This window comes from Tursiops truncatus, chromosome 4 (genome assembly GCF_011762595.2).
Source record: "Tursiops truncatus isolate mTurTru1 chromosome 4, mTurTru1.mat.Y, whole genome shotgun sequence".
Lineage (NCBI taxonomy): Eukaryota > Metazoa > Chordata > Mammalia > Artiodactyla > Delphinidae > Tursiops > Tursiops truncatus.
Genome location: NC_047037.1, coordinates 134798031 through 134870119, shown reverse-complemented (window position 1 = coordinate 134870119; position 72089 = coordinate 134798031).

The following is a 72089-nucleotide window of genomic DNA, read 5'->3' as shown; positions in this document are numbered from 1 at the left end:
AGCCTGCGCGTCCGGAGCCTGTGCTCCGCAACGGGAGAGGCCACAACAGTGAGAGGCCCACGTACAGGGGAAAAAAAAAAAAAAAAAAAGAAATAACCCCCAAACCCTAGTAACTCAATAAAGATTTGTTTTTCTCTCTACTGATTTCGGAATCCCAGCTCTTCCCATCTTGGAGCATGGTCATCTTCCAGGGGCCCCTCACAGATCTTCATTCGATTCTTTACTTTCAGAGAAGAAAGAATGAGGATGGTTGTACAGGACTTCCATAAGCAGGCCTGGAAGGGGTACATTTCATTGCCACCTATTGGCTAGATACTAGTTACATGATCTCAACCTAAGTACAAAAGAAGCTGGCAAATATAGCTTTCCTGTGCCCAGGAAGAGGCAGGTGGGTTTGGTGAGTGTCAAGCCACTTTCTGCCGTAGCTTCAGGTGAATGATGCCTCTCTGGCCTGAGCGCCCCAGTGTATCACTTTAACCAGTGCTCTATGCTGTTGTTGGTCACCACTCAGGTCAAGGGGGGAGGAGGGAAAGGCCAAAAGATGTAGCTGCTGCAAATGCAGTGATCCAGTATTGTGTTTGCCAGGTTTGCCCCTCTTGCCTCTTGGATCCACTGCCTTGGAGCTTGGAGGACAGTGTAACGACCGCTCTCTGTAGCAGACTTCTTCTGCACAAGTGTTGGTTGTATTTTTCTCCAACAAGTTGATCCTGTTTGATTTTTGTCTTTCTGCTTTTTGTCTCAAAATTTCTAGTTCATGTTGGGTACTGTTTCTTGTTTTTCACCACTCTTATGGCTTCACTATTTAAAAAACCATCTCTTCTATTTTTTTTTTTTTTTTTTTTTTGCGGTACGCGGGCCTCTCACTGTTGTGGCCTCTCCCTCTGCGGCGCACAGGCTCCGAACGCGCAGGCTCAGCAGCCATGGCTCACGGGCCCAGCCGCTCCGCGGCATGTGGGACCTTCCGGGACCGGGGCACGACCCCGCGTCCCCTGCATCGGCAGGCGGACTCTCAACCACTGCGCCACCAGGGAAGCCCCATCTCTTCTATCTTTTATATGGATGTGGAGCAGGGGGGGAACTAGGTGAATGTACTAAGTTTGTCACTTAATTCAAATCTCCATCTTTTTGTGAAATTTGAAGTGTGGAGTGATTGGCTTAGCAGCAGTTCCAATGTGCAGTATGAAGAGGCTGCTAAAAGAAAAATGAAATCACGAGCTACTTTGATAGACATATACTGATACGAAAAGGGTGATTGATGATTCTGTATTCTCATAATTTCTGGGATAGTATTTTTAGCTCTGGATATTGCAATTTATAATACACATACACAAGTTAGGGTTTGTCAAGTGGAGGACATCTGTGATGGTGATTGTTCTAGAAAACATGTCCTAAGGTAATTGTGGAGGTGGCCGTGGATATCCTGCATGGAGAGTGAGATGTAAGGTGGGATAGGGCGTATGTGCGTTAAAATATGCAGATTTTATGATAGCTGTTAATCTGCCGTGGATTTCTAAAGGGATCGATGTTAAGTATTGATTTATATATTCTATAAATCCTCTTCCCTTTAAAAGTATTGAGGCATTTTTTTTGCCTAACTCTGTTCCTAAACACTTCTCCTTGTTCTCTAAGGTGACCAACGGTGGCCTCCTATCTGGCATGTTTGGATCATTTTGTAATATTTTCTTCTTCTTGGGAGTTTTGGAAGTTGCAGTTCTCAAAATGGTGATATTTACCCTTTTAAAAATGTCCTTTTGGTTATGCACTGCCAGGGGAAAGAATGTGTACAGTTCTGCTCAGGAGAACAGGTTGCATAGTGGAAGGGGTGAATGCTTCCTTCCACAATAACAGTAGCATGATCTTGTTTTGCCCCTTGTGTCTTCTTTCTCTTAATGGTAATGTCTGCGTGAAGGATTGCATCCACGAGATTCTTTATGATGCGTGATCTTGTGGGAAAGGGAATGGTAAATTCACCTTCCTTTGCCCATGCATCCATTTATTCCATCTATCCATCCATTTATTCACTCGTTCAAGAAATATATTGTTCCTATTGTGAGCCAGGTATTATTTTAGGTACTAGGTATATAGTGTAAATATAAGCCTCATGGAGCCTTACATTCAGTTGGGGAAATAAAATAAATGAACTCATAAACATAGTAATAAATGTGGTGAAGGAAAATAAACCTGGGTCACTCAGTCTGGGGGCAAAAACCCAGCCAGAGCATCTGATTGGCCACACGAAGTCATGTGACCAGCCTTCCTCACCAGATGTAGGAGCAGGCAGGGTGGAGGCGTTTTCAGCTTCGGTGGTGATATTGATAGACTATGAAGGTAAACAGTATGTGTAGGTAGAAGTTCCCAAACATGGAGAAAGGGTTAAGAGGCTGACAGCCAAATCCATGGCAAGAGTGTCCAGGACAGTCTCCAAAGATTATTTGGTGCCAGTCCAACCTAGTTGAGGGGTCCAGGCTTACAGCCCAGTTACTAGAACCGCTTTTTTCCATCAACTTCTATTTGTGAGAGGAAACCCTTCATACAGGTTTGTTCTTAACAATGTTCTAGCTTTAGAATAAAAATTTTTTGTTGGGGTGTGTTCTTATGATCAAAGCTCCCGTTTTTCCCCACACGTGCAATCCATGAGATATTTGAGAAATTTACAACATGCCTATTTTGGAGAAGAAGTGTAGCCTGAGCGAGGTGTCAGATGCTGGGGGCATTTTGGAAAACCATCTAGAAGATAAAGACACCATCTGTGTGCTCTTAGGTAAGCACATTATGGCTGAAGGCCCGGTGTTGGTGATGCCAATAGATGGGCAAGGCAGTGATTCAGCAAGGCAGCAAGAAGACCATTTTTATTTCTACTGTGAAGTGTTGTGTTTGTTAAAATAAATAAGATCATATTTCTTTGATTTTAGGTAGCATTATACTAAAGCATTGAATGGGCCTGTGTCCTTGCTCTGAAAGGCAAAACAGAAGAAAATCCCAGTGCCTGGCACTGTTACCTTTAATAGGGTCAAAGTATATTGGGACAAAAATGATTCTGTTGAAAAATGTAAGTAGGACAATTATGAATGGATCTGTTAATTCTTGAGAAAAATAGGGCTGAATGGTTTGGAGTTCAGGCTTAGGACCCAGAGGGCTCGGGTTTGAATCTTTGTTTGTTTTGCTCTAAGATTTTGAACAAGGAATCTAACTTCTGTGTTCCTCAGTTATCTAGGAGGCAAAATAATAATAACTCACCTGATTGTTGAGAATTAAATGAATTAATAAAGTTAAGATCAATGCAGGGCAGAAAATAGGTGCTCAATAAATATGAGCCATTTTTATTTGTAATCATCCTCATCTTTCCTCATGGATGAATGTCAGAAAGACAGGCGGGATAATAGCAGGCTTTCTTCAGCACTGAGAGAGAGAATTGTTAATTACTTCCATCCAACATGTCCATCCATTTTGTTTCCTAGGGGAACATAAGTCCCTGTTTATCTTGGGAGCACATCAGGACTCATCAAGTCAGAGATTCTCAAGGGGCCCTATGAAGCAGCTTTGTAGCAGAGGCTGGTGGCCACCTCCATTTGCCTTCAAAAATCTTCTAATTTAAGATCTCATCTTTCTGCGTCTGCAGAGCATAGTCCTGGGCATTGCATCGGAGTTGATCATGGGCACTTGAGTGAATTTAAAGTGCCTGCTGTGTCTGCACTGTGTACTCCAGTGCACGCCCATGGGAGCAACAGAGCAGGTGGTCACGTTCTTAAATTTATATCATCAAATATAACTTTAAAAGTTAACTTTACACCTGTGTTTGGGGAGTTCAAAGCACATGGATCTATTTTCATTTAGGCAGCGGGACAACTTGCCCTCTGCCACTCTTCAGGGCTCTTAATCCTGACAGAGGACCGGTCAAGAGCTGGACTGGGACTGTGAATGCTGACTTAAGACACATGCTGCTCATTCTATGTACCAGATTCTCTAGCTGTGTCTCAGGTCAGAGTGCCAGACCCACCTCAGCCTGCTTCAGCCCAGGAAAAACTATGTTCCTGCCATTCTGGCATGAAATTTTGCCTTGAGCATTTATTAATTCAGAGGCAAATGAAGGCCGTTTCCCAGCGTGATGATGGATGATGCCCGTTAAGCCAGATTTCTCAATTTGTGGCTCTTGGGTTTCTAGCTTAAATGCTGATCTGAGTTGAAAAATACCCTGAAGATTCTCGTGATATTTATTTATTTATTTATATTGAGATGTAATTGACATATAAAGTTATATTAGTTTCCGCATAGCATAATGATTCGATACATGCATCTATTGTGAGATGGCCACCAAAATAAGTCTGGGTAGCGTCCATCGCCGCCCATGGTGATGATTTTAAATGGCACCTACATATTATATTTACTAAAGAAGAGTTGGCTGTTACCTCTCATGCTGCTAGCCTTTGAAAGTTGATGACATACCACCAATATCCCTAGCTTTCCTTCGCAGACCTTTCGGATGAGTCATCTGTGGCTTTATTTGAACTCACTTAGGAACGAGTTTTCAATATTTAGGCAATGAATTTCCTTAGGCCCCTCCCCCTGCTTCTGCTGCCTCTCCTTCCTTCTTGCCATGGCAGCTCCCATGTGCCGAGAACATCCTACAGATCATACTGTGGTTGGCAGAATAATGGGCCCCAGAGATGTCCACATCCTAATCCACAGAACTTGTGAACATGTCCCTTTGCATGGCACAGTGGACTTTGTGGATGTGATTGATTTAAAGATTTTGAGGTAGGGAGATTTTCCTGGATTAGCCAAGTGGGTGCAAGGTAATCACAAACGTGCTTATGGAAAAAGTGGGAAGAGCAGAGTCAGAGGGAGATCTGAAGATGCTACACTGCTGGCTTTGAAGACGGAGGAAGGGGCCACCTGCCAAGGAATGCAGGCTGCCTTCAGAACCTGTGAAAAGCAAAGAAGTAGGTTCTTACCCAGAACCTCTAGAAGGAAGGCAGCCCTGATGACACCTTGATTTTAGCCTAGTGAGACCCACTTTGGACTTTTTTTTATCTCTGTTTATTTACTTATTGAAGTATAGTTGATTTACAGTGTTGTGTTAATTTCTGCTTACAGCAAAGTGACTCAGTTATACACATATATACATTCTTTTATATTCATTTCCATTATGGTTTCTCCCAGGGTATTGAATACAGTTCCCTGTGCTCTACAACTGGACCTTGTTGTTTATCCATCCTATGTGTAACGGTTTGCATCTACTAACCCTAAGCTCCCAGTCTGTCCCTCTCCCACCCCCCTCCCCCTTGGCAACCAGAAGTCTGTTCTCTACGTCTGTGACTTTGGACTTTGATCTTCAGAATCATAAGATAATACATCTGTGTTGTTTAAGCCACTAAGTTTGTGGTCATTTATTCCAACAGCCATAGAAAACTAAAACTCAGGCATTGTGTTAAGTTTTTTACACACATTATCTGAAGTTAATCCTCTCTGCAGTCTTTTGAGTTATGTACTGTTATCTTCATTTTGCAGAAGAAGAAACAGTTGTGGGGAGATCCAGGAGGGCAGGTAACATTCCAATATATCCAAACTTGATGCAAATGTCCTTGTGTTCACTCCGTGCCCAGGCTTTGTAGATTTGGTAGCATCTAAACATGTCTCTCCTTGTGCTTTTCCAGGTAGGAAGTTATGTTTCCCTTCATTTCCTCATGGAAACCTCTTCATCCTCTCGAGCACTTTTCTTATTCTTCTTTGAACATTCTGTGAGATACTGTAACTCATTGTGTTTTTCTTGGAGGGCAAGAACTACTTCAAGGTCTTTTCAGATTATTCCTTGCATGTTCATTTAGTGTAAGTTTATAAGTAAACTGAGGAGGAAAGAAGGAAGATAACATAGGTTCACAGAGCACCCCCTTATGTCAGGGGATTCCCATATATGATCTCATTTTATCTTCATGGGAACCCTAAGTGGTGGGTATCATAAGCCCATTTTATAGACAAGAAACTTGAGGCTCAGAGTTTGGATAGCTGGCTCAGGGTCCAAGTTTTTCTTTTTTTTTCTTTTAGGATCGCTAGAATGATGTAGTATTTATGGATCCTTAGAACTGTAACAGGTATTCAGTAACATAGGGGTTAGCAAGCTACAACTCTCGGGCCAGATCCAGCACGTGGCCTCTTTTCGTACTGCCTGTGAACTGAGAATTGTCATTACATTTTTTTTTATGTTACATGTATTTTATTTATTTATTTATTTTTAAGCTCTTCATTGGAGTATAATTGCTTTACAATGCTGTGTTAGTTTCTGCTGTATAACAAAGTGAATCAGCTATACGTATACCTATATCCCCATATCCCCTCCCTCTTGCGTCTCCCTACCACCCTCCCTATCCCACAGTTTTTCCATGTTGGAGTTAGGATTCGAGCCCAGGGCTACCCCATTATAAGGCCCATGATGCTGCCAGGACCACTGGAGTGGAGATTCCTGTGGAGGCAACCAGCAGAAGGGACTGCGGAAACAGACAGGAGGAAGAGGGAGATCAGACTATGTACTATGTGGTGGAGTAAACCCATGCCGGTGAAGCCAGAGCAGCTGCGGCTTGCCGTGTCCTTTCCCTGCTAACTGTCACCTGCCCTCTGGACTTTTGGGCAGGTGAGATTGTGCAAGGCGATCGAGGCAAGGGGAGGAATGGAGAGAGCAATTTCCAGTCTATATCAGTGTGTGGGTTATAAACCATGGAAACAGGTGATTTTCTTTCTGTAAGTGTTTTGAAATTGCCTATCAATGAGATTTATCAAGAACTCAAATATTCCCAGTAGCTAAATCATGTTTTGAAAACATCATCTGTATTGATTTAAGAAATATGAGTATCTCATTATCTCCTATATGTAAATAAATACATTTACTGAGTAAAAATAAAAAAGCGTCTACATTCAGGCATCTCATACGTGACGTTGAGGGGAAAAAAGAGAGGATGCAAACAAAAATACGTGTACCAAAGTCCCAGGAACTTCACGTTTGAATTGTTTTTACTGGAATTTGCAAATGACCCATGTTCTATGTTTTACTGGATTTGAAAATAAACCACAGTTGGGAACCAATCTTGTCCTCACTTATCCCTGCCACATTCCTGACACACGGGCCAGAGATTTTTTGGGTCAAGGTGTCCTCCTCATTTCTTTACTGAGAACTTTGATCAAGGTCAGTCTGATTACCTGGGGAGGTATGATTTAATCTCTTGAAAGAAACGGGAGACTGCCAGGTGCTAGTTCCTCGTCCTCTGAAAGTTCTGTCTGGATTATTCCTCGGCGATCCCCAGCTTCCTGGACGCAGCAGCTGAGGTGTCACAATGTTTGGAAGCTGACAAAAGCAAATCCAAAATATTCTCCCCTTAAAGGAAAACCAAACATACAGTTTTAAAAATTTGAAGTATGGTTGGCTTATAATGATTCAGGTTATACACATATATATGTATATATATATACAACTTTTCAGATTCTTTTTCATTAGAGGTTATTACAAGATATTGAATATAGTTCCCTGTGCTATATAGTAGGTCCTTGTTGTTCATCTATTTTATAGTAATGTGAATCCGTTAATCCCAACTTCCCAATTTATCCCTTCCCCCCTTTCCCCTTTGGTAACCATAAGTTTATTTTGTGTGTCTGTGAGTCTACTTCTGTTTTGTAAATAAGTTCCTTTGTATCTTTTTTCAGATTCCACATATAAGTGATATCGTATGATATTTGTCTTTGTCTGACTTACTTCGCTTATCCAGCATACAGTTTTTAAGGGGACAACCTAGAGTCAGAAAGTTTTAAAGAGTTGTTAGTACTCAAGAGTTTGGGTTCATTTGAAAAGTTTAAAATAGGAACTGATGGTTTGGAAGCCTTTGTTTGGCTAGGAAGAGATCTCCCTTTTCAGTCATCTCACTGAAAGGCACCTTAGCTGTTATCCTGAACAAGAAGAGTCGCGAAACTGAAACCAGCCGCTGGGAGGAGCTGGCAAGCTCGGAGGAGAAGGAATGGGGTTACCTTGTCCTGTGTGAAGTTCTCAAACTCACTTCTTGGCCCTCAGTTAGAACCATAAGAGGATCTCAGGATAGGTGAGGCGGCACTGAGAAAAACTAACTACTGCACAAGGAGCCCTCGTAACCTCTTATGGGGACTCGTGTAGGTATCTATCGGTCTTTACAATCTAGAGATGATTCCTTGGGCCTCACACAGCAGATCAGACTCCAGTTTGGTGTGATTCCAGGGTGCACCGTGTTTGATGAATGATCGTTCTATGATATCTCTGGGTCCGTGACTGATTAGGCCTGAGGGGAGCAAGGGCACGCATTCTTTGGGGATTTGATTCCTTCCCATATCTTCCTTGATCTCCTCCCCATAAAATACTCTTCATGACGATCTCTAGACTCTCCCTTACCTTCTTCCTTTTCTGTTTCTGTTTCTAAGATGAGGCCCACTATATCTTAAAGCATCCCTTCTCTGGCCCCTGCCTGATTCTCATCCTTGGTGGCCCTCTTCTGCTAAGATCTTTTGGATGAAACGGGGCTCTCCTGCGCCTCAGGTCTGGGCCCTTTCTGCCCCACTAGGGGAAGGAGCTGAGGGGGTTTGGCTCAGCACTCCGGGCTGCACCTGGTCCCTCTGTCTGCCCTTCCAGGTCTGCTTTACATCCAGGTCTGCCACTGGCTTCCACGCAGCGACGGGGCCCCTATCCCTCCCTTAGGAATCTGCCCGGTACTCAATCCCACCACTCCTGTTTGGATGGGCCCCTTCTGTTTGCCCTCGCCCATCCTCCCCAGGGACTGGTGTCTTGCCCCTGTGTCATGGCCCACTGGCGGGATGCCGTCTATCTGTCCGGATTCCCAATGCTGTTTGGCTGTCTTTCCCCCCACCTCCTTGAGTAGCTCCTCCTCCTGCTTCCTTCCTGCTCCTGGTTTAGTTTATTTGTTGGGAAACTTTACAGTTCACCACGTGGACAGATTGCACCCTTCCTTCACCTGCCCCCACACTGTCTGCCCCCCGGGATGACTCGTGGTTGGCTGTTGCCAACCCCTTTGGACCCTGTGCCCTGCTTGCGGAACTGGATTCGGAGGCTGGGTCAGCCTGCCCCCAAGTCCCTTCTACCCTATCCCCGCCCCAGTGACTCCTTGAAGTTCCAGGTTGGGTCCCTTCAAATCTCTTTCATCCCGTTGCAATTAACCAGCCTTTGTCCACACAGTTCACACCCCCATATCTCACGATTGTTTGGATTGAAGATTTCCCTACCATAATTATCAGTGACTGTCCCACCTACTAGTTGCTCCTGTCCCCACCACTCTATTACAAATATGCCACCGAGGAATCCTAATGGCTACCTTATCGACAAAACTATTGGTTGTATCTCATTAGTCCTCTGTCTCTCTTCCCTAATTTCCTTCCAAAATCTGGCACAGTGACCACCTGTCCTTGTAGAAAGCACCCTCTTACCTTGCCTTTGATGGGAATTTGTTCTTTCCATCCTCTTCTTGGCACCCATAGTTGTGACTACCTTTGCTGAGTTTTCCTGAGCCTTCCCCGTCTCCCTCCCACCCTGGGGGCCCTCACTGTGTCTTCTAGGGCCTTTGCCTTTACTCTCTTGGTGAAGTCACATGCAGCTTGAAGTGTGTAACTCACAAACCTACAGTCCCTGCCTCAGTGGCACTCCAGTTTTTATTTCCAATTTTAGAATTGGAGTGGAATATGAGAGTCTCTTGGAGCCAACAGTAATTTTATTATTATTATTATTAATTTTTACTATTACATTCCCTTTGTTATTCCTCTGTTCCCCCAGACAGGGAACCTGGGACTCTTTCATTTGATTCCTTTTTCTCCTTTAAACAAGAGCATTCTAACGATACATCCCCTCCATCTTCTTCATTCTTTCCTTGTAGGAAAACCAAAAAATCCTATGCATTGGAGTTTTTGCTCTGCAGCAAGAGGTCAGCCCGCTGGACTCTGAGTTGCTGGTGATTCAGTTTGCTTGAGACAATCTGGGAGAACACATGCACACACACACGCGCATGTACACAGGGAAATATACCAAATGAGAAGAGAGAGGTGGGTTCCTCGTTCTTCTGGAGTTTTCTCTATACTTTCTGTTGTCCATTTCGGTGCTTATTCCTGGGCCTCAGGCTGTCATTTACTGTGGTGAGCTATCACCTGAGGTATCCCACACATTAACATGCCCAGGTGTGCTGGAGCTAGTGATGATGTGGCTGGAAGGCATGGTGGTCGGAACACACTCCTAAAGAAAATATTTACCTTTAAAAAGAAATGATCTGGTTGTAATCTCTCAGACTAAACAAAAAAATAGTACTTTTGGAATTACTTTTTTCCTAATTAGTTTGCTTTTTACAATGAAAGTTACTCTGAAACTTTGAATGCTGTCTCATATTAATCAATCATATAAACCCTTTTACCTAAATCATTAGAACAAAGCAGGTAAGTGGAAAACACAGATGATAATGTGTTTAACGTGTTTGGCATCTCGTTCGAGCCACACGACACACCTGTGCAGAGATTAGCAGTCCCTATTCCCTCCTTTTGCAGATAAAGAGGTTGAAAAGTGAAAAGACTTCATAACACTCATGAACAACAGTGCTGGTTCTAGAACACAGGAATTCTTTCCTAAGCCAGCGCTCTTTCTACTGTGCTATTTTCACCATTATTGTTTGTTGTGCTGAGTCTATATATTTAGTCTGTTAGAGACAGTTGAACTGTGAGATGCGTCCATCATCTTGGCAAAGAAGCTTAAATAAAATGACAAGAAATGCCAAGTCTTGTTGGTTGAACAGGTCTGCGAAGGCTCGAGACATCAACGTTATTATTAAAAAGCATCGACCTGGAGAACAGGCCCAGTAACAGGAAACCTTTTCACGGTGTCTCAGTTCTGTCACACTGGACAGCTAGATTAAGGACTCAGAATCTGTGAATAGATTGTTCTAGAATTATTTCCTTAAAGAGATATTTTTTGGTAAAGAACTTGGCCCTTCGGTGAATGTGAAAGAAAGATATTCTTTTTGATATTCATCTCTAGGTCAGTGAGAAGCTGCATGACCTCTAACGGGCAGGGAGTAGAGGCCAGGAATGAGGAGGGTGACCTCTGACAAAACACCCTTTGGGGTGGCCGCTAAAGCCCTTGGACAGACACTTACCTGGGGCTCCAGAGGTTGGAGAAGGTTGCAGACACTTAACTGGAACTGCAGGTTGAAAATAGAAGTTGGATGTATTCCTCTGAGGACCATGGTCTACTGCAATGGTTTCACACCTTTGAGTAGCATTACTCCCATACATACAGGGCTTATTTTGGTCTGCCTCTTTGGTTTTTCCCTTGTCCCATGGCAGCCCCTGAGGTGCCTCCCACGGGGCATATCCTGGCTCATGAGAGCTGATGGTGCTACAGCTCTTCCCGCTGCTGCGTTCACTGATCTCACGTGGGTAGCTTGAAATTAACCAGGGTGAGAGTCGTTACACCATGGAACTTGACAAATACCGCACATCAGGTCTCCTGTCACCTCCTCCTGAGACCCACTTATTAAACATTTACCAGCATATCACTGTCTGCCAGGGTCCCTGGGGTCCTACGTAACAGAACTTAAAAATGACTAGTATGGGCTTCCCTGGTGGCGCAGTGGTTGAGAGTCCGCCTGCCGATGCAGGGGACACGGGTTCGTGCCCCGGTCCGGGAAGATCCCACATGCCGCGGAGCGGCTGGGCCCGTGAGCCATGGCCGCTGAGCCTGTGCTCCGCAACGGGAGAGGCCACAACAGTGAGAGGCCCGCGTACAGAAAAAAAAAAAAAAAATGACTAGTATGATGGCTTTGTCTATGGGAAGTTGCTGTTTTAGTTTACTAGGGCTGCCTAGCAAAGTATCAAAAACAGATTGGCTTAAGACATAGAAACAACCTAAATGTCCATGGACAGACGAATGGATAAAGAAGATGTGGTACATATATACCATGGAACTCATGGTATGGGACTCAGCCATAAAAAGGAATGAAATAATTCCTTTTGCAGCAACATGGTTGCAACTAGAGATTCTCATACTAAGTGAAGTAAGTCATAAAGAGAAAGACAAATATCATATGATATCACTTATATGTGGAGTCTAAAATATGACACAAATAAACATACCCAAGAGATAGAAACAGACTCACAGGCATAGAGAACAGACTTGTGGTTGCCAAGGGGGAGGGGGTGGGGGAGGGATGGAGTGGGAGGCTGGGTGAGCAGATGTAAGCTATTATATATAGAATGGATAAACAACAAGGTCCTATATAGCACAGAGAAATATATTCAGTATTCTATGATCAACCATGGAAAATAATATAAAAAAAGGAATGTATATATATGTATACCTGAATCACTTTGCTGTACAGCAGAGATGAACACAACATTGTAAATAAACTATACTGCAGTGAAAACAAAATGGGTGGCTTAAACAATGCATATTTATTGTCTCATAGGTCTGGAGGCTGGAAGTCTGAGACCAAGGTATTGGTAAGGCCATGCTCCCTCTGCAGGCTCTAGGGAAGTTCTCCTCCAGGCCTCTCTCTTAGCTTCTGGTAGTTTCTTGACTTGTGGTAGTATAACTCCAATCTTCATATGGGTTCTCCCTGTTCTATGTCCAAATTTCCCCTTTTTCTAGGGACACCCGTTATATTATAGAGTCCACCCTAATGACTTCATTTGAACTTGATTTCCTCTGTCAAGACTTGATCTCCAGTTAAGGTCCCATTCAGAAGTACTGGGGTTAGGACTCCAACAGGTCTTGTTTGGGGAATACAATTCAACCCACAACAGTAGCCAAGCGTGGATTTTGGTTCTAGTCTGTCCCCCACTGACTGTGTGGCTTTAGTTTGACACTTAACAGCCCCAGTTCCATATGCAAAAAACAAGGGGGTTGGACCGTGTAATCTGGAGATTTTCTCTCTCAAATTCCCTGGCTTTATAAACACACTTACTGTTCCTGAACCTCCATCAGTGGGATCAGTCTCTAATTTGTTTTCATGCTTTCATTTATTTATTTGTTGTGTTAGTGTCAGGTGTACAGCAAAGTGAATCAGTTATACATATACATCTATCCACTCTTTTTTAGATTCTTTTCCCATATAGGTCATTACAGAGTATTGAATAGCGTTACCTGTGCTATACAGTAGGTCCTTATTAGTTATCTATTTTATACATAGTAGTGTGTATACATCAATCCCAGTCTCCCAATTTATTCCCCCCTGGTAACCATAAGTTTGTTTCTTTAGGTATAAAGGATGTTTAGAATTGGCTGGTTAATAGTAATTGCTACTTTTTTTAAAAAAAGCAACTCTGATATGCCAAACATTCTATTCAGGGCTTATACATTTTATTTAACCTTCAAAAAAATCCTGCAAGATATTTATTAAAATCCCCATTTGATAGTTGAGGTGTCCCAGGTGCAGAGAGGTCACCTAATTTGTTAAAATTTATAATATTCACAAGTGGCAGAGCTGGGACTTGAATCCACATCTTTATGACCCCAGAGTCAAACGCTCTCCTGTTTCCTTTGTGAAGTTGGCCATCCTCTGGACAGGTGGAACCCACGGGCCTAACGCCTTTGGCACTGGTTTCTCATGACAGCTAATGATCTCTGTTCTGCATCCTATTTACTCACCTGAGAGGTTTATCTTTCAGTTCCATTAAGTTTCAGATTAAACCAGCTAAATTGCCTAATCCTAAAAGGAGATCAGAGCAGAAGAGATCTCTGAGCTGCCCTTTGGAGGAACCCACAGCCTTTCAGTTTGTCTTCAATGTTTGCATCCCAGAAAAGGTTTGAATTTGTTAAGACCACACAACTTGTGGAGTTTAAAAGAGGTTTAATTTTGTATAGACCATATTTGTCTTGCTTTTTTTTATGGGAGCCTGACCCTCAGAAACCTTTCTCCCAATTACTCACAGGCTTAGTTGCCATGTGACAGCTGCCATTTTATTCCTCTGAAGATGGGTAGTTGCCTACAGAGACTTCTCCAGTGCCACCCAAGTCTCCTGGAGAGCGACGCTACCCCCAGGAACAAGGGCCACCTCCCCTCCCTTGGGTGCCATTTCTTCTGCTTGTGCTGCTGATATAAATGGTAGGGCCCTTAGGAGCCACGTCGGTGTGGCCTTCTGTGGAAAGAATTCCTATTTCACCCGGTCTTGTACTTCCTGAAGGGTAACTGAAGCAGAGCCTCCTCGCCTTAGATAGCTTCTGAGAAAGACAACTTCTGTTTTCAGTTACACCCTCTGTAGATGGCAGACTGGGCTGGGCTGAGTTGGGCTCAGACCAAGCATCAAGGTCTACTCAGAATCACTTCTGCTGGTGACCAAGAGTTAGTTATTGGGCCAACTTCTTCCAGCAAGCTTTTTGGCTGCTCATTAACCTAGGTTCCTGGTGACCCGGCATCTCTACCACCAGTACTTTAATCATAGCCAGATGTTCCTCTCTGTGCTGGGATCCAAGGACAGCAGAAAGGATACTATTCATTGTTTTCTGTGCAGAGGAAGAGGTGACGGCCATAGCAGCTGGTGATATTATTAGAGGTCTTCTTTGGCAATGTATGTAGCTGATTACCTAGATCACCCTGCTTCTGTTTAACTAAGCTCATCTGGTGCAAAAAACCATCACCTGCCTATGCAGCAAAGAAAACTTTTGAGAAGGGGATCGTATGAATGTGGAGCTGCTAATCAGGTAAGCTAGCAGGAGATGTCCCAGGAAAGAACGTCCTGTTCCACTGTAAACAGAACCACAGTTTACCTGGAATCTCTGTGCGTGTTTATTCATGGTGCTAGCTCATAATTTGGGTCCCAGTTCAGTCTATTTCACTTCTTATAAGTTTGTTTGTCTTCCTCCTCTTGTCTGATGGCAAGAATTGTCTGGCTGGAGTGGTAAAGGTCTTGTGGGGCAGGCCAGCCCCGATTTAATGAGCGTGGGAAGAAGCCAACATTTAGGTCAAGCTTGAGAATCAAACTAACACGAAAATGTAATCTAGGAAGGTCTGAGGCTGAAAATGTGAGAGCTCTTAGCAAAGCAAGATGTGGGAATTGATCTCTTCTGCACGTGTTTGGTATTCCGCATGGCATATACTGTCACAGCCCTATGTCTTGGATCACTATAATTTAGTGGAGAAAACAGTCTTTCCATGTGTGCTGGATATTCCCAGCCATAGAAGATCCTTGAATTGACCAGCTTGTTGCTGGCCCTTTATGCCTTTTTTTATTTTTATTTTTTGCGGTACGCGGGCCTCTCACTGTTGTGGCCTCTCCCGCTGCGGAGCACAGTCTCCAGATGCGCAGGCCCAGCCGCCATGGCTCACGGGCCAGCCGCTCCGCCGCATGTGGGATCTTCCCGGACCAGGGCACGAACCCGTGTCCCCTGCATCGGCAGGCGGACTCTCAACCAGTGCACCACCAGGGAAGCCCTATGCCTTTCTTTTTTGTGTTAAGAAAGTGATGGAGGAAAGTGAGGATTCTTGCATTGATTAAGGAAAAGGTTCAAACCAGGATCTTTTCCTTTTAGGCAGTCTGGTGGAATTTGTCCTCACACACGAGTCAGCCAACATTTATTTGAAATTCTATCATCTCAAATCTAAAGCCCACCTGCTCGTGTGCTCTGTAGCCGGGGATCTGGAGACTGTCCTGCACCCTAAGTGCACTCAGGGTTTAGATGGGGGTGGACCTTATCCACTTCCTTCTCTGCTTCCTATCTTTCCTTCTCCAAAACCACATGGCCTTGCTCACTTATTTCATTGGTTACTTTTAGAAATATTTTGAAGGGGTCATTTCTTTTCCCCAGTGAAAACCCTTTTGCTGTTTGGACGACTGGTTTAACATCTGTTGTCAGAGTCCTCTTGGAGGAATGAAATGAATCGTTCCTAAGGTTAAAAATGGCATGAAGTTGTTATCCATTTGGCTCCAGTCAGTCTCTGGGGATCTTATGGGTCGATGGATGTATAATCAGTGGGTAATGGGATTGGAAGCCTTAAGCCGTATGACTTCCTAGGTCTAATCCAAGACCTTCATTCTGTTGATGAGGAGGAACTTGAATCAAGTTTAGAATCCAGGTGTTATGACTCATGGTCCACGTTGCTGCCTGCTATGTCAGGGGTCCGCAAATGGCAGTGATCTCAGTCATCTGGGTGCTTATTAACCGTACAGATTCCTGGGCCACTTCTATGAGATTCTGATTTTAATAAATACTGAGTTAACACTGTACAGTCAAGATATAATGTGAGCCCTATGTGCAATTTAAATTTTTCTAGTGGTCACATTAAAAAAGTAAAAAGAAACAAGTGACATTTTAGTAACATTTTATTTAATCCAATATAGACAATTTATCATTGTAACATATATAATCAATCTAAAACATTATTACGGGGGGGAGGGGTAAATTAGGAGTTTGGGATTAACATATACACACTACTATATAAAATAGAAAACCAACAAGAACCTACTGTATAACACAGAGAACTGTATTCAGTATCTTGTAATAGCCTATCCTGGAAAAGAATATAAAAAAGAATATATTTTATATATATATATATATATACATATATATGTATGTATATATCACTGAATCACTTTGCTGTACACCTGAAACTAACACAACATTGTAACTCAACTATACTTCAATAAAAAATACCAAAAAAGTTATTAATGAGTTATTTGACTCTTTTTTGGTACTGAATCTTTGAAATTTGGCATGCATTTAATACCTATAGCACATCTTAATTTGGACTAACCGTATTTCAAGTGTCAAAAGCCACAAGTGGCTAGTGGCTGTCACACAGGACAGTGCAGATCTATACCTATTCCCTCCCAATCATTGGAGCTCTTCATTAAAAGGCATGAACTGCCAACAAAGTCAGTCCCCCCCATTGCTTGATGCATTCAAGCATCTAGTGTTGCTAAGTTCAAAATTCAAGTGCCCCACCAGGCAGACCTTGTTCAACTTTGTGGGCTACAGCACGATACTAGATAGGGATGTGTTTACATAGCAAATATTCAGGAAACCATTGGCCGTCGGATGACACAGACATCTTGAAGCCACACGCTACTCCCGTACCTCTGATCATATGCGTTGGCACGTGTAGACTATTGTGCAGGCCCTGGGAATTGTATGTGCTACAGGCACAGACAGTCAGTAGAGGGTTTCAGCGGAATTTTCAACCAGAAGCAGCTGAAAGTTTTTCCAATTTAACCTGTAAATGCAGTTGGGGGATTTTTGCACATGAATCAACTTGTTTGGCTAGACAGACCTTCTCTGTGCTCTCTCCCTGCCTCAGTCTTGGGCTCACAAAGGCGCTCTGTGTGTAAATTTGCAGGGGGATAGAATGAGGTGCATAGAAGTTCAAGGGAAACTTTCCCCAAAAACGCAGCACCAGGAAGCCAGGGTGGGAACACAGGAAGGGTCCCTTCTCTGAGTCTCCACTCTCCCCACCAGAAGTGCTTTTCAAAGGGTTGAGGGTGGAAAAACATTGGAATTCCAACTAATAAGATAGACTCACACATCATGGGAATTACATTGCAATGTGTTAACGTAATTAGAAATTAATCCAGTTGTCTCACTGAGTCTCACTGTTCTTTTTGCTTCATAAGAACTTTTTTAATTAAAAAAAGAAAGAAGAGGGCTTCCCTGGTGGCGCAGTGGTTGAGAGTCTGCCTGCCGATGCAGGGGACACGGGTTCGTGCCCCAGTCCGGGAAGATCCCACATGCTGCAGAGCGGCTGGGCCCGTGAGCCATGGCCCCTGAGATGCGCGTCCGGAGCCTGTGCTCCACAACGGGAGAGGCCACAACAGTGAGAGGCCCGCATACCGAAAAAAAAAAAAAAAAAAATAAAAAAAATAAAAAAAATAAAAAAAGAAAGAAGAAAAGGAACCTTCAGAAGGAAACTGGGTGTTTGGTACATGGTTTGTGCTCGGATGGATGTCACATTGTGTTGTGTAGCCACTTCAGTGGCATCAGCCAGTGTACACTTGGCTGGGTGTATACTTCAGTGGCATCTACTTATGGGGCCTCATGATGCTGGAGAGTGAGAGATGCTGAGATCTCGGAGTACCAGTAATAATAACAATTTCATAACAAGAACGACAACCAACATTTACCCAGCATTGTTTATGTCCCAGACACTTGGTATGGATGAACTCATTTAATTCTTGCAGCAGCCCTAGAAGTAGGTACTGGTATTTATTCCCACTTTATCTTGAAGGAAACTGGGGCACAGAGAAGTTTGCTACTTTGCCAAGTCACCCAACTGCTAAGGAGCAGAGCTGGGGTTAAACTCAGGTGGATCCTTAGTTCTAACCCAAAGACCACACCTGTTCTGCTTGGAAGACTCCTTAAATGTCCTCCTGCCAACTTCCCACCAAAGCAAAAATCTCTCTGACCTTCCAGTCAGGTGGTCATCCAGCCCCCTGCTTGAATGCATCAAGCAATGGAGAGCTCATTACTTTGTTGGCAGCTCATGACTTTTTTTTTTAACTTACCCTGCAGTTGTATTTATTTATTTATTTAATTTATTTATTTAGGCTGCATCGGGTCTTAGTTGTGGCATGCAGGCTCTTTGTTGCAGCGTGCGGGCTCTTCTCTAGTTGTGGCGCACGGGTTCCAGAGTTTGTGGGCTCTGTACTTGGGGCACGTGGGCTTTGGTGCCTCACAGCATGTGGGATCTTAATTCCCTGACCAGGAATTGAACCCACGTCCCCTGCATTGGAAGGCAGATTTCTTAACCACTGGACCATCACAGAAGTCCTGGCAGCTCATGCCTTTTATGAAGAACTCCAATGATTGGTAAATTCTTTTTTACATGAAATCTACCTCCTATGATTAGCAAAACTTCCTACGATTAGCAGATTCTTAACCACTGGACCACCAGGGAAGTCCCGGCAGCTCATGCCTTTTATGAAGAACTCCAATGACTGGTAAATTCTCCTTTACCTTCTACGATCTACCTTCTGTGATTAGCAAAACTTGATTCCCCCTCAGTGTTTTGGGGTGGAGACTTCTTGAAGGTACAATAAGATAGAATTAACGTATGATGGGACTTATATCTCTGTATATGTATTAATGTAATAGGAGGGTAATTACTTTTGAAAAATAGTTACAAGGATACAATTGTTTAAATCGTTTTCATCTGCCTGTGCTCCACTCCAAGGAACCACTTACTCTGTGACCTGTTATGTACCTCAGAAAGTTCCACCTCCATGCCTTTGTTTCTGCTGCCTGGAACAGTCTCCCTTCCACCTGTTCATAGTCAAATGCTGTTCCCTCTTTGAGCCTAGTTCGCTCTGCCATGAAGTCTTCTTTGGTAAGGAGAGAAGTTGTTACCAACGAGAGAACTAAATGATTGTTTACCTAAGAGGAATTAATAAACAGTGATTTCCCTCCTTTAGACCTAGAGCAAAGGTCAGAGCTGTTTGAGCATCCGTGTCATGTTGGAAGCTTCCTTCATAGCCATGTGACTTTGGGCAAACCTTTTACTGTCATGGGCCTGGCTTTCTCACCAGCAAAACGAAGAGCTTGAATCAAAGGATCTCACCATCAAGATGTGCATACCTGAGCCCCTGGTCAGCTTTTTAAAAATGCCCGTGATAGGAGTACTCTGTCAGACTGTGAATTGGTAACCCTGAGACAGGCTGGGACCTAGGACCCTTTGCGGCATGGTTGCACCTGGACAAATGTCTTCTCAAGCAACAAAATACAAAGAAACCAAAAGAGACTAAAAATAACTGCATCCATATGCAGTTGGGGCAAATTATGGACAACAAGAAAGAAAAAGACCAAAAACCCAACTGCCACTTCTGAAGAGCTGGGAGCAAAAACAGAGTACGGGGAGCAAGAGCAGGGTATTGTGCATACCTCTGTACACACCACCAAAGGGGTGGGCAAACCCCTAAGCCACTCCTCTGGCCCGACCCCTGGACCTGCCCTTACCCTCATCCTATATGAGGAACACTGAACCCGCCCTTACCCTCATCCCATATGAGGAACCAGCTTGTCCTCCCTTGGGGAGTGAGTAAGGGAACATGTTACTTGTTTTTGCTTCCCCTTGCTGCAGCAGCAGCCCCGTTAAAGCCTTGTTTGTATTTCTTCTCTGGCCTCTAGTCAGTTTCTATTGATTAAGGAAGGCCAACAATATCACTGATGAACATAGATGCAAAAATCCTCAACAAAATACTAGCAAACAGAATCCAACACTACATTCAAAGGATCATATACCATGATCAAGTGGGGTTTATCCCAGGAATGCAAGGATTCTTCAATATATGCAAATCAATCAATGTGGTAAACCATATTAACAAACTGAAGCATAAAAACCATATGATCATCTCAATAGATGCAGAAAAAGCTTTTGACAAAATTCAACACCCATTTGTGATAAAAACCCTCTAGAACGTAGGCATAGAGGGAACTTACCTCAACATAATAAAGGCCGTATATGACAAACCCACAGCCAACATCGTTCTCAATGGTGAAAAACTGAAACCATTTCCTCTAGGATCAGGAACAAGACAAGGTTGTCCACTCTCACCATTACTATTCAACATAGTTTTGGAAGTTTTAGCCACGGCAATGAGAGAGGAAAAAGAAATAAAAGGAATCCAAATTGGAAAAGAAGTAAAGCTGTCACTGTTTGCAGATGACATGATACTATACGTAGAGAATCCTAAAGACGCTACCAGAAAACTACTAGAGCTAATCAATGAATTTGGTAAAGTTTCAGGATACAAAATTAATGCACAGAAATCTCTTGCATTCCTATACACTAATGGTGAAAAATCTGAAAGAGAAATTAAGGAAACACTCCCATTTACCATTGCAACAATAAGAATGAAATACCTAGGAATAAACCTACCTAAGGAGACAAAAGACCTGTATGCAGAAAATTATAAGACACTGATGAAAGAAATTAAAGATGAGACAAATAGATGGAGAGATATACCATGTTCTTGGATTGGAAGACTCAACACTGTGAAAATGACTATACTACCCAAAGCAATCTACAGATTCAATACAATCCCTCTTAAACTACCAATGGCATTTTTCACAGAACTAGAACAAAAATTTTCACAATTTGTATGGAAACACAAAAGACCCCGAATACCCAAAGCAATCTTGAGAAAGAAAAACGGAGCTGGAGGAATCAGGCTCCCGGATTTCAGACTATACTACAAAGCTACAGTAATCAAGACAGTATGGTACTGACACAAAAACAGAAATATAGGTCGATGGAACAGGATAGAAAGCCCAGAGATAAACCCACGCACATATGGTCACCTTATTTTTGATAAAGGAGGCAAGAATATGCAATGGAGAAAAGACAGCCTCTTCAATAAGTGGTGCTGGGAAAACTGGACAGCTACATGTAAAAGAATGAAATTAGAACATTCCCTAACACCACACAAAAATAAACGCAAAATGGATTAAAGACCTAAAAGTAAGGCCAGACACTATAAAACTCTTAGAGGAAAACATAGGCAGAACACTCTATGACATAAATCACAGCAAGATCCTTTTTGACCCACCTCCTAGAGAAATGGTAATAGAAACAAAAATAAACAAATGTGACCTAATGAAACTTAAAAGCTTTTGCACAGCAAAAGAAACCATAAACAAGATGAAAAGACAGCCCTCAGAATGGGAGAAAATATTTGCAAATGAAGCAACTGACAAAGGATTAATCTCCAAAATTTACAAGCAGCTCATGCAGCTCAATATCAAAAAAACAAACAACCCAATCCAAAATGGGCAGAAGACCTAAATAGACATTTCTCCAGAGAAGACATACAGATTGCCAAGAAACACATGAAAGCATGCTCCACATCACTAATATTAGAGAAATGCAAATCAAAACTACAGTGAGGTATCACCTCACACCAGTCAGAATGGCCATCATCAAAAAATCTGCAAACAGTAAATGCTGGAGAGGGTGTGGAGAAAAGGGAACCCTCTTGCACTGTTGGTGGGAACGTAAATTGATACAGCCACTATGGAGAACAGTATGGAGGTTCCTTAAAAAACTAAATATAGAACTACCATACTACACAGCAATCCCACTACTGGGCATATACCCTGAGAAAACCATAATTCAAAAAGAGGACTTGTACCACAATGTTCATTGCAGCTCTATTTACAATAGCCAGGACATGGAAGCCACCTAAGTGTCCATCAACAGATGAATGGATAAAGAAGATGTGGCACATATATACAATGGAATGTTACTCAGCCATAAAAAGAAGCAAAATTGAATTATTTGTAGTGAGGTGGATGGACCTAGAGTCTGTCATACAGAATGAAGTAAGTAAGTCAGAAAGAGAAAAACAAATACTGTATGCTAACACATATATATGGAATCTAAAAAAAAAAAATTGTTCTGAAGAACGTAGGGGCAAGACAGGAATAAAGATGCAGACGTAGAGAATGGACTTGAAGACACGGGGAGGGGGAAGGGTAAGCTGGGACGAAGTGAGAGAGTGGCATGGACATATATACACTACTAAATGTAAAATAGATAGCTAGTGGGAAGCAGCCGCATAGCACAGGGAGATCAGCTCAGTGCTTTGTGACCACCTAGAGGGGTGGGATATGGAGGGTGGGAGGGAGATGCAGAGGGAGGAGATATGGGGATATATGCATATGTATAGCTGATTCACTTTTTATACAGCAGAAACTAACACACCATTGTAAAGTAATCATACTCCAATAAAGATGTTAAAAAAAAAAAAAAGGAAGGCCGGAACCCTGGTCAGTAAACCCCACTGTGAATAGAATTCTCTGAGCCTGTGTGAGGAACACTGAGGGCCTCTGTCCTGATGGTGAAGGCGTAAGAATATTTTTAAAATTTGAGAGGATTGAATCAGCCATAATGTTGATCTGAATGAGAGGTATTTTGGTGGATGGTTGGTAAAAGCATGTTTCCACCATTTGGATAAATTCAGTCTTGGATTTGGCAGAAGTTTGATTTTAAGAGCTGGAACATGAGTCATCTCTAATGATCCTTAAATGAGCTGCAGGCTGAGCAATGAAGAAGGCAACAGCCAGCCTCTGTGGCTGGTGAGGCCGGAGACTCTTGGAAGTTCTGCTAAGAAATATGTTGATTGATCCCTGTTTTATTCCGGGTTTTTAAAATATAATATACCGCTCCCCCCTTTTAAAGGAGGGTGAGATGGGCACCAAGGCTTAGGAATAAGGGATGTAACTGGGAGAAGAAGGTCCTTGAGCTCTTTGGAATCCTGAAAGGAGCCTGGGGACGTCTGTGCACCGTGGAGGAAAGTTCTCTGTGCCCGTGGCTTCTGCAGGCGCTAACAGCAAGAGCCGGGAGGTGGCAGAGAGTGCGCGGATCAAGCGAGATGCTTGACCCAGGCCTCTGGGTCCTGTCAAGCTTCCTGCAGACAGAGTCAGAAACTACCGAGAAGTACTCCGGGCGTTTCGGCTTTGCAACTGCTTGGAGTGTCGTAATAGTAACACGGTGACAGCACAGCATCCCGGGTCTCCCCATGTGGGAAATTACACTCTACCAAGTGGAGCACTGAGGTCTGAGCTGCCCCAAGCCCTGAAGTTTTTTCAAGCATCATCGTGTTGGTTCAGTTTTAACCTCATGGTACTTTAACATTCAGTAAGTTGTAGCAGAGCCTCTGCGCCAGTCTGATCTTGTCCCCCAGAATGAAACCTGCGGTAGAACAGCCTGGAGAAGAGACACCCATGGGAAGAACAGCAGCAGCAACCTCTGGAGAGGTGCCCTTCCATACGGGGGGGTCCTGCAGCCCAAGCCAAGCAGCTGAAATGACCCATCTCCCCTTCCCCCCTACTATGTAGGTCCTCCTGGGCTCCAGATGGTCCTGGCTAAGACAGAGAAAAATGGGTGCAGCAAGTAGCCTCTTTCAAGAGGGACAGTTTACATTTTCTCTGCCAGTGTCCTCTTTTTCCCTCCATGAACCTTTGAATGGCCCGAGTTCCAATCTCCTTTGGTGGAAGTGAGATGAAGATCACGGGCATGCTTTGGAAAATTAAGAGCATTATAGAAGCCCTGGGATTGCTTGTTTTATTTAAAGAAATTTTAAAATTATTATTAACTTTAGTTTTGGCTGCGTTGGGTCTTCGTTGCGTCTTCATTGCTGCGTGCGGGCTTTTCTCTGGTTGTGGCGAGCGGGGGCTACTCTTTGTTGTGGTGCGCGGGCTTCACATGGCGGTGGCTTCTCTTGTTGCAGAGCACGGGCTCTAGGCGTGCGGGCTTCAGTCGTTGTGGCACGCGGGCTCAGTAGTTGTGGCTCACAGGTTCTAGAGCGCAGGCTCAGTAGTTGTGGCGCACGGGCTTAGTTGCTCTGCGGCATGTGGGATCTTCCCAGACCAGGGCTTGAACCCGTGTCCCCTGCATTGGCGGGCAGATTCTTAACCACTGCACCACCAGGGAAGCCCAGCCCTGGGATTGTTATCTTGCCCGACTAGCATTTGTTTTTTGGGAATTCTTGACTTTTCTCCATTACTGTGAAAATGCTATTCAAGAATAAGTCAGAAGTTCTCATAACCACTTAGAACCTGCGGAGAACTGCCAGCTGCCTTGATGAACTGCTTGATAGAGGCAATGAGCAAGTGCTCACAACTGCTGGAGATGCTTCCTAGGTCATGACTCAGGAAAGAACAAGGAGGAAGAGGGACACTGTGCTCCTGAGGGGACTGTGCCTTCCCTGGATGGTTGTGTCATGTGGCAGGGAAGAGCCCACGTGCCACAGTCTGCCTGCTGGGGCTGGAGCCCAGCTTCACCGCTAGCTGTGTAATCTTGAGCAAGTTACTTAACCTCTCTGGTCTCAGATTCCTGTTCTGTAGAATGGGGAAAGTGATTGTACCAGGGTTTGTCAAGATTAAGTGGGTGGATCCAGTAGCACACTTAGAATAATTCAATAAATGCCGTACTTATTGTCATTTGTTTACAGTAATTGCATGTATGGGCACTGAGACCTGTGTAATGGGTACATTGCCCATTTGTTCCTCACTGCAAGGGCAGAGGCATTACCCCATTTTATACAGAAGAAAAATGGAGGCCCTGAGAGGTGGCATCTCTTGGTATGCTAGTAAGAGGCAGAGCTGGAGTTTTTACTAACCCAAGACAATTTAGCACCCATAACTCATTCAGAGTTCACCTTAAAAGGTTATCAGTAATATTTTAAATAACTGATTAATACAGTCTGCGGTCCTTGACATTTGCAGTATTTTAAAAAAATTGAAGTATAGTTGTTTTACAATGTTGTGTTACTTTCAGGTGTACCGCACAGTGATTCAGTTGTGTATGTATAACTGATTCTTTTCCGTTATAGGTTATTACAAAACCACCTTTTTTTCCCTTATAGGTTATTACAAAATATAACAAAATATTGAGTTCCCTGTGCTAGACAGTAGGTCTTTGTCTATTTTATACATAGACATTTGCAACATTTGAGGAAAGTACACAGGGAGGCTTCCTGGGTAGCATGGGCTGTTCTGGAAGCATCTGTGTGGCTCTACCAGGCTTCCATGGTCCAGCTCCTTGCCTGTGTTCCTAACTGCCTGCAGGACAGCTCCACTGGGGACCCCGCAGATACCCCAATTTCTACAGGTCCCAAATCTCATTACCTTCCTCCAAAACCTTTCCCTCCTTCCATGGTAACTCAGGTGAATGGCCTCTCAGTACTCCCCTCCATTCTGGCTGGAAATGATGGTTCCGTCTTTGACTCTCACCTGCACTTAAAACTGGTAGCCACGTCTGGAGGACTAATGTCCCCAAGTCTCTTGACTTTTTCTGTCCCCATTGCTAGTTGGGGCCAATGTTAGGTAGGGTAGGCAGAGCTGGTATAACAAATAGATCTCAAAGCATAAAATGACACACAATTAATAGATGGTTAGTTTTTGCTCACGTAACAGTATTGGCTGAGTAAGCTGGTCATGGTATGGCTCTGTGCACACAGCCATTCATTCAGGGATTCAGGCTGACGGAGTTTCAGTCATGTTCAGTGGGATTCCAAGGATACGCTGAGCTTAGCATCATCACCACCAGCTGGAAAGGAAAAGGCAATGAAGAGGCACTCTGGCAGCTTGGGTGGGAAGATCTGATACGTGAGTCCACCACTTCTGATCACATCCCATGTGATCACAGCCAACTGCAAGAGAGCGGGTAACTTGGACATCAACAACCCTGCAGGCTTGCTGTTGTCTTCAGAACAATATCCTTAACGTGGCATTCAGAGGCCTCCACAACATGATCTAGTCTAACTTGCCTGCTTATCTTCTGCTCTAAGCCTCCAGCAGCCTCGGCCAACCCTGGCAGATCCCATGCTCCTTCTGGAACGGGCCGTGCCCACTGGCCAGCCTGTGCCCCTGCTCTGCTCAGGGCACTGTTTCTCGTCACTCATGGTCTGAGTCCTGCCCTCCTTTAAAATGTGGTTCAAAGGCCACCTTCTTCCTGAAGTCCCTTCATGCTGTCCTCAACTGAAAAGGATTCTTCTCTGCCCTCCTCTCCCCACTCATACACTTCTCTTACAGCCAGAGGAGAAATATATTGGTCATGCTTCCTATTACAGCTCCTTGTTCAATCCCTTGGCAGACTGAAAGCCCTCCTTGTGTTTTGCCTTCCTCTTAATGCAGAATAAAGCCAACACACCAAAGCTTCCATCACCCATTTTTCATAGATATTCCTAGGTTTCAGTTTTGTTTCTCTTCCCCACGGCCTGGTCTGGCCACCTAGAAACATCCCTATGTCCTTTCACATTTCTTTACCTTTGCCTCCGCTGGTTTCTCTACCTGGGAGGCCATGATGGCATCTCCATCATCTGGTGAACTGGTGATTACATCATGTGATGCATTCCTCAGCCTTCCTTCTACCATGGGTGTCCACTCCTCTGGTAGAACCTGTGCTCACCTCTATTCTAGTCCATTATCCCAACAGATGTGAATTCCCTGAGAACCAGAACATCCTGATAGGTTTTCTGGAGACATGATGCGAGCCTAATGTTTGGTGCGTAGAAGGATTAAATCAGCATTTCTTGAGTGAGGGTGCCCACCCAGCCGAGTTCATTCTTCTTGCTGGAGAACTTTGCAGATAGATTGCTTGAATCTAATGATAGTGCAGTTAGGCCTTCTCGGATGAACAGTTTCTTTTGTCATTTGATGCCCCTACTAAGATGGCAGAGTGCAAGCACATTTTTCACTTATCAAAGAGGCCCAGGGTAGGTAAAAATCTGGGGAAAACCCAAATCACGTAATGAAATACCAGAGAAAAAAGAAAAGAAGTCTAGGGAAATATACGTGAACAATGAACTTCACATTCTTGAACTGCTTCTTTTTTTAAAAAATTGAAACATCTCCAAAGAGTACAGCCTAAAGAAACTTGGCCCAGGTGTATTTAATTTTCCAGAACAATATACTGATGATTATCATCTGGGAGCGTGAATTCTTAACCCTTGGAGGCCGACACCTACTGTTTGTTAACCACCCTGAAAGCTTTAGGGGTTTTGCCAAGGCAAGAAAATGTCAGGGGGTTAAAGATCGAGGTTCAGTAAACTTAGAAGAAAAGAGCTCTGGGTTGGCTTGAAGTTGGTTCAGGTAGAGGAGATGAAGCAGTACAGGTGGGGTCTTCAGAAAGAGTAAAAGAGAGTTGGGTGAGTGACAGCACCTTGCACATTTCATGGGATTGGGTTCTTGAACGTCTTCTCAATCACCTGATCTGGGCCAGGAGAAGCCACAGCCACGTATCCATTTCTCACTTTTACTTAAAGCTTGAGTTTAGACTTCTGTTGTTCTGATTGCAACGCAGACTCAGAATATCATGTATATTCTTTCAAGTTGAAGTTTTTAAAGGAAACAAAGAAATAAACTCTGAGCTCTAGTGCTGGAAAGAACAGTCTGGTAGCTTTCGGGGAAGGTGCTAGTCTTTCTGCAGGAGGGTTCTCTCCTTGCATTGTTAGATTTTTAGTTCTCTAAAGATGCATCATGAAAGCTTGATTTTAAATGTAGGCTCACATGTGAGATGGGTGCTCATTTGTTTTGTTTTTTCTTTTCAAATGAACGAGTAATTATCAAAACAGAAAAAACACGTGACTGGAGCCCTTTTAGCATTTAGGCAAGCATCCTCTGGCAGCTCACAGCCGGGCCACAGATCTAGTGGCTCTTCTCAGCCGAGAAATTCTCTGTGGTTGGGCAGGACACACCTCTTCCCATCTTCCTTCCGAAACATGACGTGGCTTTTGCCACACGTCAAAAAACCTGTGTCAAGTCTCACTTCCTCAGACATCTTGAGGAAAGGCTGAGGACTATATTTTTCCCAGTTAGTTGGAAATTTCCAACAGCGTCTAAGATGGTTGGAGGGGCTGCATAATTTGTAAAGGATATGAAACGCATGGTTATTTGTGAGATCTCCTTATTCATTTTGCAAAACTGTAGATAGGCCCAATTTCTATCTGATATTCTTTGGCACATTTGCATTTTGTCCTGAAAGCTCTAGAATGTTTTGGAATGACATGTTCCTTCGTTCTTTCTCTCATCACCACCCCCACCGTTGACTCTCCATTTGAAACTCAAGATTCTCAGGGTGGTGATATAAAAGGAAGATGCCCAAATATTTGTACCCTCTCTTTCTACAGAATTTGCTAGAAATAACAAAGGCTAGGATCTTTGTAGCATTGCTGTAGGACTCTGACCTGGGATGCAGAAGCCCTTCTGCCCTTCCCTAGCCATGCCCTGGAATTTTGTCCTATAGACTCTTTTTAAGGTTACACTTGAGGCTCTCATATCCTCCTATTAGGCATGTAATATACCTTTTCACATGCATCCATTTCATCATTCGTTCAACAGCTATTTACCAAGTGCCTACTTTTCACTATACACTGGCCTTGGTAATCAGGGTATAACGGTGCACAAACCAGACATAGTCCCTGCTCTCATTGGGCTCACAGGCTAGAAGAGGAGCAATTACAACAGTCACAACAGTGAGGTGGGGGGGGGTGATAAATGTAGACTGAAAGGAGAGCACTGAAGAAAGAGATATGGTTCCATGAACATATGGAGCCATGCTGAACCACATGGAACGTAAGAATCTGACCAAGACAATTTCTTAGGGAGCAATTTTTGAGCAGAGATTTGAAGGGCAAGTAGGAATTGTCCAGACGGAGGTGGGGTTAGGCGAAAGAGATTGTCTGGGAGGGGGAAGAGCATGAGCAAAGACCCTGTGACAGGAGTGGGCATATATTTGAATAGAGACCCTGGCTGGAGCCCAGAGTAGGTAAACGTCTGTGCGGTCAAATCATGGTGATTGTTCCAGGCCATGCTCAATGTTTCCTCCTTTACCGGAATAATAGGAAGCCAAGGAGGAATTTAAGGTGGAATGTTGAGTTTTGAGAAGATCATTCTGGAAACCATGGGGAAGAGATTAGGGCAGGTTCAGGGAGGATGCTGGGGCATAGTTCATGCAAAAAATGTCAGTGTCTTGGGTTTGTACGTTGGTGGCCATGGAATTGGAGAGAAGTGAAGAGACCTAATTATTATTAGGAGGGAGAATGGACAGGAGTTGGCGATGAGTTGGCTGTGATGTGTGGGTGGGAGGTGGAGAAAATGGTGCCAAGGGTGGCCCCTCAGATTCTACTCAACAAAACTGGAGGTAGGAAGGACCATTCCCTGAGAGAGGAGACACAGGAGGAGGGAAGAAGAACTGGGACTGGGAGAGACGATCTTAAGATCAGATTTGGACAAGTGGCATTTAAGATGCCACGTGGAATTTATGGTTCTGAAATCCATAGGTGAGATCTGGGCTGGAGGTACACATTTTGAAGTCATCTGTAAATATCCAGTTGGATGTTCAAAATTCTCCAGCTGGGCTCAGTTTGGTTGTCCTTAAGTCAGGATACTGTACTAAATTTACAAGGTAGCGAAATTACTTCACACGTCTAAATTGTCTGCTGATGAGAGGACAATTGTAAGCCTCAGTGGTCTTCACCCACTGAGGGTGAAGTAACAAACATAATTTTTACTCTTAAATCAGTATCTCTGTAAGCCTTTCTGTGTCTTGGAGCAATTCCTTTCACAAATGATACTACCTTATCCCAAGCCACACTCAAAGAGGAAATATTGGGTTGGCCAAAAAGTTCATTTGGGTTTTTCTGTAACAGCTTATGAAAAACCCAAACGAACTTTTTGGCCAATGCAATAAATGGTGGCAAGCATGGCGACGGGCTGAAGAAGCAGCTGTATGGGTTTCACGTGGTGCATCTCTTGTTTCAGACATCCTCACTCAAACATCTTGGAAGAATCTTGGCTCATGCTCCCATGCTACATCAGTAGTGCCCAGCTATTAACTGCAAAGGTTTAAAAAATCTTTAAAACAACAATCCCCAAATTGTTTTAAAAAATGCAAAATACTTCTTACCTCTCGATATTCTCAAGGATCCCCAAACCATTTAATATTTTGAAAAGACTTGGTCCTATAACATAATAAATTACATTCTAAAAGTTGAGTCATTGATACGGGGCATAATATTACCACTGCCACCACAATTACTGACCGCTAGGCTGGACATTAACTCACTTAAATCTATTTGGTAGGTGGTGTTATTTCTCCCATTTTCCAGTGAGAATATGGATGCTTTCAGAGGATACAGAGCTAGTAAATGGCAGGATAAGGATTTGAAATGAGTTGTGCCTGACTCCTAAGACTCCTTTAGCAGAGGGGGCCTCACTTCTGGGGACTTGACACTTATTTTATTACTTATTTTCTTTTGCCCCATAGATGGTTCACTCTCTCCGTAGAATTAGACCTTTTGAATGGGTCTTGTTCCATTCCTGCTTTATTTAAACAGTCAAAGTGTAGACTAGCCACCTGAAAAATAGGGTTTTGAAGGTGGTCTGTTAACCAACGACCCCCTCCTCTTTCTAAAGTGTCTTGAAGACAAAAGCCACCATACGAATGCTAGCTATCATTGTGTTCATTCAGAACCATGAAAGAAGCTGCTGGTTGGAGATGAGTGAGCCTCTGTCTCTGAAAACTGAATTTTTGTTTCTTAGCTGACATATATGGAACCAGAACTCTTCCATGGTGGGAAAGATAAATCCCTTGACTCTGAAAAACGAATTTGAGGGGTGGTTGGTTGGAGAGCTCAGCTATTGTGTTGGGTCCTAGTCTGAGGGGTGGAAGAAAGAGAGAGAGAGAGAGAGAGAGAGAGAGAGAAGAGGAGAGGACAGGTACTTCTCAGGTATTTGTTTCAGTTGGGAAATAGGGACATTTTATGTGCGGAATCTTATATTTACCATACATAGTGCTTTTTGCCCAGAAGGCTCTCACAAGAATGCATTCTTTTTTTCTTTCTTGTCCACACCCATCAATGATAATCAACGCCACTTGGGTGATTCTGGAAGCTAGTCTAAACCAGCTACGCTACTTAATAGTTGTGGGAATGGGTAGAAGAATAGTTTCTTCATTGAAAACTATTAGAGGAATTTATAGGCTGTCAGGGTGTAATTAGCCGTGAAAGATTTGGCAGGGACATGCAACTGACATTCTTCTCTCATCTTTTAACCCTGCCTCTTTCCATAACTGGCACACCTCCCCACGTCCTGGCATTGGTGTCGTGCTGTTCTGCTCTTTGAATCTCTGCCCTGGCTTGGTGGTTCTGCAGCCTACGTTGTCCTTCCCTCTGTGTTTCTGTGAGCTCTGTCAATTGCCCCTCCACTTGATACGGTATTTGTTTCTCTAACCTTCCTTTACTAAGGAAGGTTATGGATCCACCGAGCAATGATGTCAGACAGGCATTCTGCCGTTTTGCATCTGTGCTTGCACGGATGTGTATGATTTAAGGCCTAAAAATATATTTTATCAGTTACTGGCTATAGAAAGTCAAGTTTGACCCAGTTAGAAGTTATCAGCACTACTTAAAAGAATAGGCTTATTTACCTATATACATTTGAAATATGTATACTTGGGGGATAAAGACTACTTTGAAATTTGAGGTTCAATTGTCATGAGTTTGCTTAGGTACTCACTTTGAATAAAACCAACAGCCTCGGGGGCTTCCCTGGTGGCGCAGTGGTTGAGAGTCCGCCTGCCGATGCAGGGGACACGGGTTCGTGCCCCGGTCCCGGAAGATCCCACGTGCCGCGGAGCGGCTGGGCCCGTGAGCCATGGCCGCTGAGCCTGCGCGTCCGGAGCCTGTGCACCGCAGCGGGAGGGGTCGCAGCGGTGAAAGGCCCGCGTACCTCAAACAAACAAACAAACAAACAAAAAACAGCCCGTGGAAAATTATGACTGTTTGTTGCCGTTTGGATTAATGCTGCTTATAGAAAATACGTTCCCAGAGGGCAGGGGCTATAGCTCATGGGTATTTACAGCACCCGCTGTGAAAGAATGTGCCCTGTTCTTAGCAGACACTGAAATGAACGTTTTAGAAATCATGATAGTTTTGCAGTTCCTCAAAAAATCAGACATAGAATTACCAGACGATCCAACAATTTCACTCCTAGGTTTATACCCCAAAGCATTGCAAACAGGTACTTAAATACATGTACACGAATGTTCATGGTAGTGCTAATTCATGACAGCCAAAAGGTGGAACCAACCCAGATGTCATCAACAGATGAACAGATAAACAAGTTGTGGTATAAACATACAACGGAATATTACTCAGCCTTAAAAAGGAATGAAATATTGATACACACTACGATATGGCTGAATCTTGAAAACATTATACTTAGTGAAAGAAGCCAGACACAACAGGTCCCACATTGTATGATTCTGTTTATATGATACATCCAGGATGGGTAAAGCCATAGAGACAGAAAGCCAATTCGTGGTTGCTGGAGCAGGGGAGAAGGGAAATAGGGAGTTAACTGCTTAGTGAATAAGGGGCTTTTTTTGGGTAATGAAAATGTTTAGGATCTAGAGGGAAGTGGTTCACAATCCTGTGACCATACTAATTGCCACTGAATTGTGCACCGTAAAATGGAAAATTTTATGTTACGTGAATTTCACCTTAATAAAGGTAAGGAACCACAGCAAACACCCACTGAGCACTTGCTGTGAAGCAGGCATCGTATTAAGCATTTCACATAATTCTCCCATCGAGGTCACATGCCCCTCTGTGATGGGTGATGAATTCCTTCCAATTTACAGATGGAGACCCTGACGGAAGCCCAGAGAAATTAAGCAACATACTCTCCTTCTGACAAGCTTTCCAGAACCTCGCATTCCCAGAGTTAAGTATGGTGACTCGAAGAAACTTGGAGGTAGGTGATTCTGAACTGCTTCAAGTGTGAAAGAACACCTCTTGGCTCTGAATTTGGACACTGGGTGGTCAGGGACTCAGAGGCTGTGGTTCTGTGTTTAAAAGGAATGTTTGCAGTTCTGGGTGGATGCAGAGGTGCGCTTCAGAATTCTTTGTGGATGATGAAATTTGAAAGGCCAGGGAGACTTCCCGGTGGGATCTCATGATTAGGGGTTTCCTGGAGGGGGGTGTAGGCAGGCTGGTGTTAGGATGGACACACAGGATCTTTCAAAGTGGCCTTTGGTTCTGAATTCATACTTGACTGGTCACTCCTCAAGTTTCCTTGTAAATTTTTCATTTATAAAATGTTAGCATATAATCTCATTGAATCAGTGGCTGGGGATTTAAGGATTTTCAGATACGCAGGCCGTGAAATATCTGGGTTGACCGTATTTCCCATGTTCTGGTTTTCCCCTGTGGTTTGCTAAACATGATTTTATAAAGACTTTTCTATTAGGACCTGCCTACCATACTGGGGTACTCTTTTCTTTCTCCATTTATTTGCTCCCTCCCTCTCTCACTTACACATTCACTTATTCATTAACTCACTCACTTACTTATTCACTTGCTCACCCACTTTTTCCCACTAGCTCGCGCATTCTTTAGTTCACGAACTCCTTGATTGATTGAGTCATTTAATCTATATAAACAATACATGAATTTACATTCCCACCAGCAGTGCAAGAGGGTTCCCTTTTCTCCACACCCTCTCCAGCATTTATTGTTTGTAGATTTTTTTGATGATGACCATTCTGACTGGTGTGAGGTGATACCTCATTGTAGTTCTGATTTGCATTTCTCTAATGATTAATGATGTTGAGCATCCTTTCATGTGTTTGTTGGCAATCTGCATGTCTTCTTTGGAGAAATGTCTGTTTAAGTCTTCTGCCCATTTTTGGATTGGGTTGTTTGTTTTTTTGATATTGAGCTGCATGAGCTGCTTGTAAATTTTGGAGATTAATCCTTTGTCAGTTGCTTCATTTGCAAATAGTTTCTCCCATTCTGAGGGTTGTCTTTTCATCTTGTTTATGGTTTCCTTTGCTGTGCAAAAGCTTTTAAGTTTCATTAGGTCCCATTACAGCCACTATGGAGAACAGTATGGAGATTCCATAAAAAAACTAAAAATAGAACTACCATAAAACCCAGCAATCCCACTACTGGGCATATAGCCTGAGAATACCATAATTCAAACAGAGTCATGTACCACAGTGTTCATTGCAGCTCTATTTACAATAGCCAGGACATGGAAGCAACCTAAATGTCCATCGACAGATGAATGGATAAAGAAGATGTGGCACATATATACAATGGAATATTACTCAGCCATAAAGAGAAACAAAGTTGAGTTATTTGTAGTGAGGTGGATGGACCTAGAGTGTGTCATACAGAGTGAAGTAAGTCAGAAAGAGAAAAACAAATACCGTATGCTAACACATATATATGGAATCTAAAAAAAAAAAATTGTTCTGAAGAACCTAGGGGCAGGACAGGAATAAAGACGCAGACATAGAGAATGGACTTGAGGATGTGGGGAGGGGGAAGGGTGAGCTGGGGTCGAAGTGAGAGAGTGGCATGGACTAATATATACACTACCAAATGTAAAATCGATAGCTAGTGGGAAGCAGCCACATAGCACAAGGAGATCAGCTCGGTGCTTTGTGACCACCTAGAGGGGTGGGATAGGGAGGGTGGGAGGGAGACACAAGAGAGAGGAGATATCGGGATATATGTATATGTACAGATTCACTTTGTTATACAGCAGAAACTAACACACCATTGTAAAGCAGTTATACTCCAATAAAGATGTTAAAAAAAAAAAAGCAATACATGAAAAGTCACTTGTAAAAATGCAAATGGTATAAAAATACATCAAGCTAAATGTGAGAGTCCTCTTGGGCTGAGTCTCCCAGCTCTCTCTCCATCTCATTCTGGGCTGCATCAGGACCACCTCTCCTTCACAGTTCGTAGTTCAGTGTGCAGGCTTCAAGACTTCTTCTAGACATTTATTTTATATGTAGATGTATACTGTGAGGGTTTCCCCACATTGTATATCATAATGATAATGGATTCCTGTACTGGAAAGTCTTTTTAAAACAACACCTATTAAGTTTTTGACTTTTAAATTTATTTTAAAGCAGTTTTATCATAAAACTTCGTAGAACTTTGCCAGTAACCCTAGAAATTCCCTCACTCCCACCAAAAGTAATCACTTTTATGGATATTATGGTATTAAATTTGTTGCATCATTATGGTTTAATCCAAAGTATGCAGCCCTACACACTATAGGTTTTGCCCATTAAAAAAATTTTTACATTTGAACCTGAAGAACCTGGGCCCTCTGACCTGTGGAGTATCCCTCAGGCTGGAGTTTGCTGACTGCACACTCATGGTGCAGATCAACATGCTCCTCTGTTCTCTGTCCTCCTATAAATTGGCATCTGGATCCAGAAGTCTTACCAGGTCCAGGTTTAGCCCCTGGACTAGAATATTGTAGGTGGTGCTGTTTTCTTCCATCACATACGTGCTCATTTCTCCCTAGTTTTTCATATGATGTACATTGTCTAGATCTATTCATTCACTGAGCACTGCAGAATGCCGATGTTCTAATTACATCATTTAGTTTTTGTTTATCCCAGCTATATTAGCTGGGATAATTTTATAAGGAGATACCATCTTTCATCTACTATTTGGTTACCTGGTGGTATAGTTCATATAGGAAAGTAATATAAATATTTGGCACTCTCCTTTTACTTACTTAGTTTTCAAGATAATGTATGGGTTCCTTGTCATCCTTGAAAGTTGACCAGTTAGGTTTTTAAAACATGTCATTATGAGCTCATGGATTTAAACATATTTGATGAGTTTCAATCTATAGCAATTCTCATCCTTATGGGGGTTCACATTGTCCCATCTTTGACCCAGAGAAGCTCTTCAACTTAGGCCTCTATAACCAGTTGCTCTTGTGTCTTCTTGAAATGAATCTAGAACTGAGTTCATCACCATTTCTAGGCTTTTCCAGTGAACAGAGCTAGGAAAACACATATGTATGTATATGTCTATATCTATGTCTGTTTATCTATCTATCATCTACCTGTTATCTAAGATAAAATGCCTTGTGAATTCACACTGATTTCTAATTCAAGTTAAAGACTACAGTGTTTGTACTTTACCTCCTCTGTACTGCATGTGTATCTCCTTTATTTCACACCAAAAACCTTAGTTCTCAAGCACACAGAATTAGAGTGGTAGAATTAGAACTTCCCATCATTACTCACTTGCTTTATTCCATAGTATATACACAACAGTCTCAGAAGAACTACATAATGCTGTTACCACCAATTATGATTCCTGAAAATGGTCAACTTCATTTTGTCACATATGCTACCTTCATTCTCCCTCTATTTTTTATGGTTTTACTATATACTTGTAGGCAGATCTATATTTATATAGTCATATAGACTATAAAGTCTCCCTTTATAAAGTCTCATTAAGGGTTAGTTCTTCAAGTAACCCCATGTTAACATGCTCACCACATGCCTTGTGTACATGCTTCTCTAGTCATTTTGGTTGTTGAAGCTTGTGCTCTAGTAAATTCCTCAGGAAGAACTCAAGGGAATGTTTTCTGAGATTCTTCATGACGGCAACAGTTTCTCTGCTCTTTACACATGAAGGTGGTCGGTATTGCTGAACCTATGTCAAATCAACGCTATGTGTGATGCGGGATCTGCCTTTGCTCTCAAGGTCACTATTTGGACAATTGGCCAAATTTGAATAAAGTCTGCATAATAGGTATTGGACAATAGTATCGTTCATTTTCTTACTTGGATAGTGGTATTGTGGTTATGTAAGAGAATGTTCTTGTTTGTAGGAGACACAAACTTCAGTGATTAGGGATAGAAGTGCATCATGCCGGGAACTTATGTACCTAGCTACACACGCAAGATAAATGGTAATATTTGGGGAATCTAGGTGAAAGGTACATGGGAATTCTAAATTCCTTATACTATGCTTCAACTTTTCTGGAAGCCTAAAATTATGTTGAAATGAAAAGTTAATGTATAGATATGCATTTCTCAATAGACATATAAATACGTACCTATGCCTGTTTATGCCAGCATTCATAACTTTACTGGTACAATTTTACTGTATCTTTTGAGTTACATATTTTTTCAAAGATAAGTAGTAGAGATTTTTTATGATGTTTAAGAACTTATTAATATATTTGGCACAATAAAATATGGCATCTCAGTGATGGATGCAGAAAATACGCAGGGAAGAAAGACATAAGTGTCTGCTTTGTGAAGAAAAAGAATCCATTGACAATGCAGAGATACAGAGATTCATTCTTGATTCATTTTTCGTAGATGTTCATTTCCGCCATATTTTCTTAATCGTTAGCTGAGACCTTGTTCCTTTCTTCTGCTACTTTTTTCCTTTGAAGCCAAATAAACATGACCAGACTTTTATTATTATTTTGCATTGAGCGTCCCAAGATTTAGATTGGTGGTTTCAAAGTAAACAAACAAGGGACAGATGCGAGGGAAATGCATAACTCTATGGACTTTCGTGTGTATCAACTTTATTAGGCAAATTCATAAAAAAATAAGTTTCTGCTCACTGTACTCTGTCCTTGGGGACTAATGTTCTATAAAGGGGGAACAATTTCCCAGGAAAGGTAACTCTGGGAAGATGTTATGGATTTTAGAACCATTTCACATCCTTGCTGTTTTTTTAAGGCTTATGGAGACAGACCATTGTGTAGCTAGTGAGGTATGTGTGTGGGTGCTCCCTGGTGGGTTATGTTCTTGTCCTGATATCGTGGGCACAGGTGGATGTAAGTGCCTCATGCTTGGATATCCTGGATCCTTTGTCCAAAATGTGTTCATCTTTTCCACTAGGTGTCAAATTCTTGAAAAGTGGAAGCACGCCTTAAAGATATGACACAAATCTTCGTCATCTGCAGCTCACAAATGGGCTGTCTTTGAAGGTTCTTTCTATGGCCACAGCTTGAAATTCAACATTGCACTTTTCTATGGACACATGGTAGTTAGGTTCCCAGGCCAGCTGACTGAAATTTGCCAAGGCCGCCATGTTAATTTCTGTAGTATTGAAGCAACACTACAGACCCCAATCGCTAGGTGTGCCTGTGTTCCAGAGAAGTGTCTCTCAATCGGGCCAGGGAAGGCAATTTCTTAAGGCCCTGCTGGCTGCATACCTAACACTGTCCCTGCACTAATATCCGTGGAGCGTGGCTCTTTTCTTACTCCTCTGCTCAATGACGTGCATGCTCCTTACTGACTACCAAACATAGGCACGCTCTTCAGGAAGTATTCAAGGCCTTCAACCTCCATCTTTCCCGTCCCACTGTGTGCTATTTCCCCACCTGGACACATGCCATCTGAAGCCTTGCCTGAACATGCCCCAGGCTTCCTTGGTTTCCCACCTTCGCTCATTCTGTTCTTGGCACCCCAAATCAGTTCCCATTTGTGTCATCCTAAGAGATGCCTCTTCTTTGCTGGCTCATCTCATATGCCACCTCCTTTCCTGACTTCTTCCAACTAGAATGCATCTTTCCCTTTTGTGTACATCCTCGTCCTGTCTTATGACATATAATATGATTTTTATGGGATCATGTTTTTTAGACTATTATCATTTATACTTGGAGGGCGGGGATCCTTGTCTTACCCACCATGGAGGATCCAGCAATGCCTAGCACTGTGCTTGGGGTATGGTGGCTACACAACAAATCCTAAGGGTGTTGAACAGCTTCCCTGCCTCCCTGCTGCCTCCCACCCCCATCATCCTTATACTGAGAAGGGGTGGGCTGCATGTGCAAGTGCTGGTAGGAGGCCAGGGAGGGGAGCTGTCTTTGTTGCTTTCCAAACATTAATATCCACAGACGGCTCTAAGTGCTGTCTACCTTTGGCTCTGAGTCAGATATAATAAAGCAAAATCAGCCATTACGAGTAATGCTTTCTAACTTTTGTTGTAAGACTCACAAAAGGCGCTTGCTATCCGTGACTGGTGTCAGATACAATAAATATAATTAATTTCTGGAAACACATAGATGAAATTACTTAAATCATGGCTTAATTTGTTTCCAGCCCTCCGGATTTCCTGGGCGGAGAGCAGACCACGTGGCCCTTTGCTGGGAAGAAGAAGCAAGCTCTTCTCCCACGTTTGGCTGTAGGGACAGTGACTCTTCCTGAGCCTTTTAAACTTGAAAGTGGAAAACATTGGGTTCTCCGTATCCTTCTCTTGGGGACTCACTGAAAGAAAGTTTATTTGAGCAGGAGAGGTGACCTCTCTTTTCATCTCTGATTATATTTTCACATCTAATAAAGTCAAGAGTGGACTTTGCACCTGCTTCCCTGAGTACAAATCCAATGAGACCACAGTCCTGGAAGTGAATGGCACTGAGTTCTTTCCTCCAAGTTAGTATTGCCAAGGGACTCCTTGCCACGGGCCATTATGGCTTTGGAGCTACTGCAATGTAAAAATCACTGATTTAGAGGCATCCTTAGTGTTCATCCAGTCCAAGAGCCCCATTTGACAAATAAGAAGGCAAGCCTTGGTGAGCTGGGGGGGTCACATCGTGGCTGAGTGTCGGTGGCTGGGTGAGAACCAGCTCTGCTAGGATCTTTTCTACCTCATGGACTTTTCTCAAATACTCCTCCAGGTGAGATTCTTTTTACTATTTCATAGATTCCATGATGGAAAGATTTGGTCAACAAGACCATGAAGCCCTTGCATCTATTTAACTAATATTTCTGGAGGGCTTACTATAGGCCAGGCACTTTCTAGGTGCTGGGAATATGATGATGAACAACACGTATACAATGGCTGCCCCGGCGAATCTTCCACTTTACTGGGGCAGCCAGATACTAGAAAGATTAGTTTAACGAATTTTGATGAGTGTTGTAAAGGTCAGGTGTAGGGTGCCTGGAACCTCTAACTAAAGGGGCAGGGTTTGGCTGGAGGAAACTGAACTTATTTTAAGTAACAGGAACAGCATGTGCAAAGGCCCGGAGTTCAGTGAGAGCTTTCTCTCTGCTTACCCTCATGTCCATAGTTACTCTAGACTCCTTCATGGCCACACCCTGCTTCTCTCTCCAGCCTCATCTCTCCTGCCTGCACACTAAGATACACCTCAGCATTGTTTTTCAATTCTTTGCCCAAGCTTTTCTTTATTTTCATGCCTTTGCACATCCTGTCTCTCTCCTGGAAATGTGAATTGCTTCCAGCTCCACTCATGCATTAGGATTCAGCTTTCAGTCTGACCCTCCTGGACTGTTTTAGCTAATTCTCCTATAAGATATCATAACACCCTGTGTATCCTTCCACAGACGTCAATGTACTTGTGTATTGGCTTATCTGTGTCCCTTGCTGGCCTGTGAGCCTTCTGTGGGGCTCAGAGGTGTGTCTTATTTGTCTCACTGTGCCTCACACAGTGTGGAACTTGATAGTTGCTCCCAATACATGTTTGTTGTATCAACAGATAAAGAAATATAGGTCTCTTGACTCCAGCCCAATTCTCCTTTCTGCCTCCTTTTCCTTTCTGTTGTCTGTTGCACCATACATCTATCCTTCCTTCTATCTGTCCAACAGACATCTTTGAGAATCTGCTATGAGCTTGGCCTTGAAGCTGCTCATGGTCTAGCATAAGAGTTGGATGGGCAGTTAGATAAAAGATAGTTTAGCAGGGTACTTGATGTCATAGGCGTTTAAACAAAGGGCTCCAGAGCGTCAAAGGTGGATGCATATGTCTGTCTGGGATAATCTGGGAAGGCTTCACCAAGGTAGTGCTGTCTGAGCTGGGTCTTGAGAGGTGAGGGAGATTTGCCCAGTGTGGAGCTATGGAAAGTAAGAAGTTCAGTGTTCACGGAATGGAGGGTGTGTACCTGTTGGGGGTAGGGGGAGTGAGGATGGGGAAGGGTGGGTGGCAAGAAGAGAGAGCAGTGAAGGCCCCATGGAAAACACTCTTGCTTGCCTCTATACGCAATATGACTTTTATTGTGTAAGCCCTGGGAACCCTACTGAGGTTTTTCCGCAGGGAAGATCTCTGTTTTGTAGGAAGCTGATGGTACCTCCCTGGGGCCATCCTAAGAGAAATCCGGGAGATAACCAAGGCAGACCCTGCAAGTGGGTTTTCGGTGCTGGTTGGCCATGTGGTCCCCTGTTCCTCAGCTGCCTTCTCTTTCAGCATCCCCTAGTCTGGGGCTCACCACAGGAGGAAAGAAGCAAAGGTTAGAGGGGTAACTGGCTCATTTGCAAGGATTTGTCTGTCTCTTTTACCTCTGGAGGAATGGCACTTTTGAAATAGTAGTGATTGCCAGCCCTTTATGTTACGTATCAGGCATCCCATATTGTTTGGCCTTGACTTAAAAATATGCATACCAAGTCTTCCTATTTCAGAGCTGATGAAAGGACTCATTCTTCCAGGACTCCTCTTGTTATAACAACAATGGCAAATCTCTGCTGACTGATTGGAGGAGGCCATTGAACTTGACAGTAATAATTACGGAACAGAATGTTTACATCACGGTACCTGTGAACCGTCCAAGTGCTTCAGCTGCACAACTAAGAGGACCAGCTAAAGGTCTACATCATTGTCATAATATTTACTCTGAAAACTCACAGTTGGACTAACGTTTCTATCGCAGGCCCTGCTGACATCAAGGAATCTTAAACTTCCTTTTTGACAGGGAGGTTTATGGGGCCATACATCAGCAACCAGAACACAGTTCCTCTTGCAGATGCCCATTGAATTCATGGGCTATTAACGACTGATGTTGGATTAGAGATCATCTATTCAGTTGTTTCTAAACTTGGCTGAGCCACAGAATCTACCAGGGAGACTCTAGACATTTCTGGATTCCTGAGCTCCACCTCTGGGTACCAGGATGTTGTCGATATATTTTCTTAAATGCAAAGGTTATGCTTCCAGTTATGAGAACTGCTGATCTCATCTTGTGGATGCTGAGGGCTACAGGATTGAAGCCACTTGGAAGGTTAAACCAACCCAGAAGCCTCGGCCTCTCTGAGTGGAAGAGAGGGATACTAGTGACCCCTGGGGAACACTTTTGTTGATAAAATGCTTTTGTTAAAAAAGTCTCAATTTTGACTTCAAGAGAGGCACCTTCACAGTGTTCCTAAGAGTGGATTCTTTGACTGCCCTCCTAGAAACTCTCTCGGGTGCTTGTTAAGAATTCAGATTCCTGGGATCTCCTGTAGACCCACTATATCAAAAGCTCTGAGGGTGGGGCCCCAGGAATTTGTATTTAAACCCACCCTTCATGTGTTTCTGATGCACATTCAAGTTGGAGAGCCATTGGGTTTTCTCTCCTTTGGTATCAATTGGCACCTCCCTGTTTGTGGCTGATTGGTCAGTGCCAGCTGACCTCATGGGAACTGAAAAGTGCCAACCAGGAACACGTCCAGTGCTCATTCCTTGTGCCACTTGACGCTGTGGACTGCACACTCTTGAAATGCTCTATCCGGTGATTTCCATGTCCACCCCCCTTTCTCTGTGTCATCGCCTGTCTTGCTATATCCTCCTTGGACTTACCTCGTTCTTGGACTCCTCTTCTTCCCCCGCCCCTCCGGAGCAAGCACACATCTCTCTTGATTCCTTCACAATAGCAGTGATGATTTCTGACTGCCTTTCACCAGCCCAGACTCATTCCCTGAGCTTCAGCCCCACCTGTACAACAACTTGTCCAGTACCTGCATTTGGATGTCCCACGGTCCCCTCAAATCCACCTGGCTGAATGGAGCTCATGAACCTCCCTGAACACCTGTTCTCTCTCCACTACTTGAGTTGATGGTGTTGCCATTCATCCACTTAGAACCCCAGACTCCTTCCTTTCACTTTACCTCCGTCCATGAGCAAACCCTGCTGATTCGGGCTGTTAAATATACCTGAGTCAATTATATCTCAATAAAACTGGAAGAAATATACCTGAAATCTGTTGTCTCTTTTCTCTCCTTTATGCCATTGACTTACCCCGGACCTCCATCATCTCTCACCGGGGACTTATGATATCCTTTCTAAGCTAATCTTCCCACCAGTCTTGTTCTCCCTAATCCATCAACCACATTGTCTCCAGAGTGATCTTTTAAACATCTGGCCACACCACTCCTTGTGATTAAAACCCTTCAGAAACTCTGCATTGCCTTCAGGACTCCTTAGTGTGCTACTCAAGGTCTTCTAAGCTCTGCCTGTTCCTCCACTTAGCGCCTGTTCATCACTTCCCCTCTCTTTCCCTGGGACTTTACATTCTAGCCATTCTAAGTTACTCTGCTCCCTGGAGCCTTGAGGCATTTTCAGAGGAAATTCCCAATACCGGGGGCATCTTTCTATCACTCTTTCCTTCTCTCTCCCTTTCTGTCTATCCATTGAGTCCCTAAGCATCCTTCTAGATGCAACTCTGTCCCTCTGAAACCTTGGTTGACCTTCTGGCAGGGGTGTGGCCTCCACGCTGTTCACCATCCCATCCCATCCCCACCTCCATCATAAATCTGTGTGTGCAGTTTTGTGTGCACCCCTACTACCCCTCCTTGACTAGACCCATCTGTTACGTCCAGTGCTGAGAATTGTGACTGGTTCTTAGTAGGTCCTTAATTAACACTTCTTGGGGGAATGAATGGATGAATTATTCATAGTGTCTGACTTTTAGAACCATATATCATATAAAAATCTATACTTTAATTTTAGCCGTTCTTCCCATTTATGAAACACGTGTCATGAGTTCATGCGCTGGCAGTAGAGTTCATAAAAATAACTATGCATTCTGATTAATTGACTCATATTACCTAATGAATTTACCCATTAAGGGGTCAGCCAGAATCTGGGCATGAAGCAGATATACTGTGGCATGGATCAACATTACAACCAAGTCCCTTAAGAAGCTGATAGGAAGGGGTTTTAAAAAACAACCAAGGTTACTAAGCATTACTTCATCTTTTACAACACATTGGACACTTTTTTTTGAAAACCAAAGGAAACCATATTTCATCATGGTAAGGAAGAATCATGCTAATAATGGAAAACAAAACTATTCTAACATTTTAGCTAAAATCATAGTGTCGGCTGTAAGTAAAAAGAAGTTTGAGATGCCCAAGGGGGTCTATATTTTCCTGGTCCTTTTGTCCACTGAAGGATGCCTTGAGTGGCTGGAGCCAAGTCCCATCAGCAGGCAGGGAAGTGTTGGGGTGAGACAGGGGTGTGGGATGGAGGAAGCAACACATCAGTGACACATCCTGGGAAATAATTAGGTTTGAGTACAACACGCTTAGACTGCAAAGCCTTGAACATGTATTGACTTGTCCTCTAGGCCAGGCACGGGGTTTTGTGTTTTATATAACCTATGCCATTCAATCCGCTCCACTGCCCTATGAAACTACGATGAATTTCTTAATTTTATACATGTGGGAGCTGTTAATTGATTCTCGGTAGTTCAGGAAGCAGCTGAGGAATTAGAAAACATGCACCTGATCCATTCCCTCGTTAAGATTCAGAAGGGATGGAAGTTAGCTTGCCTGAACTCAGCGGGAAGAGACACAGCTCACAATTCCTCTGTCTTCTTGTCCCCCAATGGACTGTCCCTTGATTCTCTCAGAACTCATGCCTCTTGGGTTCCCACCCCTTGCCCAGATGGCACAGGTGGCTGTATTGGGCTGCAGAGCAGCCCAGACCGACACAGCTGCACTCTCTTTGCAGAAGGGCTTGTCAGCTGAAAACATCTCTGTCAAGCTCACGGTGGGAGAATGGAGTGTGGTGTCTGACCACAAAATGCCCCGTTCGGGGCTTCACTGGTGGCGCAGTGGTTGAGAGTCCACCTGCCGATGCAGGGGACGCCGTTTCGTGCCCCGGTCCGGGAAGATCCCACATGCCGCGGAGCGGCTGGGCCCGTGAGCCATGGCTGCTGAGCCTGCGCGTCCGGAGCCTGTGCTCCGCAACGGGAGAGGCCACAGCAGTGAGAGGCCCGCGTACCGCAAAAAAAAAAAAAAAAAAAAAAAAAATGCCCCGTTCCCTCTACTCCTGCTGGCTATGGACAGTTGTGACTTTCATGACATAAGAGACTGGTGTTAGAGTAGTAGGGGTGTTAGAATAGTAGGGGACCAGAGCGTTAGTTCCTCTTAATTCCCAGATGAGAACACTGGGTCCCTGGGTGGGTGGGGGGAGCTCGCTTGTCCAAAGTCACAGCAGTGCGGGTGTGGAAGGTGAGAGTTCCCTAACATGCCAGGACTCTTGTCCCTCCACTGCCAAGGCTCCACTACATGCCAAGTTCACCAGCACTCTCCTTCCTCCCTGCTCAGTAGACAGTAGGTATCATTTTTTTTAAAATTTTATTTTATTTACTTTTTTATGCAGTAGGTTCTTATCAGTCATCAGTTTTATACACATCAGTGTATACATGTCAATCCCAATCGCCCAATTCATCACACCACCATCCCCACCCCGCCGCGGCTTTCCCCACTTGGTGTCCATACGTTTGTTCTCTACATCTATGTTTCAACTTCTGCCCTGCAAACGGGTTCATCTGTGCCATTTTTCTAGGTTCCGCATACACGCATTAATATACGATATTTTTTTTCTCTTTCTGACTTACTTCACTCTGTATGACAGTCTCTAGGTCCATCCACGTCTCAACAAATGACCCAATTACGTTCCTTTTTATGGCTGAGTAATATTCCATTGTATATATGTACCACATCTTCTTTATCCATTTGTCTGTCGATGGGCATTTAGGTTGCTTCCATGACCTGTCTATTGTAAACAGTGCTACAATGAACATTGGGGTGCATGTGTCTTTTTGAATTATGTTTTTCTCTGGGCATATGCCAAGTAGTGGGATTGCTGGATCATATGGTAATTCTATTTTTAGTTTTTTAAGGAACCTCCATACTGTTCTCCATAGTGGCTGTATCAATTTACATTCCCACCAACAGTGCAAGAGGGTTCCCTTTTCTCCACACCCTCTCCAGCATTTGTTGTTTGTAGATTTTCTGATGATGCCCATTCTAACCAGTGTGAGGTGATACCTCATGGTAGTTTTGATTTGCATTTCTCTAATAACTAGTGATGTTGAGCAGCTTCTCATGTGCTTCTTGGCCATCTGTATGTCTTCTTTGGAGAAATGTCTATTTAGGTCTTCTGCCCATTTTCGGATTGGGTTGTTTGTTTCTTTAATATTGAGCTGTATGAGCTGTTTATATATTTTGGAGATTAATCCTTTGTCTGTTGATTCATTTGCAAATATTTTCTCCCATTCTGAGGGTTGTCTTTTCATCTTGTTTATAGTTTCCTTTGCTGTGCAAAAGCTTTGAAGTTTCATTAGGTCCCATCTGTTTATTTTTGTTTTTATTTCCATTACTCTAGGAGGTGGATCAAAAAAATTCTTGCTGTGATTTATGTCAAAGAGTGTTCTTTCTATGTTTTCCTCTAAGAGTTTTATAGTGTCTGGTCTTACAACAGTAGGTATCATTTTATTGATTGGTGCCTAATTCAGTGATACTCTTGCAGCACCCCTGGTCTGCACTTTTGCCTTGAAGTTGAGTTGTTTCCTACACTCTCAGGATGAGGTTATCACAGTCAGGTTCTAAGCCTCTTTCCTATTCATTTCTCCCTCCTCCTAGGTCTTTTGGCCTTTTCCACAGCATACCTTCCACGCTGGTGCTCTTCAAACACAGCTTGTAATTTTTCTCCCTTGCTGAAGCTATTTTCCCGGCCCAAACACCCTCCTCTCCTCTCCTCTCTCTGTGTTTTGATCATTAATAAGAATCATACTACTTTCTAAAGATACTTTATTTTTTATTTATTTTTAATTTCTAAAGTTTTATTTGGTCGTGCCACGTGGCTTGTGGGATCTTAGTTCCCTGACCAGGGATCGAACCTTGTCCCTGGCAGTGAAAGCACAGACTCCTAACCACTGGATGGCCAGGGAATTCCCGAGAATCATACTACTTTTAAGATACCCTCTCCAGCCACTTCAGACCACAGGGAATCCTTATGTCAATAGTCATGGCAACTCCAACCTTTGAAACTCAATATATCCTGGCTAGGCCAGTGTTTTCCAGAGTAATTCCTGGAAGATGTGTCTCTCAAAGGACACCTTTCTCCCTGTATTCTGCTCCCCCTGAAGGATGGGTCCGTGACTAAGTCAGTCTGTGAAATGCCAAATGTTTTCTCTGCCTCACGGAGACTCACATTGCATGTCAGCACACTAAGGATCTGAGAAGTTCTGCATTATAGAAACGGGCTTAGCTTTTTCAACCCTGTACTTCCCCAATTTATGTCCTTGGAACCTTTCATCTATGTGACTCTGTTAGCATCCTATTGAATGCTTTTTGGGGAATGCTCTTCTAGGAAGTTTATGACACACAATTAGAAATTTATAGGACTTATCTTCCCAGTCACACTGTGTAAGTTTCTGTGCTCTTTATCTCTCCCAAATGGCCAATAGAATGTTAATTTCTTTCTTTCTTTTTGAGAAGTTTATGTTGTGGCAAGCGCTAAGAAAGGTTTGCTTGTTTGCCCGTATGGAGTCCTGGTGCAGAAAAGAATTTTTTTCATGCTGGGATAGAGCAAAGGTAAGGAGTGGTCAGCAGGAAAGGTAGAAATTGTCCAGAGATGAGAACAACTTAGACTCTAAAGTTTTCATGAACCATAAATGAGGTTGGGTTTAGAAAGGCCAAATCTGGGTTCAAGATGGCGGAGTAGAAGGACGTGCACTCACTTCCTCTTGTGAGAGCACCGGAATCACTACTAAGTGCTGAACAGTCATTGACAGGAGGACACTGGAACTCACCAAGAAAGATGCCCCACATCCAAGGACAGGAGAGAAGCTGCAGTGAGACAGTAGGAGGGGGCGCAATCATAATAAAATCAAATCCCATGGCCACTGGGTGGGTGACTCACAAACTGGAGAACACTTATACCACAGAGGTCCACCCACTGGAGTGGCTTCCCATTCCAACGTTAGGCTTCCCAACCTGGGGGTCTGGCAACGGGAGGAGGAATTCCTAGAGAATCAGACTTTGAAGGCTGGCAGGATTTGATTGCAGGATTCGACAGGACTGCGGTAAGTGGAGACTGCAGTCTTGGAGGGCACGCACAAGGTACTGTGCACATTAGGACCCAGGGGAGGGAGCGGTGACCCCATGGGAGACTGAACCGGACCTACCTGCTAGTGTTAGAGGGTCTCCTGCAGAGGTGAGGGGTGGATGTGGCTCACCATGGGGACAAGGACACTGGCAGCAGAAGTTCTGGGAAGTACTCCTTGGCATGAGCCCTCCCACAGTACACCACTAGCCCCACCAAAGAGCCGGGTAGACTCCAGTGTTGGATCACCTCAGGCCAAAAAACCAAGAGGGAGGGAACCCAGCCCCACCCATCAGCAGACAAGTGGATTAAAGTTTTACTGAGCTCTGCCCACCAAAGCAACACTCAGCTCTACCCACCACCAGTCCCTCCCATCAGGAAGCTTGCACAAGCCTCTTAGATAGCCTCATCCACCAGAGGGCAGACAGCAGAAGCGAGAAGAACTACAGTTCTGCAGCCTGTGGAATGAAAACCACATTCACAGAAAGACAGACAAACTGAATAGGCAGAGGGCTATGTACCAGATGAAGCAACAAGATAAAACCCCAGAAAACAGCTAAATGAAGTGGAGACAGGCAACCTTCCAGAAAAAGAATTCAGAATAATGATAGTGAAGATTATCCAGGACCTCGGAAAAAGAATGGAGGCAAAGATTGAGAAGATGCAAGAAATGTTTAACAAAGGCCTAGAAGAATGAAAGAACAAACAAACAGAGATGAACAATACAGTAACTGAAATGAAAACTACACTAGAAGGAATCAATAGCAGAATAACTGAGGCAGAAGAATGGATAAGTGACCTAGAAGACAGACTGGTGAAATTCACTGCTGTGGAACAGAATAAAGAAAAAAGAATGAAAAGAAATGAAGACAGCCTAAGAGACCGCTGGGACAACATTAAACGCAACAACATTCACATTATAGGGGTCCCAGAAGGAGGAGAGAGAGAGAAAGGACCTGAGAAAATATTTGAAGAGATTATAGTCAAAAACTTCCATAACATGGGAAAGGAAATAGCCACCCAAGTCCAGGAAGCACAGCGAGTCCCAGGCAGGATAAACCCAAGGAGAAACACGCTGAGATACATAGTAAACAAACTGACAAAAATTATAGACAAAGAAAAACTATTAAAAGCAACAAGGGAAAAATGACAAATAATATACAAAGGAACTCCCATAAGGTTAACAGCTGATTGCTCAGCAGAAACTCTACAAGCCAGAAGGGAGTGGCATGATATATTTAAAGTGATGAAAGGGAGGAACCTACAACCAAGATTACTCTACCTGGCAAGGATCTCATTCATATTTGATGGAGAAATCAAAAGCTTTACAGACAAGCAAAAATGAAGAGAAGACAAAGATACTACAAAAAAAGAAATTACAGACCAATATCACTGGTGAATGTAGATGCAAAAATTCTCAACAAAATACTAGCAAACACAATCCAACAACACATTAAAAGGATCACACACCATGATCAAGTGGGATTTATCCCAGGGATGCAAGGATTTTTCAATATATGTAAATCAATCAATGTGATACACCAGATTAACAAATTGAAGAATAAAAACCATACGATCATCTCAATAGGTGTAGAAAAAGCTTTCGACAAAATTCAATGCCGATATATGATAAAAACTCTGCAGAAAGTGGCCATAGAGGGAACCTACTTCAACATCACAAAGGCCATATATGACAAACCCACAGCAAACATCATTCTCAATGGTGAAAAACTGAAACCATTTCCTCTAAGATCAGGAGCAAGACAGGATGTCCACTCTCACCACTATTATTCAACGTAGTTTTGGAAGTCCTAGCCACGGCAATCAGAGAAGAAGAAGAAATAAAAGGAATAGAGATTAGAAAAGAAGAAGGAAAACTGTCACTGTTTGCAGATGACATGATACTATACATAGAGAATCCCAAAGATGCCACGAGAAAACTACTAGAGCTAATCAGTGAATTTGGTAAAGTGGCAGGATACAAAATTAATGCACAAAAATCTCTTGCATTCCTATACACTAACAATGAAAGATCAGAAAGAGAAATTAAGGAAACAATCCCATTCAGCATTTCAACAAAAAGAATAAAATACCTAGGAATAAACCTACCTAAGGAGATTAAAGACCTGTACTCAGAAATCTATAAGACACTGATGAAAGAAATCAAAGATGACACAAACAGATGGACAGATATACCATGTTCTTGGATTGGAAGAATCAATATTGTGAAAAGGACTATACTACCCAAAGGAATCTACAGATTCAATGCAATCCCTATCAAATTACCAATGGCATGTTTTACAGAACTAGAACAAAAGTCTTAAAATTTGTATGGAGACACAAAAGACCCCGAATAGCCAAAGCAATCTTGAGGGAAAAAAAATGAAGCTGGAGGAATCAAGACTCCCTGATATCAGACTATACTACATTGCTACAGTAATCAAGACAATATGGTACTGGGACAAAAACAGAAATATAGATCAATGGAACAGGATAGAAAGACCAGAGATAAACCCATGCACCTATGGTCAACTAATCTATGACAAAGGAGACAAGGATATGCAATGGAGAAAAGACAGTCTTCAATAAGTGGTGCTGGGAAAATTGGACAGCTACATGGGAAGAATGAAATTAGAACACTCCCTAACATCATATACAAAAGCAAACTCAAAATGGATTAAAGACCTAAATTTAAGACTGGACACTATAAAACTCTTAGAGGAAAACATAGGAAGAACACTCTTTGACATAAATCACAGCAAGATCTTTTTTGATCCACCTCCTAGAATAATGGAAATAAAAACAAAAATAAACAGATGGGACCTAATGAAACTTCAAAGCTTTTGCACAGCAAAGGAAACCATAAACAAGACGAAAAGACAGCCCTCAGAATGGGAGAAAATATTTGCAAATGAATCAGCGGACAAAGGATTAATCTCCAAAATATATAAACAGCTCATGCAGCTCAATATTAAAGAAACAAACAACCCAATCCGAAAATGGGCAGAAGACCTAAATAGACATTTCTCCAAAGAAGACATACAGATGGCCAAGAGGCACATGAAAAGCTGCTCAACATCACTAATTACTAGAGAAATGCAAATGAAAACTACAATGAGGTATCACCTCACCAGTCAGAATGGCAATCATCAAAAACTCTACAAACAACAAATGCTGAAGAGGGTGTGGAGAAAAGGGAACCCTCTTGCACTGTTGGTGGGAATATAAATTGATACAGCTACTATGGAGAACAGTATGGAGGTTCCTTAAAAAACTAAAAATAGAATTACCATATGACCCAGCAATCACACTACTGGGCATATACCCAGAGACAACCGTAATTCAAAAAGACACATGCACCCCAGTGTTCATTGTAGCACTGTTTACAATAGACAGGTCATGGAAGCAACCTATATGCCCATTGACAGATGAATGGATAAGGAAGATGCGGCACGTATATACAATGCAATGTTACTCAGCCATAAAGAGGAACGAATTTGGGTTATTTGTAGAGATGTGGATGGACCTAGAGACTGTCATACAGAATGAAGTAAGTCAGAAAGAGAAAAACAAATATCATATATTAACGTATATATGTGGAATCTAGAAAAATGGTACAGATGAAACAGTTTGCAAGGCAGAAATAGAGACACAGATATAGAGAACAAACGTATGGCACCAAGGGGGGAAGTGGAGGGGGGTGGTGGTGGTGGGATGAATTGGGAGATTGGAATTGACATATATACACTAATATGTATAAAATAGATAATAAGAACCTGCTGTATAAAAAAATAAATAAATAAAATTCAGAGAATAAATAAAGGCCAAATCTACTGTCAGAAAATCTCAGTGGAAAAGTTGGAATTTGAGAAACCCTCATCCAAAGAAAGGCACATAGCTGTGATGTAAGGAAAACTCTCCAAGCCCCGGAGAGGGAAATATAAATTTAAAGATGAAGAGAGAGAGAAAAATGGAACAGAATGCATGGTTATAAAACACTCATTTTATTTCAGTTTCAAAACTTTCCTGGGATGTGCTCCCAGATCCTCACTCCGCTACCAGGAGCTAAGGCTCTAGTTATTAAGGCTCTGTTGTTGCCAAAATTTCCGTCTTCTACACTTTTTTTTTTGCTTCATTTTTCAGCAATGACCTTGCATAACCCTATGTCTTTATCTGTTCGGTTCAACAGTTATTTCTTGAGCACCTTCTGTGTGCCAGGCTATACAAAAATAAATAGATAAGTCAGCCTTTTTGCTTGTGTCTATTTTAGCCAGGGGGTAGGGAGAGGGAACATTAGACACAATGACAGGTCATTTCAATATGGTACCAAGACAGAGTAAGCACAGGGAGACACCTGACCGAGCCTGGGGTCTCCAGTGAACAGTTCCACAGGGCCGACCAGGAGTACAGTGTTGACTGCTCATGAGACTTTTAAGCTAAAAATGTTCTCATTTCTTCTAAAATTAGAAGGAAAAAAAGAATATGATCCAGCCTGGATTTTATTTGTCTTTACACCAACACAGTTGCAAAGTACTTTTGAATACATTTTATGGAGGAGAGGCCCACAGGGCAAAAGTGCCCGGGGAACTGTATTGGTTTCCTAGGGCTTCTGGAGCAAAGGACCACAGACTGGGTGACTTAAACAGTAGAAATGTATTGTCTCACAGTTCTGGAGGCCAGAAGTTCAAGATCAAGGTATTGGCAGGGTTGGTTCCTCCTAAGGGCTGTTCCAGTCCTCTCTGCCAGGTTCTGCTGCTCTTTTTTTTATAAGGACACCAGTCATACTGGATTAGAGGCCCACCATATGTCAATATGACCACATTTTAACTAAACTAACTACATCTGCAACGACCCTACTTTCAAATAAGATCACATTCTGAGGTCCTGGGGGTTGGGATTTCAATATATGAATTTGGTGTCTGTTGAGGGGGACATAGTTCAACCCATAATAGTGTGCTTGAGGTGGACAAAGGAGTCACGTGGCTTACTGTGGTTACAGGTCCCCTCTCCTCCGTCCCAAAGAAATAAAACAAATACGTTCGTGAGTTCTTCCGGTAGGTCACGAGACCACTGTGGAAAATTAAGTTGCAGACTTGATTGGAACATTTTATTTACTGACTTAGCTTGTAATTAAGAGGGCCAGATTTAACAATCTTAAAAACAAACCTTTACCCTCGAAAGAGCTGACCATGACATCTTTAGAAAGCTAAGCCTTCTGGTTGAACTCAACTCAAGTTTTCTGTAGAAAAATCCCCTGCATGTGCCATCCCCAGTGGGCCTGGCCTCAGGGGGTCCCAGGTTGTCCAGGGCAGAACTCTCCAGGTTTCACTGCTGGGAGCTGTTTCTTCCCCATTTCTTAGGGACAGGCGGTGAGCCAGAGAACTGATGCCAGGAAGTGGGGATGAGGATTTTGAGCAAATGTTACTCCTCTGGTTCCCACCCTCATGTCCTCAGGGTCGGGGTCTAAAAGGGGCCAGAGCATATTTCTCACAGGTTCTGCGTGCTATTTCGGGGAAAGGGCCAGGCAGTCACCCAGGCACGAATCTGGCACAAGCCCCCCAGAGCCTGTTTTGAATCTGCGTTTCTAATTCCGCCTTTTGCCCAGAGAGTCCAGGGGATGTTGTCTCCCTCTGGCCTCGCTGTGCGGGCCTGCTTAGCCGGTGGTGGTTTGAGACAAGCGAACCCTACTTCTCACTCCCGCCCCGCCAACTCTGCAATTGCTTCTGGGTGTCTGGTCCTCATTAGGGTTGGCTGAGTTGACGGTTTACAGCTTCACCCTGCAGTGCCACCTCACCTGTGGTTGACCAGATGCCCCCATCTTCACTTTTGAAGAAAAGGCCACAGGGCACTGCTCAGGCAGTTGCCAGAGCTTGTCCTCTGGGCTCACAGGCCATGCAGCTCAGCTGCAGCTGTCACCACCTTCCCGTCCGGGAGCCCAGCTCACCACAGCCTCTCCTTGCCCGGGGTTTTGCCAAACTCCCTGGACGGCAGCCATCTTGGGTTTTCTCCTGGAGCCCATGGACTGTCTGGGTTCTCTCACAGGTTGTAAGAGAAACAAACTGAAAATGTGCTAAGTCCTTCATCACCTCCTTTTTCCAGCCTCTCATTTGAAGCTCTGTGTGTATTCCCAGACTTGCACTTCTTAGTATTTTTCATAAAAATAACTCTGTTTGGCAGCTCCGGGTAAACATCTTAGCTTTAAAGCCTTTACAATTAGACCTCTTATTGCAACTGGAATGGAGCAGCTGTAATTAAGAAAAATACACAGAATAAAGGTTTGAAAGTGTGTCCTTTGTTTCTGGAGCATCTGAGCTGTTTTGCTGTTAACAGGAGGAAATGTTTAGAAAAATCCAGGGCATTTCCAAACATCTGACTGCTCAGCTGGGTAAAAATATAATCTAAGTATTTCCTTTCAAATTTGCATCACTTTATGATTAGTCAGGGCTTTTGAAGTATGAATTTCCTTTTCTGAAATGTTTTCTATTACAGCTGTGTCTTTTTATATTTGGTGACCCAATTATACAATTCTTCAGCATGGAAAAATTCACGTTATTAGTTTAAAATTATATTGTAGCGCCTCAATAACAGGTTTTGTAAGGTTATGTTTTATACATTTTTATAAAGTTTATTTTTGTTGTTTTGTTCTAGGGTGTAAGGAAAGGAGGTTCTGGGGGGTGGCGTTGAAGGAGTTTTTTGAGGTAGGACAGAGGTAGAAACCAGAAAGGTGGTGAAGATCCCTTTTGAACGTACCCTTTTTATACATTCATTATTGTAAGGGAGAAAGTTGGCATTGGATTGAAACATTCCTGATGATTTGAACCAGAGCATGTCTGGCTGTGGGACTTCTTCATCTTGGATGATTTAGAGCTCTTCTCATTTTCCTTTACCCGAAGGTACAACCATGAGCCTACAATCATCTGTTTGCTCCTAGTATCTTTTAACAGTGAACGCTTAAAAAGATTGTTGAGTTTATTTCATTACTTAGACACGTTCCAAGAGTTCTGGAAAAACATGGCCTCAGAGAGAATATAATCTGGAGATTAACATTCTTTAGAATTTGCCTCTCAGGAGATACTTGAGCACACCAATTCTTTAAAAATGTGTTATTTATAGCTCCAATATTTTCTTTATAATTTGTTCCAACTAGTTCATCATCATTGAAACAAGGGTTATACTCCCCTTTTTAAGGCCAAGCTGTTCGCTTCCAAGTGAGAATTTAAAGAAAATTCAGTGTTTGATTTTTTTCCCCCTTATCTTTTCTGGGAGTAGATATATTGTGTGAGTGGTCCACACACCTGCCAAAGTCAACTTTTAAAATAGACATAACGTAAGCCCGGCACACAACTCAGCCTTGTTCTCTGGGTGGAGCTCCGTCTCAGAGGGTTCGGTTCTATAGGATTGGTTTGCCAGCCATGAAGCCTGCAGAGAAAATGTAAGAAAGAAAAATGATTGCCTTTTGTTTGGAGTCACCTCATCCATCAGTGGCATTATTTGGTGCAACTTGATAGAAGCATCAGGACCTTTCTCCACTGCAAATGCAGTTCAAAAATGGCACTTGTCTGGTATGTGGTGGGGACACTCTGTGTGATGTCCAGGGCTACGGTGGTGTTGCTGGTCTCTTGTGGCCCCTTGAGACAGAGCTGCTTCTCTTGAAACAAGCCAGGGGCTCACTTAACACAGGGTCCTCCCTGTGATTCTTCCAAGGGTTCTTGCCATCATTGTCAGGGATTTTAAGGCACTGGGAAGTGAAAGGTCAGCTGCGACCAAGACACACCTTCGAGATGGTGCTATTGGGGACCTCTAGGCTGTGGATTGATAACCAGAAGCCAAAACAAATGATCTATAGTGCAGAGGATCAGCATCTGAAATTTGGAGACTGACTCACTGCCTGTATTTTAAGAAATGAAAAGAAAAACTAAAAAAAAATCTCAACCTTCAAATGAAGAGTGGTTGAATGATCCACAATATGTATCTTCAGGCAATTTTTTAAAAAAGAAGGAAATATTTCAGCCTCAGTGGTCCTTGAATAACTAACAGAACTCAGCAGTGTTAGAGCTTGTAATGGGTAGAATTGTGTCTCCCCCCCCGACCAAAGAAACGTTTAAGCCTTATACTGTGAATGGAGCCTTATCTGGAAATAGAGTCTTTGCAGATGTCAAGTTAAGGATGGTAGGATGAGACCATCCTGAATTTAGGGTGAGCCTTAAATTCAATGGCTGTTGTCCTTATAAGAGAAAGGAGTAGGAGTTTTGAGACACAGAGACACACAGAGGGATGAAGGCAGAGATTAAAGTGATGCAGCTACAAGCGAAGGAACACCCAGGGGTGCTGGCACCCACCAGCATTTAGAAGAGAGGCATGGAAAAGATTCTTCCTCAGAGCCTCCAAGAAAGAGCCACATCTGCTGACATTTTGATTTTCAACTTCTGGCCTCTGGAATCGGGAGAGAATAGATTTCTGTTTTAAATTACCTAGTTTGGGGCAATTTGTGGCAGCTGCAGCCTTAGGAAACAAATACAGAACTGTATGGGGTTTTAAGACATCTGATCCAGAGAGCCTCATTTTATTCTGGGGAGGCCCAACGGCTTGCCCCAATTTGCATGGTAGATGTGCAGCTGAGCTTAGATGAGAATACTTGAGCACAGACCCTAAGTTGAGTGTTCCTCCATACCCACTCATGACCTTCTAGAGCACACCCAGTATGTGCAGAGCACGGGGGCGGGTTCCAGAGGGAGTCCAAAGGTAAGTCACATCAGCTTTGCTATTCAGGAGCTTCAAAGAAGTCACATATTTAAAAGACTATGATATGGGGTGCTCTGTGGTGTCATTAGAAGTTATAAATCTAAAAATGCTGGACGACTATGTGTGATTGGTCAGAAAAGGCTCATTTTGGAATGGGGCATTGTGGTTGGGCTTTAAAAGATGAGATTTCAGCATGGAGAGGTGGAGGGGAGAAGAGGGCCCAGGAGAAGAGATGGCGGTAGGATGGTGTATGCTCACTTTCAACTTTGTGAGTGCTCTCGAGATGGTGGAGGATGAGCCAATTGCTGTAGAGCTATGGGGGCAGCACCCAGGCATGGAGCTGCTGTGAGGTCATCCTGCTCGGCCATGGAGAGGACATTGCCACCCGAGTGAGCCTGGGGGTCAGAGCGTTGAGCCAAAGAGGATCAGTCTCGAGCTTTAAGGTTTAATGTTTTTCTGCTAGGTTCTGGACTTTCCTGGGACCTGACACTCCTTCTTTCTTGCTTATTTCTTCTCTTGGAATGGGAATGTCTACCCCATGCCTTTCCCACTGTTGTATTTTGGAAGCACACAACTTGTCTGGTTTCACAGGTTCACAGCTGAAGGAGAATTTGCCTCAGTGAATCCTACCTCGAGTCTCACCCATATCTGATTTAGATGGTGTTTAGATGAGACTTCAGACTTTTGAGTTGATGCTGGAAGGAGTTAAGACTTTGGGGACTGTTGGGATGGAATGTATGTATTTTGCATATGAGAAGAACATGAGTTTTGGGGGGCCAGGGGTAGAATGCAACGGATTAAATGTTTTTGTCTCCCCCACCCTCCAATTCATATGTTGAAATCCTAACTCCCAATATGATGGTATTAGGAGGTGGAGCCTTTGGGAGGTATTTAGGGTTAGATGAGGTCATGAAGGTGGAGCCCTCATGAATGGGATTAGTGTCCTTGCTGAAAGGATGCCAGAGACACGTCCCCCACCCTTCCCACTGTGTGAGGACGCAGGTAGAAGACAGTTGTCTGTGAACCAAGAAGTGGGCCCTCCCCAGACACCAAATCTGCCAGAGCCTTGATCTTGGACTTCTCACCTTTCAGAGCTGTGAGAAATAAAGTTCTGTATTTGTTTATAAGCCACCATGTCTGTGGTATTCTGTTATAGCAGCCTGAATGGACTAATACAGCTGCAAAAGGAACATAGAACTAAATGGGAAGAAGAGTAAACTCTGCTGATTGTCTTTGCTTCCTACTTCTTTCCAAATGAAATCTGGGTTCTGATCAGATGTCTGCTCTCTCTTCAGCACAGTCACGCGCCTCTGGGGAAGCTGACCCTACATCCAGGTCTGAGAGGTGGTCCAACAGGCAACACCAGTAGTGACATTCCCCTCACCTGTGATAAGCTGAGTGTTGGACATGTGAACTAATTGTGACCAATGAAATGTAAGGGAGGGTCTAGTGGTGGGGGGCAGGGAAGGAGGGGATGTTTCTGCAAAAGTCCCTTCTCACCTGAGAGAAAGTACGGGAAGAAAACTCCCATTTCCTCTGGACTTTAGAGTGTCTGGATGTGGTGTCTAGAACTGTGGCAGACATCTTGCTACCGGCCTAAAGATGAAGCCAACGCTAGGGATGGCAAAGAAACAAGAAGGAAGAAACAGGGTGGTTGATGACAGCATGGCACCAATGAACCCAAACCCTACCTTCATGTTTCCTGTTAAATGCTGTTAATACATTTCCTTACTGTTTCTGCCAGTGGGAATCAGTGTTCCTGCCATGTGTTGCTGAAAGCATGGTAGGCCTTCTTAGAGGAAGTGACATCTGAAAGATGCTTAGGAGTTAGACGGGAGAAAAGGGCAGAGAGAACAGCTTTCATGCAGGATTTAAGGGGAGAGACTATCACCCCTGTATTTGAGACACTGAAAAATGTAGTCTGTCCGGCACAGAGAATGGGAGTGGTGGTGAATTCTCACTGGAGAATGTGGTGGTGGAGATGAGAAAGAAGGAGGAATAGAGAAACAGGAGCCAGAGTAGAAACAGTGCAGAAGTTTACAAGAATTCATGTGGGAGAGCCCAAGGGAGGTATTATTTAGGAGAATACTAAATTGTTTCTGTTGAGACAGGAGGAGATTCCTGCATCAGGCGGTGGCAATGGTAATGAAAACCATGGGCAGATGGAAAAGACACCAGGGAGATAGAATCCGTGGTATTGGCAGTAGATGAGCTCTGGGGGTGGCGGGGCGGCTGGAGGGTGGGTGGGAGATGGAGACAGCAGAGCCCATGCCAAGAATCTCATGTGAGTTACTCAGAAGATGCACTTATCATGAAAGGCCAGTTGGGAAGGAGACTGGGTTGCAGAGGGCTGAGGTGGAGAGGAGGACGATTGCAGCCATCAGTTTTGGGTTTTCTGAGTGCAAAGTGCTTAGATGCACACCAGACACAGAGGTGGGAGGAGCATCTTGGCGGATGGCGATGGGCGAAGTGCAGCCGCTGTCAGCGGGGATCGTACCCTGGGCAAGGTCCAGGGTTGGGAGGGTGGCCCTTGAGCTCAGAGCTCTTTGGAATATCCATAGGACTGAGGGGGGCCTCTGTTGCCTCTCAGCTCCCCGATGGGGGCTGGTGACAGATGAGTCTGGGGTTCTGACTCTGGCGCTCTCTACAGCGTCTGGTCACTCTCAGTCCTGCTTCTGCCCTTGTCCAGCGTCTGGGTGGCACACTGGGACCCTCCTTTGTTCTCGCAGTAGCAGTTTATACCAGGGACCAGGCCTAGCTTGTGAATTCCAAAGTACCCGAATCTGGTGCATTGAAAGACTTGGTTTTCAAGACTATTGTTCCTGCTCTGTTAAGATGTAGAGTTCTCTGCAAGTTGCATTCTTTTTGTCTCTACATTCTGCAGGACTGGTCTTCTCTGGTTGCCCAGTTTTTGTTTTGTTTTTTCTTTTAGATTATTTTTTATGTTTTTTTTAAAAAAATCATTTGTTTAATTTTATTTTTGGCTGCGTTAGGTCTTCGTTGCTGCACGCAGGCTTTTCTCTAGTTGCGGTGAGCAGGGGCTACTCCTCATTGCGGTGCGCGGGCTTCTCCTTGTGTGGCTTCTCTTGTTGTGGAGGATGGGCTCTAGGCACGTGGGCTCAGTAGTTGTGGCCCGCGGGCTTCAGTAGTTGTGGCTCGCGGCTCTAGAGTGCAGGCTCAGTAGTTGCGGTGCACGGGCTTAGTTGTTCCATGTGGTTGCCCAGTTTTAATAGACAGAAAGCCAGTTAATATATCAAACTGTTACCTCAGCACAGGTAGTAGCCACAGAAAGATGGAAAGAATAGAAATGTGTCCTCCTATGGTGAGACATAAGGAGCAAACTGCGTTAATCAGAGCCTGCAATGCAGAAATCCACTCAGCCCACATGAAACCCACAGTGATGGAGACGGAACTCCTCCTGGCCCCTCATCTGACTCTCCAAGCCTTCCGGTTCGGCTTGAAGGCAGGAAAAGGGTAGTACCCTAAGCTTCTTGGCTTCTTTTCTTGCCTCAGGGCATACTGGATGGACAAGTTGGGGGTGCAGGTGGTTTGGGGCCAACATCCCAAATGGAGTGCTGACTCCTGCTCCCCGGTTCTGGGAAGATGCAGGGGAAACCTTTTGCCACCAAGCAGGCAAATACACACCCAAACAAAACAACACGAAAAACCTCACGCCGAAAACTTTCCACTTGCAAACATGTTTTCGTCACTGCCAAAGGTTTAGGATTGCAACACGCAGGCATCTTTGGCCCCAAACCCGAGGACTCTGAAGTCTTCCCAAAGCACCTAAAATAAAAAATGCCTTTTGGCAAAAACAGTATGTTTGTAAACCGAAAGTCTTTATTTTTTGAGAAACTGAATTCCCCCTTCGATGTAGACGATTCAGAATAAAGCCCCTGTGGCTATTTTCCGTCTGCTTTTCCTGCTTCAGATTGTCACTGGCAGGTAGAAAATATCTCTAGGTTGTGTGTGTTTGTGTGTGTGTGGTTTTCATTAACTGAGTGTGTGTTTGGAATTTGTGCTTGTTGGCCAATCGCTGATTGCCTTCTGATGCTTCTTGAGAGAAAGCTTTGCCGATGAGGTGCTGGATTCTTCCAGGCTCCGGGTTTCTTGTGCCCTAGAAGCGTGAAGCTGGGAACTCCTCAGAGACAAGAACCTCCTTGATTCTTGTCAGGAATTCTACCCCACCCATCTAAACATAGAACCTGTTACAAAGCGCAGATCTGCAGTGGGAGCGGCTTGTCTTCTTGCTTCTTTTTAGAACAACTTCGCTGCTAAGAATGAGCTCTGTTTTCCCTTCCCCGGAGCCCAGGTGGTATCTTTTTACTCCCCCTTCTCACTATTAAATCCTGTTCACACAGAAGGCTCTGATAACCTTCTCACTTTAAAGGGTGGCCTGAGGTCTCTAACTCTTATAAACAACTCTCACCAAATATTCAAAATTTAAAATACCCTGGTCTAAAATCCTAAGACAAAAGATAAAATTTTTTATTTGTGGTATTTCTGGTTTTGGCCACAGGAGGTAACATTCAAATAACATAAAATTAACCATTTCAAAAACCCAGTGACATTTACTGCATTCACAGTGTTGTGTAATGAGCCCTTCTCTCGAGTTCCAGAACATTTTCATCACTCCAAAGTAAAATCCTTTACCCATGAAGCCGTTTTCCCCCCTTCCTCCCCGTTCCCCATCTCCTGGAAACCACCAATTTGCTTTCTATCTCTGTGGAGTCCCCTATGCAGCCTATGTCATAGCAATGAAAGCATACTATGTATGCCCTTTGTGTCTGGCTTTTTTCAATTAACATCATATTTTCGAGGTTCACATTAGGAGAACATTTGTCCCTGAAATGAATCCTGCTAAAGAGCTATTTAAAGTTGAGTATGAGCATTAAAGAAGCTGTGGGATGAACCCTGATGCTTGCAGAATGCTGGAAAGAAAGCTTGTCAGAGGCTGGGTAGGCCAGACTCCGCCCACAGAGCTACTCCTCTGTCTTCCAACTGTTTGACACTGGTTCTGGACCTGGATGATGACTCCTGGGGCCCTGACATCATCTCCTGCTCATGGCCCTTCTTCCTGGACCTGCTTCCCACATAGCGAACTGATTCCTATTGTGTAAGTTCAGTACCTTGCTGCCTTGCCTCTGCCTATCTGGGTTTAAGAGATCTTGGGAGAAAATCAATCCCATGGACATTAGAGAGAAGACAAGTCATGGGTTACTAAACTTCCATCACCTTTCATCCTGTTGGGTAGCCATGAAGTCTCATGCAGTAGAGGTGGGGGCAGACGGTATCTTAATACCTGGACAGGAAAAGGATGCTGAACGAAGATAAGTCCTGGAAAAAGTGATTGGTCATGAAAAGTTTTTAGTGTGTGCATATAGTAAGTTCATTATAAGGATACAAAGTTAATAATGATTTGCCATATGGCTTTTTTCTTTTTATGTTTTATTACTATTGCATTTTCATTAAACAAAACAAAACAAAACAAAACCTGATCTGACATCATTTCTGTGGCTATTGTTGACGTCACCCATTTTGATTAATTTTTCTCATCTTTATATCCTTACTATATTTTATAAACTTTTTCTGGAAGTCAAAGAATTCATCCTCCTGGAGTTGGAATTCATTCATTCTGGAACTGGAAACTTGCATCTACTAAATTTCAATGACAAGTTTCCTGTTCTCGGCCGATCTTGCTAACGCAGGGCAGTTTAACACTCATCAAGCAGACTTATCTAGCCACTAGATGGCGCGCACATGCTATTGTAAAGGGAGATTGAAGTCAAACTATTTGGAAAAGCAATATGTCTTCATTTAAGGTAAATACAAAATTAGCCCTACAGGGCTTCCCTGGTGGCGCAGTGGTTGAGAGTCTGCCTGCCGATGCAGGGGATCCGGGTTCGTGCCCCGGTTCGGGAGGATCCCACGTGCCGCGGAGCGGCTGGGCCCGTGAGCCATGGCCACTGAGCCTGCATGTCTGGAGCCTGTGCTCCGCAACGGGAGAGGCCACAACAGTGAGAGGCCTGCGTACCGAAAAAAAAAATTAGCCCTACAAACTGTACATGCTTGTGGATTACAGAATTTTCTTCCCCCTTCTCTTTCCTGGACTGCCTTTTCCACTAAGCATCATGATTAAGCATAAGGACTCTAGACTCAGACTAAGTTCAAATACTACCTCCATCCTTCACTTGCTATATGACCTTGAGTAAGTCATGTCACGTAAGTGTTCTCACCTACCAAATGGGGTTACCATACCTCAGAGGGCAGTCGTGAGAATTAAAAAGTTGACATATATTAAAGCATATAGTCTTACCAGTACTTGCTTTTTAGAAAAAATTGATTTCTTTTTCTTTTTTCCTCCTGTTTTATGAGATATAATTGACACATAACACTGTGTAAGTTTAAGGTGTACAGTGTGATGATTTGATACACATATATGTTGTGAAATGATTATCACAATAGAGTTAGTTGTGTGTTTGCATTAATTGTCAATATTTTTGTCCTTCATTGTGGCGTTGCCAATTACTTAGACAAATGCTTCCCAAATACCAGTTCAAGGACCAGCAATATTAGAATCACTGAAGGATCTTACATAAACTATAGATTTATTAGCACCATATCTGGGGCATTTATTTCAGTAATTTTGAGGTGGGCTTAGGCATCTATATGCTTTAAAAACTTTACAGGTGGTTCTGATGCTCAACTAGATTTGGGGACCAGTGAGATAAACTACCCAGGGATGTTGCTGTCTACCCAAGTCCAATCACTGTGTAAGAAGCTAATGGTATCTGTACACTGGCAATTTCCAATTCCCCTTTAACCAGAGTGTGTGCCGTCCAAAGCTCTGACCATTGGGATGATTCCCTCTAACCACTGTCTGTCAAGGCTACCACTTGAATGAAGCTGTCTCTGTAGCCACTGGCTATATTTGGCTTGTGCCTTCATATTCAGCTGACTCATGGATAAATCAAGCGTGGGCTTTTTCCTCCTCCAACAGTTGGTCATAATGGACTTTCCATGTGGCCATAGGTATGAGCTAAGGAGAGGCACTGATGGAACAATGGTGAATAACATGGGGGTCCGGGATACCTGCTAGTGTGACTTGCTTCTGCCCTGGATGTACCACTTGCATCTCACAATGGATTGCTGCCGGGCGTGCCCAACCATGTGGGTTTATGGGTGTGATGGGACCCAGCTCAGCATGGATGGTTGGTTACCTGGTGTCCCATGGTCAGGTACTCCCATCTCCTCCAGGGCCCAGTAGCATGCTGGGAGCTGTTTATTCTAAAGTTATGTAGTTATTTATGTAACCTTGCCCCAGAACTCCAAGTGTCTGAGTTGTGATTTTTTTCTAGTGTGGTTTGCCAAAAACTCCATACGAGTGTCCTTTGCCATCACCAATATGTCTAATGCCCTGGGGTCTGCTGGGCCACAAGGCTCAAGCCACTTGGCCCTGTAGCTGGGACCTTTTGCAGAGCCTTTCCGTCTCGTGGCTGTCATTTTGTCCCTTGTTATATGGATGTGAGCAATATTCCCAGCTGTGGAACTGGTGTCTCCAAGACCTAAAAAAGCCCACTGGATTTGGAGCTGCAGCGTTTTTGTTTTTGTGTTTGGAGGGGTGGGATACGATAATTTGTTCTTTACTTTGGCTGAGATATCCTGACACGCCCCAGACCCCAGACCTTTAAAAAGTTTATTGATGTGGCCCCTGATGGTTACTTCCCATTTTCTTTATAGCCTGAGTCTGACTTACAAAGGCCCTGAGCATTCTTGACACTTCTCACCCACCAGCTCCGGTTTACGTGATGTCATCACCAGCGTGGCGTTCTGTGGATGACCAGCTGGTCCAGGTCTCCTCAAGCTGTATTATGGCAGAGAGGAGAGAGTTAACATAGCCCTGCGTCAACACTGTAAGTGAATATGGTTGTCTGTTCTGAGCAAATTCGAACTGTCTCTGATCCTCCTTTTTGATAAGGATGAAAAGGACAGAGTCCCCAGATCAAAGGCTGCGTGCCGTGTACCTGAGCCTGTGTTTATGTAAAGATACACTATCTGGCAAGGGAGCTTCAGCGCCAGCTGTGGGCTGCTGCTTGTTTAAGTCTGTGGGAGTCGGTCATCCTCCAGGACCCGTATGGTTTCTGCAGGGACCAGACTGATTAATTAAATGGTGATATGATAGGGACCACACTCTGCATTCTGTAGGTCTTTAAGGGTATTTCTAAGCTTTAAAATCCAAACCTTCCCCTCTCCCCACCCCAGGGCATGATATTGTTTTTTATTTACTAACTTGGCTGGGGTAGGAGGCAGTTTGAGAAGCTTCCTCTTAACCTTCCTTGCTATGATAGCTCTTGTCTGTTTAGACGTTTGTGACTATCAAGTATGTCTGTTCCCATTACACATTTGGGGACTGGGGTAGTGTCTGTGGGATGGGTTCTCTCACCCAACCTCCTGATTGTCCAGCATTGATTCTTCTGATGGGATAGATGGAGCAGTATCCTGGGTGGCTGCTCTGTCTGGCCTCTAGGGGTGCTGTTCTCTAACAATCATCTCTTATCCATGCCTGCACGATCCCCAGAGGATCACTCCCTCCTTGGCACCCAGTAGGATAATTGTCTATCTGGCATCTGATAGCTAAGCATAGCTGCCCGGTCTCTAATATTTTGGATCCTATCATCCCCAGGGTTACCAGTGAACCTACTTCTGTAATGGTGTCTCCTAACATCAGTCTTGCCCTACAGAGAATGGTACCCACTGAGATTTTTAGTGATGATAGCAGCGTCCTTACCGGCACACTCCTTGTTGCTTTAGTTAATGGAAAGGCCTCTGGGCCTTTCCGTGGAACAGCATCTGCTGGGTTTTCTGGACTTACATGATGTGTCACTCTAGCTGCTCACTTCTTCCTTCACTGGAAGGAAGAAGCTGCTGGATTCTTCCTTCACTCTTCCTTATGGCTCTTCTGGCATTTCTACCTCATTTGTGTGACCATCGCTTGCTCCATGCTTCCAAGAGTCACCTCAGCAGCATGCTAATACCGCCTCTTGAAATTCTTGTCAGGGTGTTGCTATGAGCTGAGCTTTGTTTCCCCATAAATTCATATGTTGAAGTCTTAACCCCCAGTACCCCTGAATGTGATTGTGTTTGCGGAGAGGGCTTCAAAGAGACAACTAAGTTTAAATGAAGTCATTATGGTGGGCCCTAATCCAATATGATGGGGGTCCTTAAAAAAAGAGAAGATTAAGACACGGACACACACAGAGGGAAGACCATGTGAGGACACAGGGAGAAGATGGTCATCCACAAGCCAAGGAGAGAGGCTGCTGACACCTTGAGGTCAGCCTTCTGGCCTCTTAGGGCTGTGAGAATATACGTTTCTGTTTAAGCCACCCGGTCTGTGGTACATGGTTATGGCAGCAGAAGCAAACTAAGAAAGGTGTTGCATCTCGTAGGACAGGAGAACGTTCTCCTGTTGATAAACTGATCTGGAGGCCTGAGGGGCCAGCACCATCATCCTTACCTGTTTCCTGCCAGTACATGTTGCCTGGGCCCCGTGGCTCCTTCAGGGTCTATCTGTTTTCTTCCTTGAAAAGCCCAGCATTTCCCTGGCTCAGTGCCGATGCCTCCTTCTGGCGGACGGAGCCGAACACTGAAACTGTGCCACCGATTTTGGGAGCAGCCCTGGGATCAGGTGTGCTGTCATTAAAATGTTTCTTCATCTTATCTCCAGAATGTAAGTCTCTTCCGTGAAGGGGATGCTATCCTAGAAGGCTCAGGCCCTGCTCGGCCATTGCTGTCTCTCAGACACCAATTCTCGGAGCCTCCACCTGCTGCTGGGCTGTCATCAAGCCAGAAGCGACACTGAGACAATCTAGCTGTCATCGGCACATTGGGAGCTGATGAAGGTGAATCAGGGGAACTGCAGACACAGACACGACGGGCTCACGCAGTTTTTGAGCTGCACATCCCAGAGCCGACCACAACAAAAGCTCCAAAGAGGAAAGGTCAAACCCATGAAGTGCTATTTGTTTTCACTGAAACTTCATCCCTCCCACTTAACACCCGTCTAACCAGCAACGGAATCAATTACCACGTGTCAGCCCGAAATCTGACACAAGAAAGAAAAGAAGGACACAACCTCCCCTGGGGGGCGGCAGGCGGGCAGAGGGGACTGGAGAGTTAGAAACCTCGGGGCGGGCAGCCATGAATGAGCCGCTCTCTCCTGTAATTAAGGGTGGAAGGCGGCCTGAGATTCTGATCCCTTCCTTCTCTCCCTCTGCCAGCCTTCCAGCCAGATCAGTTTCACCCGTTGTACTATTGGGTGTTTCTATCTCGAAGGGTGGTCAGCAAGCCTGCGAGGTTATTCGACTTCGGTTACATAAGTTGCTGCATTTAATAATTGAAGACCCAGAGGTTCTAGACGTTTATTCTGTTATCAAGCTCCAGGAGGGAGAATTCTTGGCAGATCAAGTTCGGCCGCCATGCCAATTTGAGCTGATTGAGTTGCTGCATTTCTCAGCCTTCTGTTAAATGTGGTGTCAGCTCGTCCAAGAGCGTCCGTTTCAGGTGATGTCATTCACTTGCTACCTTTATGCAAGTCTTGAAAAAAGGACTCCTTGGGCTGCTCAGGCAGAACCCACAAAAGTTCCTTGGGTGGATCCCATGCACTGTGGATGTCAGTGAACCCGGTGCCGATTTGCCAGCTCTATTAAATCAGATGCTTTTAGTTTCCCAGAGGTAAGTTTTTGTTAATCAAGGAGGCCTAAATTCTTAAACTTTGATGAATAGGGTCCCGCGATGAAGAACTCTCTTGTCTTCAGGTAGAGCATTAGATGGACATTTCTTGTAAATGGCCGCGCCTCTCAGATTGCTGTACCATATTGGAATGTTCAAAGTGTGAGCACTGATTACAATGAAACATCGGGTACAGAAAGCAGGAAGCGTGGCTCCAGGTATCCTGGTGGTCATTAGAAGATATTTCCATTTATCAGCAGGGATTCATGAAAGGCAATTGTTGTTGCTCATGCAGGTGATTCAAGCTGTCAGTGGACTAGTAAGTAGCATGTTAGTGAATGAATCTTGAATCGTCATTTGCTGCAGTTATTAGTTTTCTTTGGTCTTATAATACTGATATCTCCTTATGATACTACTTTCAGATGATTTCTTCTAATCTAAATGGTGCTCACTTTGGGGGTCTTCCATCTGTAGAGAGAGACACGTGCGCTTTCCTCTTGGCTCTCTCAAAGTGACACCAACTACACGCATGGTTTTATTTACTGCCTATATCCTAATGTCCCTTACATCTTTATTATTATACCAGCTCTTCACTTCCCTAGGCTCAGCTCTGCACCTCCATGTCTGAGTGGAAGCTGTCCCTCTGGCTCCCAGACCCCTTGAATGCAGCTCTGGCCAAGTGACATCCATCATCTTTCCCCCGTTTGTTACCTCCTCCACATCTATTCTCCATTTCAGATGTGGGAGCGAAATCCCAGGGGTCACTTAAGCTTGAAACCTGAGATACTTGCTTGACTCCCTTGTCTCCTTTATCCCACACATCATCAGATGTTATTGATTTTGCCTCCTAAATATTTCTCACGTTCGCCCCTCTCTGCCATTCCTGCTACTTGGTCCTATTTTACGCCTCCATTCTTTCTTCCTTCCTATTTTGACAGCCTCTCAGAGTTCTCACCTCTGTGGCTTTGCTCATGTTTTCACCTCTGGCTAGAGTGTGCCTCTTTTTTTTCTTCCTCTTTTTAACCAGTGAAACTTAAGACTTTAAGACTCCAATCAGACATCACTTAAAAAAAAGGGGGGGGGACATCAACGTCTTGTTTGCAAAAATCTGCATTTTCTCTTGAGTTCTCTCTCTTCCTTAATTCTATCTCTGTCGCTCCACCTCTCCCAGGTAGAAAGTTTTGGATCATCCTTTGCCCCCGAGATGAGATCAGTTATTTAATACTGAATTGTATCCTTTCTCTTTTCTGTCTCCACCCACCTGATGTTCATGTAAGCTGGTATCCCTGGCTCCTAGCAAATCTTTCCATCCTATTCTTTGCAACTTTCGTCCTTCTGCTTACCATCAGATTCATTCATCAGATTCATTCATTCATTCTAACCTCCTTCTTTGGTCAAAACCTTCTTGGGACCCATTTTCTTCAGAGAAATTTTGTAACTCCCTGGCTGGTATTTGGAGCCCTTTACAACCTGACCCTAATTTACCATTTTAGTGGCAGGTGATATCCCTGCCCCCTGACTTCTAGTGTACACCCCCCTCCCAACTACCCGCTGCCTTAGGGCTGTGTCGCCCTTCTCCTGAGTTTGGCCTATGGCCATGCTGTTCTTTCTGAGACGTCATTTCTGGGTGTTGAGATCCTTCTTACCTCTTAAAGCCTAATTTATATGGAAATATCATTCGAAGGATTACTGATTGCCTTTTCTTTGCAGTCTCAATGAGTGTATAGTTTTCTATTTATCACAGCCTGCCCAGCATTACGGGCACTTAGGTATCTATTTTCTTTTAAGTTTTGGACACCCCAGGGTGTATTTCATCACCGTTTGTACTCCTCAGTACTTCCATTTAGCAGTTCCTCATTAAATCCATTGCAAGAAATGGAGAACTACATACTTTAACTATATATTTAAAAAAGAGATCTTTTTTCAAAAATAATTGTGGTATAATTGTTATACAACATTATGTTAGTTCAGGTGTGCAACACAATGGTTCCGATATTTGTGTACATATTGAAATGATCACCACAAGAAGTCTAGTTAACATCCATCACCACACATAGTTATAGACTATTATTTTCTTGTGATGAAAACTTTTAAAATCTATTAAAAAGAGAGCTCTTTATTTTCAATTGTGTGTTCACTTTTTAGCCTTCACTATCACTTCTAAAATCGTTTTTAACACTAAACACACACTGAATATCTTTTGTCTTTCTAAAAACTGAGTCCAAATGCTTGCTTTGAAAACATAAGGTAGCATTCATATAAGTACGAAAGAAAAGCGTTTCTGAATTGTTGATTTAAAAACAATCATCTGATGGATTTCAACTTTATGTTTCCAACTGGAACCCATATAGACAAAGCTTGAATCAGGTGCCATGCTGTTTCTCTGGTTTGGGTCAGGCATGGCTCCCACCCTAAGGAATTTGCTTTGTTTTTCTTTTGCAGGGGCCTCTGATGTTCAGGGAATGGATCAGTGGAAATGAATAGCCTAAACTATATCTTGCTACATAATAAATTAATGTCGGATGAAATACACACACCGTATATGTATGAATGTGAACATGTGGAAAACAGATGATTTTTCGACGTGACTAACATGCTCATTAGGCATTTTTAGCAAAATTCTCCACTAGGCTCATGGTCCTGAAGTTGAAATGCAAGAAGTTGACTGTCTAGCATGCTCTTCAGAATCCTGAAGTTTAACTTGGATCCCTTTGAAGTCTTTTATTATGAAGGATGAATCATTTCAACATTTTGCTACATTCAAAGGCCCTCAGTAAAAGATAAAATCAAGTGCCTTACTAATCAAGGAGACCACAGATGATTGGAAATCAGGCGAAATGTGACATGAGTGGTAGTACTAAACCCAAAAACCTGTCTCAATCACTACAAATTTCAAAAGAGTTTGGAAACATTTAAAAATGTAAAAACATGCACACGACTGGTTTCAGAAGCCATTTGGGAAATGTTTGCTATTTGTAATAGAAATAAACATTTGATACTTTTCTCAAGCGAATGTTTTATAACAGAGTTTGGCATCACGAAGCAAGGATGGAGGATGGTCTTCTGTCCCTGCCTATTTGTGAGCAGAGATTCCCAGGATAGGTCTGGGTTTGGTCCCCATGTCTGTGTCAGCCACTGATGGGACAAAACTCATTTTTTTAGGGAGGTGGGTCTTATGTTCAGGCGGGGAGGGTTTTACCCAAGGGCTACGATTTGAGGGTTCTTGGCAAAGACTGCCGAGGTCCCAACTTACCGTTCATTCTACCCTCAACTCCCTGAGACAATGTCTACGAGATGACCAAGGCCTAAACCTGCACTGCAGAGGGCTCAAGACTGAAATGCCAGCACCCCCAAGAGGGGCACTAGAATAAGTTCACTGTGGGAAGCTACAAAGAAGAGCTGCCCAGCCCAGGGGCCAGTGAGAGCCGAGAGATCGTGAACTGCTCCAGTGAACAAAGCAGGCGAGGTGTCAAGACTGACCAGGGCAAGGATCCAGATGGTGCCCTGAAAACAACAAATTCCAGAGAGGTTTTGAAAGTGAAGAGCAGCAACATCCTGATGTCTTATCATCTAGTTTCCACAGTTTTAAAAATTTTTTAAATAAATTTATTTATTTATTTTTGGCTGCATTGGGACTTTTTTGGCAGTGATATTTTCTTTTCTGCATCTCACTCTATTAATTTATTTAACATCTTTAGTGGAGTATAAATCCTTTACAATGGTGTGTTAGTTTCTACTGTATAACAAAGTATATCAGCTATACATATGCATATATCCCCATATCTCCTCCCTCTTGCGTCTCCTTCCCATGCTCCCTATCCCAACCCTGTAGATGGTCACAAAGCACCGAGCTGATCTCCCTGTGCTATGTGGCTGCTTGCCACTAGCTAGCTATTTTACATTTGGTAGTGTGTATATGTCCATGCCACTCTCACTTAGACCCCAGCTTACCCTTCCCCCTCCCCACGTCCTCAAGTCCATTCTCTAAGTCTGCGTCTTTATTCCTGTCCTGCCCCTAGGTTCTTCAGAACCATTTTTTTTTTTTTTTTTTTAGATTCCATATATATGTGTTAGCATACAGCATTTGCTTTTCTCTTTCTGACTTACTTCACTCTGTATGACAGACTTTAGGTCCATCCACCTCACTACAAATAACTCAATTTCCTTTCCTTTCCTTTTATGACTGAGTAATATTCCATTGTATATATGTGCCACATCTTCTTTATCCATT